The sequence below is a fragment of the Cucumis sativus genome, chromosome 5 (assembly GCF_000004075.3).
Source record: "Cucumis sativus cultivar 9930 chromosome 5, Cucumber_9930_V3, whole genome shotgun sequence".
In the NCBI taxonomy this organism is placed as follows: Eukaryota; Viridiplantae; Streptophyta; class Magnoliopsida; order Cucurbitales; family Cucurbitaceae; genus Cucumis; species Cucumis sativus.
Genome location: NC_026659.2, coordinates 13,617,555 through 13,689,619, shown reverse-complemented (window position 1 = coordinate 13,689,619; position 72,065 = coordinate 13,617,555). Strand labels below are relative to the sequence as shown.

The 72,065-nt window shown below is 30.6% G+C and overlaps 2 protein-coding genes and 2 long non-coding RNA genes across 6 annotated transcripts; 2 read left to right on the top strand and 2 right to left on the bottom strand.

Moving 5' to 3' along the window:
• Positions 1-15,218: 15,218 nt before the first annotated feature.
• On the bottom strand, positions 15,219-19,789 carry LOC101210216 (type IV inositol polyphosphate 5-phosphatase 9). The gene is made up of 8 exons (XM_004150108.3): positions 19,689-19,789; positions 19,407-19,585; positions 19,202-19,300; positions 18,796-19,048; positions 18,293-18,477; positions 16,387-16,495; positions 16,065-16,216; positions 15,219-15,757 (listed from the first exon to the last, which is right to left on the bottom strand). The coding sequence occupies exons 1-8, from the start codon at positions 19,707-19,709 to the stop codon at positions 15,460-15,462; spliced, it is 1,296 nt and encodes a 431-aa protein (XP_004150156.2). The 5' UTR covers positions 19,710-19,789; the 3' UTR covers positions 15,219-15,459.
• A 13,846-nt stretch (positions 19,790-33,635) lies between these two features.
• LOC116403716 lies at positions 33,636-36,657 on the top strand. 3 transcript variants are annotated; one of them, XR_004216552.1, is made up of 4 exons: positions 33,636-34,450; positions 34,572-34,588; positions 35,405-35,814; positions 36,323-36,657. XR_004216552.1 is itself a non-coding variant. In XM_031885238.1 (4 exons), the coding sequence occupies exons 1-4, from the start codon at positions 34,203-34,205 to the stop codon at positions 36,341-36,343; spliced, it is 459 nt and encodes a 152-aa protein (XP_031741098.1). In that variant the 5' UTR covers positions 33,636-34,202; the 3' UTR covers positions 36,344-36,657. The 3 variants fall into 3 exon arrangements, 1 of the variants encoding a protein (XP_031741098.1); XM_031885238.1 differs by lacking the exon at positions 34,572-34,588 and having other exon boundaries at positions 35,405-35,537; positions 35,758-35,814; XR_004216551.1 differs by lacking the exon at positions 33,636-34,450 and having other exon boundaries at positions 34,457-34,588.
• A 6,773-nt stretch (positions 36,658-43,430) lies between these two features.
• On the top strand, positions 43,431-45,377 carry LOC116403677. The gene is made up of 3 exons (XR_004216464.1): positions 43,431-44,233; positions 44,363-44,433; positions 45,146-45,377. It is a non-coding gene; the product is annotated as an uncharacterized LOC116403677 (long non-coding RNA).
• Positions 45,378-49,360: 3,983 nt separating this feature from the next.
• On the bottom strand, positions 49,361-52,369 carry LOC105435411. Its single transcript, XR_004216492.1, has 3 exons — positions 50,764-52,369; positions 49,722-49,985; positions 49,361-49,599 (listed from the first exon to the last, which is right to left on the bottom strand). It is a non-coding gene; the product is annotated as an uncharacterized LOC105435411 (long non-coding RNA).
• Positions 52,370-72,065: the final 19,696 nt, after the last annotated feature.

Here is a 72,065-nt window from a genome sequence, read left to right as displayed (position 1 = left end):
ATTTTGTTAGTATAAGGATTAATCTTTTTTTCAACTTTCTCTTAACTATATTTTCGAATATGATCTCGATTCATTCACGTTTTCATCCTAAATTCAAATATGATCTCGATTCATTCACGTTTTCATTCTAAATTCAAGATGTTACAATAATCAAAATAAACTAAGAAAAGATAATTGGAATTATATATTCATACATGTCGGACTATGTTGAACAATTTTCTATGCCTATATAGGTTTCATTCAAATATATAAAGAGAAAAAAAAGGTTTACAATCCATCGAGATTCAAAAATGTTTTTTTTTCATATTTGTCTCCAAGAAAAGGCTCACAAATTGCACTAGAGAACTCTCGACTAGAATCAAGAAAAAGAAAAAAATTATACAATAATCTAAAAGCTTATTCTTCTTCATGGTTCTGCCCATGCTAAAATAATAAATACTCTTATAGAAACACAATTAGACAAAAGGTTTAATTTAGAAGGAAAAACATGAGTCAACATTAACATGACTCTTTGAACATATGTATCTTTTACTAATATCTTTATTTTGCTTTTTTTCACTTGCAATAGCATCATGACGTTGTCTTCTTGATGTTGTGATCATTTGCATTCATGTACTTGGAGATACTCTCTTTTTTTGAAGAAAAAAAAAACGTAGAAGATAATATAAATGCTTTTGAAAAGGAAGTTTGTTATATTGTTGTTGCAATAAAATTGGGTATGAACCAAATCCACGACCCAACTAAATAATAATTGATGATTAAAAAAAGCTTCATTATGAAGATGGAAGAAAGTTTAAGATTGGTAGATGAGATGTCAATCATATTTAATTAAGGTTTGATAGAGAAAGATAATGAAGGCTTAATTGGCATCAAAAAATTAATTATTAATAATAATCTATTTCTATTTGCCACACATATTTATCACACGTGTTTGGTTGCTTGGAAACTAAAAAGAAATTTCTCAAACTTACTTTATTTCTTTGAGAATATTGGTCTCCAAATGATCACTTATTTCTAATCTTCAATATTTCTCGACACATTTTTTTTCTTTTTAAATGTTTTTTAATTTCTTGAAAATTCTTTGCCTAGATAAAGTCTTTTCTTTATAATTTTAATTTCTACCAAAGAAAAAACAGCCCCCCATGCAAGAAAGGCCAACTTGTAATAGGAATTAGGTGATGGGGTGGATGCATTATGTTTATTAATTATATATAGGCCTAGCCAAAATTAACAATGGATTAATCTTTTAGTTTAAATGAGATAGAAATCAATTATTGATCAAATCTATTTTTTGAAACAATACTTCCACTCATATTGTTTGATTGTTGAGTAGGAACTTCATATCACCCATATGAATCATACTTTTATAGACTATCAATTTTATATATATAGGCCTAGCTAAAATTAACACCAAAATAATTTAGTAGTTTAAATGGGATGAAATGGACGTCTAAATCTATTTTTAGAATAGAATAGTACTTCAATCCATATTTGCTTTCTTAGTAAGTAGGAATTTCCTCATATCATATTATATAAGTTTTATTGACACAAGTCTATTTTCTATATTTTTTATCCAATTTATATTTTACTATACATTTCTTTTTTATTATGTTAATTTTATTTTCTTTAAATGATTTGACAAAATCGCAATTACATCTTCAACTTTCGACCGTGAAAATTAAACAAAACTTTTAGAAGTTTTATAATTGAACCAACTTATAATTGTGGCATAAATTAGATTTTAAAAAACAAATGAAATCATCAAACTTATATAAAATGGATGAATTTTCTACTATTATAAGTTTAAAACATTGTGTTTGTTTTAGATTATGACATGTCTTTTCCCACAGACCTCCCAATTAGTTGAACTATTTAAATATATGGTATATTATTTAAGAGATAAGCTAAAGAAAACGAGAAATATATAACAAGAAACAAGTATTGGATAAAATATCAATATTAGAATATAATTCTCGTAAATCAAATCATTTATAAATTAATATCTAAGTTCTATTCACTTTCTAATCTTATTATATTAGTATTTATATTTTGATTGTTGATTATTTTGTAACTTTTTTAAATTTAGCTTTATTTATATATACGAGATATCTAAAATAATATAGATATGTTGATATTACATTTTATTTCCAAGATTTTAAATGACGATACTATATCAAAATTTTGTTATATATGCTAAAAATTTTGGTGCGATTATAATATTTGTAACTATGGAAGTGCGATTATAATATTTGTAAGTATGGAATATTAAGTTGAATGACTAAATGTAAATCAACTAAATCAATTCTTAATTAAATCAATTTTAGGCGGTTACTTTAACATCACATCATAGTATATGTCTCCAGTAATATCATAGGTTTTCATGAGCTAAAGTGAATAGAAAATTGCTTATATACTTATGCATATCCACGCAATTCACGAAAATTCAGAAAGTGCTTTCGAAAATCTGGAGAAGGGGAGAGAGATAAAATATAAACTTGATATAAAATTATTTATTAGATAAATATAAAGAGAATGAAATTAGGTTGTGTGTTAGGAAGACAGCTCCTACTATTGAACTTTACAAGTGGATATATAGTAGTTGAAAGCTAATTAAATTATTAGAGATTGTTTGGTTATGAATTATATTATTAATTGGCCAACACATTTTTTAAGATTTATTCAAAAATATAGATTTAGTTAAGGCATAATAATACATTCAAAAGCATTGCATTTCTATGTAAGTTTGGTTACATACACAATTTGACCTAATTATATCCATATTATATTCTCACCAATAACTCAAATCAACCACCATATCAAACAAAATAACCAAACTTATAATTAAAGAGACTTTAATTACTAGAAATTTTTTTAAAATAAATACATTAAGACAGCTAAATATTATTTGAAAAACAAAGAAAAAGTATAGTGATTTAATTTAAATGTCATTATCTACAATGTAATGTGCTTACCCTAGCTACACCCTATACATATTATATATAATTATTGGGATTTCAGTAATAAATTCCTTTTTGTTTGTATAATTAAAAAAAGTGTGTATACTTACTGATAAAACATTCCCAAAATATATTAAAATTTTAGAATATGAATAAACACATATAGGTATGTTTATATATTATTGTAAACTATAAATATGTATGGAAGTTTAGGATGGTCTCTTGATGATTTTCAAAGTTTGGCTATATTTTATAAATATTTTTATTTATTTTGCTAAAAAAAATATCATAGATAAAATTAGATTTAAAAAAAAATGAATAATCTTTTTATTACTTTTATGTTATTTTTAAATATATATTTTAAAATGGGTGCAACAGAAGCACTTCCTAAAAGATTGTTCAATTTAGTATTACTCTCACTCTAACACGCTTGACTGTAGAGTTATTATTCTAATGGAAACTAATGCATTGGTGCTGGTATGATTACACCCAATTATTTTTTAATTGTTTAATATATAAATAGTTTTTTAAATTCTTACTATTGTTTTTTTTCTTCTAAGTAAAGTATTTCCATGTCACACCCATATATTAATACACATTAATATAGTTGAATAAGAAACTTTGAAACCAATCACAAATTGCCACATCATTTATTAAGTTATTGATGAAAATACAAATAATTAAATTTGGGACTAATTAAAATCGACATGTGCCCCAAATTAAAGAATTGAAAAACATAAATTGACCATTCTAATAATGCCACATGTTTTTATGTTAATAGTTAGATTAAGTTAATGATTTTGGTTCAATTAAATATTATTTACTTGGACTAAGTTCAATTAAACTAAAAAATAAGCTTAATTGAGCCCAAAACTAAATATACCCTAAATTCATATGGTTGAGCGCATGGGTCTGGTCCATGGACCAACCAGGTTTAAGCCCATCAATGAACTCTATAAATAGAGGAATTCTCCTCATTTGGAGAGGTTGGAAAATTTTGACTCCAAAAGGTTCAGAGAGTCTTCTCCCAAGAGCTAGAAGACTCCCTAACTCCTGAAGTCGACCATCCTCGAAGATTGAAGCTTCTTTGAATGAATAAGCTTTCTTCCAAGACTCAAACTTCAAGAACATCACGTGCTCCGCTTCCTCCAAATCAAGCGTAAGCATCCAGTCGAGAGAGAATCAAATGATCAAATTCTAGAGATTGAACCGCACCGCATCAAATCAATAAAGATACAGCATCAACTCCAAGTTCGACTCCACGAACTAAATTTCTTCGAAAATCTCATGCGAACAAATATGTTTATGATCATGATAAAAAATATTTGTACTAATTAGTAAAGATAAAAACGAGATTATATGAAATCTCAAGAGTTAAAATGTTGAGTTTAAAATTGTGTGGACTCAAACTTAATCTAAGTTAGATATTGAAAGTTTTTATCCAAATTTTATCTTTAAAAGTTTGATATGCAATGTCATATATCTTATTTTAGTCCAATCATCTAAAATGATGACAATTTGTATAGATTAGTACGAATATATGGTTACCATCTTTTCTTAATTATCAACCAACCTTAACTTTAAAAAGAGAGAATATGTATATATAGTTTTTTTTTGTTATATTCAACAACCTTACTGTGAAATAATAATGGAAATATAAGTAGAAAATATAATAAACAAAAGTTTATTGCTAAAAAAGAATAAAAAGCGTAATAATAATAATAAGACTAAAACTAAATGGAAAGGAGAGAGAAAAATAAGAAGAAAAGAAAAGAAAAGCTAAAGTTTTGTTTCTTTTTCCTTTTTAAATTTAGTCTTTGAATTTTGAGATTTATATTTAATTAAATACTCATTTTTCGTTACACTAACCGGTTAAATAAATTTAAAATAATTAAATAAATATATATATAGATATATATAAATTAATTAATAGACATGAACATCAATCAGCGTCAATATTTAAAAGTAAATCTTTAATAAAAATATTAAAGTTATTAAAAATGTAAAATCTTCCAATACACACCAAATTAAATTCAAACAAAATTCAAATGTTAAAAGGTAAAATAATGAAAAAAAATAATTTAAAAGTAATCTAGGGATGAAAATAAAAATTAAATTTCAAACCTTTAATAGAAATTAAACTTTAAATACATACAACAAAAACATATTTTCCTCGAAAGAAAAGAAAATGAAGTATTACAAAGTAAATTAAAGTTATAATGGAAGTGAATAAAAAAAACAGCCAACATGAGCTTAACTCAATTGATACCTGAAAAAACAAGAAGAAGAAAAAATAAAAAAGATTTTGGAAAAAAATAAAAGGAAAATAGAAAAAATTATAAAATATTTAACTTTATATAAAAAAATATAGATGTAATGAATTTTGTTGTTAGTAGATTATATATATATTTTTTAATTAAAAAACGATTTAATAAACAAACACGTTCCTCACAGAAAACCAAACAACTATTAGAGTTGTTTTTGAAAAATTCATTTTCATTTAAATACTTTTGATCAAAACTTTTCGTGTTTTCGCAACTATTTTTCAAAAGAATTTATTTGGTTTATTATATATTGAAATTATATTTATTCATCTTATATTACTATATCAGAATTTGTGGTGGCTAAAATCGGTTGGCAATGGTTGTCGAAGATGATGAGGTAGGGTGGTTGTAAAGCCCCAAAGGAAAAAAAAAAATGTATATTTTACAATTTTTTTTTATATATTTTATATATATATATTTTTATTTTATTAATTTAAATAAAAATAAAAGAAAAAGAAAATTCTTATTTATATATATTTTTTCTTTTCTTTTTCTTTTTCTTTTCTTTTTCTTTTTCTTCTCTCTTCTTCTTCCTTCGTGCGCCGCGACCCCCATCAGGTTTCTTCTCCTTCTCGTTCGCAGTAACCGCCGCCCCACCCGTCCTCTTCTCCTTCCGTTCGTGCCTAGCCGCAGCCCAGCCGCCGATCCTTTCTCTTCCGTTTTCTTCCCGCCGCAGCCCAGCCGCAGCCCAACCGCCCCATTCGTTCCCTTCTCTTCGTTCGCGCAGCAACCGCCGTCGGCCATCTCCATTAGACTGATATGTGTACCTTGTAGGGGTCCCACAGGATCACCAATTTATTTTGCACCTTCGGGAGCATTAGACTGATATGTGTTTCTGCAGAACACTAGACTGATATGAGGGGCGTTAGACTGAGATGTGTATCCTACGGCGTTAGACTGAGATGTGTATCCTACGGGATCACAAGACTGCGACTGTACAGGGTGTCCCAATAGAACGTTAACAATTTATTTTCGCCTGACGGGACCAGTAGAGGGTCTGTTACTGAGTATTTAAACACTCACCCTTCTTATGTTTAATTTTCAGGCAAAGGTAATAAAGGCAGCAAACCGGCGAGGGGCAGGAAGGAAGCGTGATGCCATAGGAAACGTGTTTTTGCTTCCGCTTATGGGTTCTTGTGAGGTTTAAGATGAATTGAAATTTTGCTTACAAACGTTTATTGTAAATAGTATTGTTTTTATGTTTTCTTAAATGTTTGAAATTCAGGCCTGACTTAAAGATGTTTTTGAACTAGTTTACGTTTCATTTTATATTAATCAAAGTCTTTTATTTGTTAAAAATTAACGACCTCGACTTGCTTAGAAAAGTTGGGTCGTTACAGTGGTAACCAAGGTCGGTCAATGGCGATCACAAAAGGTAGTGAGTAGAGAAGCTTGTTGGAGGTGATCGACGAAGTAGATCAACGATAGTAGTAAGAGGTGAGTGGTTGAAAGTTGGTTAGTTTTAGTCGTTGGAGATGATGAACAAAGTTTCTCATACAAATTAGGGAGAGATTAACCATTAAACTCTATAGTTCACATTTCTAAAAGCTGGTTTTAAGAGTGTTTGGTCTTAAACCAAATTATTTTATAATCATATTTTTTACTAAGAATTAATGCATCCCTTTGATCTCCCTGATGTCTCATTTTGGAAGTTTTGATTCACAAATTCTTACCTAGAGAGGCTTCACTTTGTTGAAACCAAAAAGTGAGCTAATTTTGAGAAAAGAGACTCACTCACTACAAGTTGGGAGTAGTCAACTCAAGTCAACAAATTTGAAGTTATTGATGGTAACCCAACATCACACAAATCTCAAAGAAGGCCAATAGCCAATGTCTAATAATTTCTTCATTTTACTTCTTCTTTTTATTTAATTGATTGGATTTTTTTGGATCTTTCTTTTCCTTTTTTTTTTTATAAATATGTTTTTAATTTCTGTCAAAGTTATTTATTGTTCATGCAAAGTTGACTTTGATTTCGTAAGCTTTTCCTTGAAATGGTATAGAAAACAGAATAATAATGATCATAATAAGAGTAACAATTAATAAATACAGTCATTCTAAATAATCTCTACATTTGTGACCAATTAAAAAGAAATTATCCTTTCATAATCTTTAACAATAAGAATAGAAAAGTAATTACCGTAGTAAATATGATCTAAAATTATAAAACATTTATTCAAAAGAAAAAGATTGCAAATCAAACAACTAGCTAGTATCAACTCAAATATATTATATTAATTAGTTAGATATAAAAATAGTGTTATATACTTTGTTATTACTACATATTAAAACGTTGAATGTTGATATGTGTAGTGGATATTTGTCGGTTTGATATCATATATTCTCATTAACATGTTTTACATAAAATATCATGTATGATGTCAAACAAAATATTATGTGTTAGCTTGTCGTTGTTTATCGCCATTTTTCATCCATCAAATATTTTTGTTTTCCTAAAGGTTAACCATATATATGCTATATACTTGTTTTAAAAATTAGTTGGACTTTATTTTTAAAAGTTGAAAGACTAAGAATATAGGTTTCAAGAACGGAATAGAGGTTAGAGAGAGATATTATGAAAGAATAAGTAACAAAATTTAATTTTGTGGGTGAAAGAATTGGGAAATGGTTGCTATCAATCCAACCCAATTTTGTCGCCTCTCTTTTAATTCCATTTTATTTTCATATGAAAATATCTCACCTACGTTTTATTTTTTATATTATTCTATTATTTTATATTTAAAGCTTCCTTTTGCTTATAATTACTAATTTAAAAAGAAAATGACAAATCACGTTTCCTAATATTTGGTTCTTTACTTTTTTTAAAATATTTTTTTTTGTCAACTTTTCTTTCTTTATTTATATTTAAAAATATATAAATAAAATAAAATATTGATAGTAAAATTTTGAATTTTATTGATAGAAGGATATGAGTATTATACCATCTAAAATTTTGTTATAGGTTATAAAATTTTGTTTTTTTTTTATTCTAAAATAATATAATTATATCTTCAAATTTTTAATTATATTCAATTTAATTTTTAGATTTGAACGTTTATATTTTTAGCATTAGGTTTTCTCACTAATTTTATTTTGTACACAAATTCATTAAGAATAATATTTAATTTGGATTTGTATATAAATTTGTTAAAAACAGTTATGAAGTGAACTAAAACTTTAGAATTTTAATAGCAACGAAAAAGAGTATAATTTAATTAATCTCAACTATTTTAAAATTTTAAATTAATTAATAGATATTAAGTTAAACAGAAAATGTGTTCATTTGTGAAAGTTAAAAGTAAATCTTAAAAGCTAGAGACCATATTGAAACAATGTTCCAATCTTAAGTTTTTTGTATTAGGAAAAGCTCTTTAAATCAAATTAAAATTAATTAAACTTAAAGAATTACATGCTTAACATTTTACATATTTACAAATCAAAAGATAATTTTTATTTTTTATTTTTTTGTTTATGAAATATTTGTGTTTTCTCCCTTTCACTTTTATTAAAGAAACGTAAATTAGAAAACTGAGAAAAACACTTTGGATATTAGATGGTAGAATTGTGTGTATATGTTCTTTATAAATATGAAAAAGCTTTAATTTTTCTAAAATAACCAAATAGTAAGGGCCCATTTCGTACATTTGATTTTTGATTTTTTAAAATTAGGGTTATAAGTATCACTTTCATCTATCTATTTATTTGTTTGGTTAGTTAGATCTTAGGTTAACTGAGCCCTAAACTTAAAAGGTGTGGGGGTGGACTACCTTACTCCATGTCTACAACTACAAATACAATAGAGTTGTTTATAACTACAACGTAATTACAATGTGTACCACTTAATGCGTACTTAATTATCTAAAAACATTTATACAAAATTACAAATATAGTAAAATCTATCGATGATATACTTCTATTATTAATAATCACTATAGTGGAATAGACTAGTAATATGATATATCACCAGTTGCCTCTGAGAGCTAGATTTAATCTTTGCTATATTTGCAAATTATTTTGCATTGTGTTATATATGCTTATACTTTAACTTTGATTGGTATATTTACAATTGTTCTTATTTGTAACCTACAATTATATTATATGAAATCTCTTTTTATTATTGGTGTTTACTATTTTCTATCCATTATTTTTCTTCTACTATGTTCGCTGTATATTTTCTATTTGAACTAAAATAATTTGTAACATCCATATACATATTGTCGCAACCCACAGACTATATAATAACTAATTTAACCCGTCACATTTTATAGAACTGTTTTTAAAATCATACTAACATCTTAGAAAATAGTTTTAAGAGTTTGATTTTGTTTTTTAAAATTGGTCGGGAACTATTCAAGATTAATAGAAAACTATATGAAAACCATGAGTAAGAAAAATTATTATAAAACAAAATAGTTACTAATAGGAAACTATCAAATTTACATTTTTTTTTCTAAAAATTTATGAAAGTATTTACCCGCAAAAACATATATAAATTATAAAAAGTTAAATAAATTTTGCAATATTTTATATATTTTTTTCAATAGTCCAAAGTGTTGTTTTTTTTCTTTGGACTTATTAAATTGAGTTTTGATTTAGAAAGTGGGCTAAATATAAAACATCAAATAGTTTATAAATACATTTTGATGTTATATATTTATATAGTTATTAATTTATGATATCACATACGTTAAGATATATTATTTTCAGAAATAATTTAGCTATGTCATTTAAAATTTAGATCTTTCAATCCAAAAAATTGATAACATAAAATAGGTCATTTTTCAGAGAATAATAATTTATAGTTAAATTTGAAAATAGGAATAAAATATTAATTGCGTTTCAAATAGAGTTGAATGTGTGTTTTTTCTTCTTCTAATTTTGATTTTCTGAATTTGGTTAAAGATGAGACTAAGTTAAAACCTAATTCTAAATTAAAAACCACAAACACATGGCTTTCTTCCCATTTTACCATTACCTATATATTGCAATCTATGAGTGAAAACACATTATTGAAACCTTTAAAAACTTATTAGGTAACATTCAATTATATAGGCATTTAAAAAGGAATGTACAAAAAGCATAAGATGAGCCTTATTGTTACGTGGATAGAGTAGATGGATTTTAATTGCTATAACTATCAATAATTTTATGGGATATGTAAGAAAAGAATTGACAAATCTGAAAGTGTTGTTTTTGATAATGAAGCAAAAAAGACATAAAAAGAAGAAAGTAATGACTTAAATTCTCACACCAAAAAAGAGTACAATAATCTAATTATCTCTTTTGTTGTACTTTTGTGAATATGGCAGTAACTTGGGATTCTATTCTATAGTTTCAACAACATTAATCTTTCTTTATATTATTTTTCTTGAATCTTATCCACTTCAACCAAATAATAATGACACACACACACACATGCCTCATCATTGTCTCCCATTATTATTTTATACCAAAAATGTTAATCTCCTAATGTGTTTACATTTGTTTTCAATTTCTAAATAAGATTTTTTAACATATAATATAATACTATATTTGTGTTGTATAGGGTTTTCTCATTTGTGTAATGAATATATATTTTTTTATATGATTTAATTTTAACCATTAAAAATCAATAAATCCAAAAAGGTTATAATACTTATTCAACTTAAGTCTAAGCACACTATCTTACATCTCACAATAACTTCCCCATATACATTATACCATCATTATTAATGATATTATTGTTGTTCTAGATAATCAAAATATTTTAAAATTTTAAAATAAAATATACGCAACCATCAAGATACAAACATGATCACACTTATGATTTAATCACAAAATTTAAGATTTAATCACGACGAGTCTTTTTTAACAATGGAACAAAATATTTAAAATAATTTCGAAAAAAAAACTCATGAACCCATGATGAAAGGTACACTCGTGATTAATTGACATCCAATATAAGTCGATAAAAAGCAAAAGAAAAATTGGAGAATAGGAATATGGAAAGAAAGAGCAAATATTTTAAAGAATGCAGAAGAAGACAAAAAACATGGAAAGAAAGGAAAGAAAAAGTATTGCATAAAGTAGAAGAAAAAAGATGGGGAAGAAAAGAAAAAAATACAAAAGATAAAGAAGGACAAACTTGAAACTTTTTTAAAAAATGATCAATTTAATAGGCCTTTTTTATTTTTTACCGGACACCGAATATTTTAGTGATTTATTATATTTATAAAAATAAACTAATTATTATATTTAAATTGTAATTATATATGTTGCAATTTGATATTGTTTAGCTAATTCCAAACTCAAAAACAAACAAAAGAAACCGTTGTTGTGTTTTCGTTTTTTAAAATTATAATATAGGATTATTGAGTATAGTTATGGGAGTTTGAAAAATAATACTAAAAAATCTCTATATTTTAAAAAAGAGTTATGCATAGGGAGTGTTTAGGTTCCTTTTGTCTTTACATTTTTCATCAATTTTCACATTGCTCTTCACTCTTTGTCAAGGGTTATGAGGTCTCCATTTAAAAGATAGTGGAGGCGATCTTTTAAATTTTTAGTTTACAAAATAATAAATTTCTATTTTTTAAAAAATAAATTCTTAGTTCAAGTAAATACAATTGGTATTGAAAAAAAAATGTTTTGTTTTCAAATTACATACAAAATAGGATATATTGAAAAAAATAAATAAAATAGGATTGAAGTCTAAACTATCTTTAAAAATAGGATAGTTTAGGTTTGGAGCAAAGTACATTACTTTCATTAATTTGTCATAATATAAGTGGCCAAGCATGTTGTGCATGTGTAAGTTTATTCAAATAATAACACCAATATTTTCTTTTGTTTTTTAGGTTATTTAATTGTTTTTAATATTTTTAATTAAATAAAATCATATATATAGTTTAGTCACTCATTACAAAACGAAATGAAACCAATTAAATATTATTTAAAATATTAAAACACATTTTCAAGAAAAAGATGAAAAATGAAATTTGCAAAAAGAAAGAAATTAAATTTTAATATTAACGATAGAAATGCATCTTTCTAAGAAAATCTAAAATAAAATATATTACTAAAACTGATATTTTAAAAACATTTTTTAAAGAAAAGGACGAAAACTGAAATATGAAAAAAATAATAATAAAAGAATCGAAATTGGGAACTAAAATTTAATATTAATATTAGAAATACATCTTTCTAAAATATCTAAAATAAAATATATTACTAAAACCGATATTTTGAAAACATATTTTTACGAAAAAAAAACTAAGATTGAAGTCTTCAAAGAAATGAAATTAATTAAAAGAATTGAAATTGAAAACTAAATTTTAATAAGATAATAATGGAATCAATTTTAGTAAGTAAACAATTTTTTTCACTTTTTGCTCTAGGTAGAAGTTTGTTTTTTTTTTTTTTTGAACAAATATAACAGGTGGATATTAAAACAAAATGATAACTCGTGTGTATTAGTGTTTCTAAATAGGAAGGAAAGATGAAGTTTCTTTATAAACAATGTGTTTAAATGCAAAATTTGTAAATATTATTGACGTTTATTTATTTAACCTGACTTATGATTAGTGAGCCAAACATCCTATAATAATTGAACTAATAAGATTATACTTTGTCACAAAATATGGTTTGTATGAGAAAAAGTAAACCAACGGAACAAAATAAAGATGGATGAAACATGAAAAAATTAGAGAGGATGAAATGTAAAAATAGATCATAAAATATATTTGAAACCGATGTCGATATTGAATTAAAATATAATTAATTTAAAAGGAAGTCTACAAACTTTTTAAGATTATATGGAAGTATTTAAGCATTTATGTAATGTATTAGACTACAAAGACCCCACACACCAATTTTTTGTGTTAGACAAATTTGTACATTTAGCGTTGGTGGTTTTTAGCGATACCCAGAGCAATTAAAAGTCATTAAAGACCCTATTTTACACTCAAAATTAAAACTTGCACAAATTTATAATATTTCTTCTAAAGAATATATTGGAGAAACATTGTAACATTTTTTCTTAAAGTAATTAATGGAATTGAATAACTTATTGTATGATGACCTTGGTATTAAAGAATTTTTCTAAAAAAGTAATTAAAGATTTGATTGGTGAAAAAAAAATTTACAAAGAAACAAAAAGCAATAGAAAAAATTGAAAGAGAGGTCAAAGTAACACTTTTTTAGAACGAGTATAATGATGAGGAAAGGGTTGGAAAATGGAGTATAGATGGAAACTTTTTGGTAGGACCTAATGTTTGGAAGGTTTGGATACAGCTTGCATTCCGCCGACGAAAATTAAAATACAAAAGAGAAAGAAAAACTTTAGGGATATTGATGAAGATCAGATTCCATGGTGGCACTGATCCTGTATATCTCATATACACTTCCCTTTCTGTACTACGGAAGATGACATTTTATGGTTTGTGTTGGGCCACATGATCCACATCACACGGCCTCCAATACCTCTCAAATCCAACTTCATTTTAAATGGGTATATACCAAAACGACTTTCAACTCAATGAATTCACCTACTCAAATTATTTCATCTACAATACCCAATGACTAAGTTTTGTGAAGATAAATTGAACTTTAACAAATTTTTAAAAAAGAAAAAAAAAATGTTTTAGGAGAGAAAATGATGGCTATTTTTTTTTTTCTCAAAAGCAATTCGGTCATGAAGCATATTTAAATATATATTATTTGTGGTGATTCAAATAGTTGAGTGAGTCTTTTATTCATGTTAATTTTTTAAAAAATAAAATAGTGCAACTTTACTTGAATGATTATATATCATTATTTTAAAATGGTGCAAATATGATAAAATCTATAAATAATAGATTATAATCAATATACTCTTTTCAATAATATAGTTTATCATTAGTAAAATGGAAGAGTTTTGTATTGGACGTGATTGCTACATATGTTTTTCTCACTTTCTCCCATACTACTTTGCCTATTACCATTCTTGTCAACTCTTACAATCTTAGCCTTGGCCCACACAACTTTTCTTCTTCCAAACTTTTAGTTTTATTTTCATATTCTTTGTTAGGCCCAATAATTAATTCATAGGCCTTTGTGATTTTTTGAAGGCCCACTCTACATGTCCAAGTTTACCAAAATTTGACTGCTTTCAACAAATAATGCTATGCTCTTTGGTGATCACTTTAGGTTCAAATTACCCTATAGGATAAAGATTTGGCTTACCACTCTACATCATTGGACTGATTGAGTTAGGTTCAAGTAAGAAAAAAAAAATTATTGTTTAAATTGCAAGTTTATTATTATTTTTTTTAAAAAAAAAAATTTCTAAACTTCAAGAAGTCTTTAATATGTTTTAAAACATTCCGTTTGTGTTTATTAATTAGGACTCTAAAATCTTCGGTTTGTATTCAATAGATCATTAATCTATTAGTCATTACAAAAATTGAAAGTTTAGAGTCTCACAAACATACAATTATTGAATTTTATATTAAACTAATCGATTACCTTTTAAAAATTTACAGCATACATGCCAATGACCTATTAGATAAAATGATAAAGTTTTACAAACTCAATCAAAAACATTTGTAAAGTTTAAACAGTAGCTATGAGTGGTAGTGCACTTTGTGTGCTATTTGATAGTTTAATAATTAATTAACAAATTTGGCACAAATATTTGATTATTTGGTAGAAGTTGGAGTATTGTGAGCAAACTGAATTAGTTATTGAATACATAATTGGGCAAATTGGAAGAATAAACTCAAAAGCAAAATTAAGAGATTTAAGATTGGCTCTAGAATTGGCTACAAGAGAATTGAACCAATTAAGACTTTGAATGTTGATGGAACAAAGATAATGACATCAATGGCTTAATGTGAATATGAGAATTAAAGAACTTAGAGCTTCTAAACTTAAATGACAAAATTTGTGCAAAAGCAAAAGAGTAAACAATTCTTTCATGAACACAAAATTAAGAAGCATTGATTCGCAAGTTCAAGTCCATCTTTATATAAAAAGGGGCAGTGTAGAAAGAGCTCAAAAAAGCTATAAATAAAAGAAAAAACTAACCAAAAAATATACAATCGATTCAACCTCAAGAAATATAATATCTAAATCTAACCTAATTTTTGTACGTCTATCATATATGTTACACAGTACACAATATTTAATAATTGAACATCTCTTCCTTTTTCAATTAAACGTCATTTAAGATGGTCTTGAAAGGTTGATTTATTCTTACATATGAAATTAACAGTAGAAAACATCTCTTCGTCTTCGTACTCGTCCTCTTCTTGGTCCTCGACAAATGGAGTAGTAGAATTATTTAGTTGTTCAAATCTGTTTGATAAAAAGTAACTACGTAAAGTTTTCAAGCTTGTTAAGGTATCAACTTCTGCCGTAAAAACAGCCATTACAGGTCTATGATCTGATAGTTTTGATTCCCCTCGATTGTATGATATTTGTTTTAGTCCCTTGCCGTTCCATAAAATTCGGTCACACCTGAATTTTCAAACAAAACTTGTAATTTTAAATTATAGAAAACTAGGTTAAAGTATTAATTTGGTGGATAAAGTTTGAAATGTTAAAACAATTATTTTTATTATTATTAAAAGAAAAACCCTAAATATTAAAAGAAATAATTGGAGTTTAAAAAAGAAATTGGTTCAAAATAAATTTGGATATATATCTAAATATTTTGTAGGTGAGTGGTAATTTTTCTTCATTATTATTATATTATATTTTTAATTAGAAAGAAAAAGAAAAAGATTGGAATATAATATAAGAAAAGAGAGTAAATATTAATTACCAAGCAGGAGCTCTCCTTTTTTCAGATTTAAGGCCATGCAAACTTCCATAATAAGCCTCTGAGTTTCTATAATATTTGTAGGTTGGCCCAAATTTTATGTTCCCTTCTTCCCATCCTTCCAATACTTCACCATCCATCATCTCCATCTTTAGCTTCATTTATCATTTCCAAATACCCAATCAAACATAACATTAATTTAACAAATATATATATATCTATATTAAACATTTTTCTCACAATTGTATAATTTACAATATTACTTCATTTAACTCTAAAACTCCTATATAGTTTTGCAATTTAGTATTATGAAATTGAAATTTACCTGATCATTTTGTAATAAAGTGTCCCAATCCTTTCTTTCAACCAACACTCTCGTAGTTTCTTCTGGTAGAGAAACTCTATAATTCAAGTCCCCAAGCAATACCACTCGGCTGCATTATTTAAAACAAATACATCAATAAATCCACAATTATTTATTAGATTCTTAAAAAAAAAAAATGATGTCTCATTCCTCAATATTTGATAAAGTGTCCAAGTAAATACATAGTATTTTATCTACAATTGTGTAAATTTTGTTGCTTCATTTTCACATTTCACCATTAAAATTAAATGTAACTTTCAATGTGGAGAATCTTTGGACACGTAGAGATGTAAATAGAATTGTAGATAGAACGGTGTGAAATTTTGATAACTACACTCAATTTAATTTTAAATTATTTTTCAAAAGTCAACTCAAATAATTCATAAAAAAGAAGAAAAAAAATCAATCAATCAATCAAAATATAATATTTTCACCATATATTAAATCACCATTTTTCATGGTGCTTCAATCAATCTTCACAAAATCTAACAAATTAATTTAAATTTCCCACTAGATGTTATAAATTCATTGAAACGTAGGAAGATTGATATAAAATTTTCAGTTTTTTTCCAAATAAAAATAAGAAAAAAAGCGATATAAGGAAAGATTTTTGAGTAGGACTTAGAAGATAATATTTATATGTAGAAAATACAAAGGAATGAAGACAATTTCAACCTCAGCAATAATGAAGCTGACCAAAGATTTATTTATGACTTAATTTTGAATAAATTAGCTTCCCAGTTATGCAGTTTGTCGCTTTAATTTAGGAGTTTGTCGATCAGTAATTGTCTATTTTTCGACTAATTAATTACTTAATTAGTCAACCATACATTAATAAATTTAATTCATGTATATGTAAAATATAATGTACAAATCCCTTATTTACTTATTTTTTTGGTTCTCTATAGATTCATGATTTACACTAACCTAATTCACTTTTGTTATTTGGGTTTAAGTCAAAATAAATACATTATTGAAACATGACAAATATGTATATTTTCACATATTTAAACATGTTAATCACAAATATTGATACGAAATCAAAATATATAAATTAATTTTTTAAAACGATAATATATTTCTATAAAAATATTTTTTCAAATATATCAAAATTAACTAAAATATTTACAAAATATACTAAAATATCACAATCTATCTATTATGAACCACAATAGACAAAAGTAGATTATTATCTGTGTGTCTATTTATATTTATCGAAACTTGATTACTTGTAGACTAGAATAATTGTTTTAAATAGTAAAATTGTTGTTATTATCTATCGACGATAGACAATGATAATAATAAATATTGATATAAATATATGCATCTATCATTATTTACGGTTGATAAACAACCTTGCAAAGAAAATAAAGAATATGTTATTGTATTGTTTCCAAGTCAAAAAGAAATATTATTGTGGTCAAATTATGGTAAGTATTAGTATTCTAATAGTTTTGATAGTTGTTAATATTTGGATCATTTTCCGATTTTCAAATTTAACTTTAAAAAATATTATATCATAATTAATAAACAAAACCCAAATAAAATAGTTGTCTAAACTTGTCTTTTAGAGTTATACAAAAGAAAAGAAAGACCAACAACATTAACGTAATATTAAACAACGTTTTTCCAACGGAGAAAATTAATATTCTTCCTACGTCGCATTTTTCTAAAAAAGAATATAAATAAATTATCACGTAACAACATGTGAATAAGTTTAATGTTGTTGTTTTTAATCGATCTAAGTTAACCCTAGTTTTACTAAAATTATAGGTTACTAGAAAATCATTATTCAATATTAAAAAAAGAAGAATAGTTAAAAGAAAAAAAAGGGTAAAAAAAGAGAAGTAATTTAGATAGAGCTTACTCATGTTGGAGAATTTTTTTAGGCAAATCAAGAGAAGGGCCTTTAGGAAAGGTAGTGCGACATAAAATGTCAGAAACATTTTGATTTCTATTCTTTTCATCACCTTCTTTACCACCGGATGCCAAATGAGTGCATACAAAACAGAAGCTTGTTTCATGCAATCGAAATCTAACTGATACTGATCCCTGAATTAAATGAAACCAAAAGGAAAAAAAAAAAAAAACAAATTTTTAACAACTATATATTTTTTTAGTAGAAGAGTTTTGAATTCTTAATACAAACTAGATAACAAACAAATGATTTATAGATACTAAGGATTTGAGGCTAAAACTCAAAAACCAAAATACAGTTAACAAAATGTATTTTGTTTATTTTATTTTATTTTTTTTGTTAATTTTGATTATTATTAGGAAAACAAGCTAGACAGAAAAGTAGCAATATTATCATAGAAAACTTAGAAACAAAAATGTTACGAAAGAAAAGTGTTATGCATACGGATATACCTTGTTGCCAAGGCAGCTCATAATGCCACAACCAATGCAAGAGACACTTGGACTTCGAATGAATGGATGAAGATCACTTCGAACCCATATTGATATCATTATTCCAACCATTTGTTTGCTTATTATACACTTGAAGTTTTGTTTCACTTTCTTCTTCAATGCTTCTCTTATCATTGAATTCCATTTTGAACATATTTTTCTATTCTCTGATCCAAACACATTTGAGGCTTTCAACGGCACAATTTCTTGGAAACTGCATATATATATATATATATAAAATTAAATTAACACCAACAAATTAAAAACATTACTAATACACTTCATTCTAATTTAGTAATATATATTCATAAAGGTAATAAACAGAATTACATAAATGACTTTACCCCAAAAGTGAAAAGGAAATTACCCAAAAACATAGATGTCACAAGAAATATCCACTAAATCCTCCATGTCCAAATCATCATTTGGTGCAACTCCTCCAACATTCCATGTACTAACAAAAACCCTAGAAAGAGAAGTTTGAAATTGAAATGAAAAATTATTAAAGAAAAAAAAGAGGGAGTTATATATATATATATATATAAAAAAAGAGATTAATTATTGTTAATTACTTGTAATTTTGGGTTGGAGGTTTATAGAAGGCATTTGGGACAGAAGAAGATTGAGCAAAGAGTGGAATTTCAAGCAAAGCCTCTGAATTATTATTGTTACTTGGAATATCGGCCACAAAGTTATTGCTTCCCAATCTCTTCTTCAAAATCTTATTAGCAACTAATCTTGGCCACATGACCTAAAAATTTAAAAGAGATATGGAAAAAAAAAATCAAAAAAAAAAAGAAGCTAAATATGCAAATGCATAAATGAAATGAGAAATTTAGAGAAAAGGTTATTACTTCTCCATGCTTCCCAGCCATGGGGTCTTGGGAGAAGAAAAAAAGCAGAATGGGAAAAAAAAAGAAAAGAGAATTATGGAATGTAGAAAGAGAGAATAATGTGATAAATGAAGGTTAATGTGAGAAGAAAATAAAAATAATGAAGCACATAATGACAAAATTAAGATTATATATATAAGAATCGTGAAATTGATTAAGGTCCCCTCTTTGGCAAGTTGGTGACGATAGTGATGATGTGAAGAAACATGGGTCTAGCTAGCTTAGGGAGTAGGGTTTCTTTTTCTTTTTCTTTTTTTCTTTTTTAAAATTTTAAATTGGGTTGTGATTTTGAAAGGGAAATTAAATTAAGAAAATTAGGAATTGATTTAAGTAAGTGCAAGTTGAAGAGATGGGGATAATAATGGGTCCAAACCCAGCATATTCCAATTTGAATATTCAAAGCAACTTTTATTATTGCCTCAATTATAGGGAACAGTACTCATCCTTTATATGTACATATGAAAGTACTTTCAACTCCTTTAGTTTTTACTCATATACCAAAGCTTTCCAGCTTAAGTCAACCCGCTAATATAGTTCTACAAAATGTGGTTGATTATATGCACCTTCATCTCATTTGACTAACCTAAAATATATGAGGTTTCTTCATTTTTTTAACATGCATCTTCAACCTATCAAATTATTTTTAGTTTCTTTTTTTTTTTTGAGATCTAAATTTAAAATCTTCCATTTGGTTACTCTTTTACTGCCAATTAATTTTGAGAGAAAATCTTATATATATATATATATCGTTGATGACAAAAATTGACCGCAAAATAAATGTACTAATCATTTGAATTTCATGTGCTTTTGACAACAAATTTGCATCTCGTGAAATAAGTTATTACTTGCAAAACTATTAGAACAACCATTGCGGTGCTTACCACAAATATATATATATACTACACTTTGATGCTTAAGTTAGTTTTCAGAACAATGATTAGAACAACTGTTTATGAAAGAAAATACTTAACCATGAAGATATAATGTTATAGATACGAACAAGGGCTAAAACTTAGATTTTCCTTTTCTTCTTTTTAAATAGGATAAAAAAAAATGTTGGATTGAGCTTAATTAAATAGGAAAACTAGTTGAGGAAGGCTAGCTAGCCTCAACCTCCAAGGTGGAGGTTAGCCTTTCTTTTTTTTGTCGAATGACCCAAACATACCTCTAATTGTGGGCTTGTAAAAGGCATGCTTAAAAATGAGGCAAGTTGATTGATGGGCTAGTTAGTCCTCAATGGAGCCAAATGACCAAATCAACCCTCTTCTTGCATTCCAACCGTTGTTCACATTTGCATGTTTCTAGTTTATCTTAGATTTAGTAGGGATGATGTAACTTCCTATGTTTATACTTAAACCTCTTCTTAGTCTTTCTCATGTTAGAATTAAAAAGATAGAACATGACCGCCAATTAACATGGAGAGAGAATTGAGGGGCTGGAAGAAGCATGTCTTGTAAAACATGGGTCGACCTCGACCTCGACCTCAACCTTAACCTAGAAGGGAAATTAGGTTAGTCGACCATGTACTTTCTTATAATCTTATTTGAGATTTTTAGGTTGTCTTTTGTGTTTTTTGAGCTTGAAAATAATTTTGCTATACATAGTTTTACCCTCAATGTTATTTAATTTCCTTTTTGGTGTTCACTCATCTTAAGTCCAAAATTATCTATGAAGCTGTTGGAATAAGGTCATATACATCTAGAGTTGCATTATTTCATGAATGAACATGTCTTCTAAAAAATAGCCAATTTTAAAGAAGAGACGAGACTATTTGAATGACCACAAATAATTTAGAAAATTTCACATTTTTCAAGTTATTTTTAAAAATAAATTTTCCACAATGATTTCTCTCATAGACATTTCTTCCCTTTTGTAAACTTTATTTAAATTTGGTTTATTTCCACAAAGTATAGTTCAAATTAAATCTTGTGGACGGGGTGCTACTTCCATGAAAAAGTTAATTTATTTTTTTCTAAGAGACAATTATATTAATAATAGAATTCAAGTACTAGAGTGCGAGTAAAATTGTTTCAAGAAGACAACATGTTCAATTCGTTGAGCTGAGCTTATATTTGATTTATTAGGTACTACAATTTTTTTAAACTTTTTTTGATAATATTATTCATATATCAGAAAATACTCTCAATGTTATCTTTCAGTTTTTCTTCTCTTTCAAATATATATACGCGATTTGAATTCTAGTTTAAACAATTATTTAAAATTTATTAGATATTATATTTAAGTAGTACTGAACCATTAAATATAGTTGAGAATAGCTATTATTAATTTAAATGTGAACATAATAATTATTTTGCATAAGTGTCCTTTTGTAGGATTGTTATATAATTTATAATACATTATTGCATACTACATATTATATTTCTAAACGTTTTTATCTATATTAAATATAATTTTTCACTGTAAAACTTAAAATACAAAACGAATCTGAATAAAATAAAAATATAAAATTGTTGTTTCTTTTTGTTAAATTCTAACCATATCATAATAATAATAATAAAAATACTAACCTCATATATGTTAAATTGTGTATGAATTTAAAAACGTTAGATACAATTCAAATTGTCAACTAAACATAATCAACTAGTCATCTAACAAACTTTAAAACTCACTCCAACTAAATTTCTAATACACTTCTTATAATTAAGATTTTTATATCTTGGAGATGGATAATAAACATATAGTATAAACAATTAATAATTGATATGATCAAATTATTCATTAATATTACTCGTTTTTATAGACCTTAGGTACAAAAGTTTTCCTTTAGATAATCTATGATACTGTGAAATATTAAGAGCTGAGGAAATTATTGTTTGCCATCGTAGACTTAAAATTTTATTGACATGCAAATATTTGTATATCAATATTTTTACATTTTCATAAATTTGTTATTAATATGAGAGACTTATCAATAATTTTATTTATATCATAGAAAAATCAATAAAAACATAAATATCATCAATATAAATATAATATAAATAATACACGGATTTGGTTCGGTTATTTGAAAACGATAAAATTTATATTTACTATTTTATAAACTTTTGTTTTTATATTTTTTTTAAAATATTAATCAAGATTGATACTTTATAGATATAAAGTATGTAAAATTAAGACCTCCATATTTCATGTTGGACTTACTCTTTAATTAACTAATTATTATATATGCATTTTTTTCTTGAAAAAAATTAAATATTATATGTTGTGAGCGTTTACTAGACAGACTCAATCCTCATGGACGACGGCCCTAAGGTTTAATACTTTTATTTCAACTTGCTTTTATATTATCAATTATTAATTATCATTTTCTATCATTAAAAACAATTATGAACGATGCAAATCTAAGTTTTCTTCCCAGATGCCAACAAAAACTTATAGAAGTTTATTATATATATAAAAAAATTAGAATTAAAATATTTATTCTGTTATTTTCCTATCATAACTCTTGTTAATCTATTTATTTGTTATTAACTTATTATTTAGCTATTAAAAGTGAATTATTAATCACATCATCCCTACCACAAATTCTATTTTTTTTTTTAGTTTTACTGTTAATTACACGTAAACACTCTTGATATTATTAATGAAATGTTTGAGTTTAAGACATGAAACTGATTTCCACCTGATCTGTTGAAAGTAATATATTATATTATATTACGACTTGTGTAGTATAGGTTTGGAAATGAGATATTTTTTTTAAAAAATTATCATAGGAAAAAGGTAAAAATTGACCTTGACCATATAAATAATATAGGACTAATTTCATAAGCTAAAACATACTTTAATACAAAGATTGAACACGGAAAGGAAAATGTGGAATAGGAGAAAAATAAAATTCACTGCAATAAATAATTGTGAGACACATATTGATAGTAATTTCATATATATGGCTGACATATAGTTTGAATATATGCATATTGAATATCCTATCATTGACATCTTCTCTTACAACTTGACAATTTTTTTTTATAAAAATCCCCTTCATTTTACATAAAATCTTTAGGATTGATTATTACTTAGAATACTATCTTTTTAGTATATATATAACTCCAACTTTAAAATTTCAAATTCAAAACTAAGATAGATTGAAAATATAAAATATATGTTTGTTTTAAAAAGTTGTACAAATTTGAATGACAAAATCTAAATATTGTCTTTTCATTATTATATAGTGAATCAAAATAAAGATAAATAGAATCTATAACTTCTACCAAACATGCCTTCGTATATTATTGGTGTTTAGTGTAAACTTGCACTAATATCAATTGTATCTTTTTGTTAGAGGTATTACCTGTTTAAAAGTAAAGGAATATACTCGGTATATGAGTTGTTAGTAGTATACTCGATACATGACTTTGGTCTTAGCATTTCATGCACACTAATGTGGCTAACAACATAGACTGCAACCGAACTAAGAGAACTTATGTACCAAGTATACGATTTTGCTCTTTAACCTAAACTACCCCATATATATTTTACAATAGTTTTAACTTTGATCCCAATTTTGTTTATTCTTTTTCTCTACCCTATTTTTATCACGCTAGTTTGGAAATACATTATTCTTGAACTTTATCCCATATGATTTAATAAGTTGAGTTATGTGCGAAATTTAAGAAATAAATTCGACTAAAATAACCTACACCCCAAACATACACTATTATAATCCCATAAACTATAATAACCAACTCAATATTATCATAAGGAGGTAAAAATTCTGTAATGAAAACTTTGATAAGAATAACATGACTTCCCTGCATCTATCTCCACAAATGATATAACATCTACTGATGATCACTTTTCTCATGCAAGAGTACTCCAAACAAATTTGTTCCTTCTCTGTTCTCTTATATGCTTGATCCAACAACCCAAAATTAAAGCTTATAAAAAAAATCATTTGTTGTGCATTAGGTTATCTAGAATTGGTTTTAGTGTTTGTGGACGGGTTCTTTCTTCTTTTAACCCCTTTAATTCACTACAGTTTTTTATCATCTATGGTCCCCTTTTTGTTATATATTTTAAAAATACTTGAAAGCTCTTCTTCTAAAAACAAATTTAGCGACTAAAAATAACTTTTTGGAAGATTAATTCACCGACCAAACTATTGTTTATATAAAGAAAATTTTATTCTATACAAATAATACACAACCTTGTAATTCTTAACACCATATCCCAAACACTTCTACTACTAAATATACATATATATAAAAATATATTTGCAACTAGTGAAATTTTACAACTTATATACGATAGATCACGATAGACTATTATTTATGTGTATCTAAGTCTAAAACACATATAGTTGCTAGTCTATATTACAAATAGATTGTGATATATATATTTTTGTTATATTTGTAATTTGTTTTTTGTTTATTTGGGTATGTACGAAAATAATTGTAATATTATCTAATTAGAACCATGATAAATGATTCAAAACTAATAGATTACTATAAAACCTCGTGGATGGCTTCGAGATAGGATTTTTTTTGGTTCTAGATAAGTACAAATAGATTATTTTATACTTCAATTTGTACGTGAAATTCTGAAACATTGTTTCTACTTGGAATGGTAGCTTTTGGAAAGTTTATAAAAAGATCCATGATAATGTTCTAATTTTAGAAAGAACAGGGTAGTTAATTTTAATTAAAAAATTATTGATCTACTTTAATCTTTGTTATTCAAAGTGTCGAATTAGTTATAAATATAATGATGGATAAAACAAGTTGATTGAGAATAGAAAAAGAAAGAAAAAAAAAAAGATCTTCGATTATTTAATGTTATTTATTTTGTTCTGTCATGTAATGGAACACGAATTATATAGTGACCTAGGAACAGTATCAAACCTAACATTATATATTTTGTATAGTTTCAAATCTTGAAATAGGAAAAGAAAAATTATTTTATTTTTTTACAATATTTAAAATAATTCCAATATATACTAAAGTGTGACAGAAGAAATAACAATAATAAAACCCACTTGTGTGTATTTTTATAAAATTTGATTGCCAATTTGTTGAATCTGATAGGGACATAAAAGAACCCCAAATCACCAATGGGATGTAGTGTTTGGATTTTCTTAATCATGAGTGCAAATGGGGAAATATGACATCTTAATATTATTTTTTTCAATTTTAAAATAATTTATTTGGTTGGTTGACCCTATTTAGGCTGTTTTTTTAATAAACATTTTGAGGACCATGGAAAATCAGGTTAATCACATTAGTCTCTAACCCACAAATATATTATTCTTTCCTTAATTATCCAAATGTATAGTTGCATTCATTTGGTTTTCAAATGGTCTCTTTTATTTTAAATTTATATTGTATGGTGTGTGACATATCGTTTACATAGTTTCATTAATAAATTTGTTTGTTAATGTAAAATATTGTCGTAAATTTTTTGGAAAGTAGCTACAATTTGTTTAATTCTTTGATTTTCAATTTCAAAATGAGAAGCTAAAATAAAAAATAAAATTGAGATGATCTTGATTGAATACATAGTTTTTATTTTTTTATTATTTTATATTCAAAATTTTATTTGTTAAATTTACTAACCCATTGTTTTTAATTTAAAATTGTACTCTCATATAATACAAAGAAAACAACTATATTACTTCATGAAGTTTATTAAAATTAAACTCGTGTTGAATTTAAGAATATATATATAAAAAAAACAAATGTTATAAATTAATTATCCTTTTGATTTTAAAAGAAAAGATTATCATAAAACAAGTTTTATAAAGGTATGTTTATATATATATATATATATATAGTTTTAAAGTAGGAGCAATACATAAATAAGGATGAGAGGAGATAATTTTATCAAATAGATAGATTTTTAATGAGAAGTCCTACTAATCATTTAGGCTAAGTTAGTTAACTATTTGTTTTTTTTTTTATTAAAATTAATTTCATTTTATTTTACAATAATTTACATTTTTTATGAGTAAAATAGTTGAATTATTAACTAAATTTTAAAACAAAAAAGTTTTTTAAATTTAGTTTTTCTAAACAAGTTAAAACTTAGTTTTTAAAATAATTAGTAAAACAAGAATAACAAATGAAAATTCTGAAAATGGAAGTATAAACTTGATTTTTAAAAATAAAAAGTCAAATGTTTATTTCAAGGAGTTGTATTTGTTTGTATTTTTATTTTTTGAAAATTAAACTTATTTCATCTTGTTTTCTTAGTAATTTAATTTCCTAAAGTAAGAGTGGAACTTTTAGATAAATTATAAAATAAAAATAAGTTTTTAAAATGGTTTCTTTAAAGTAATAAAAAGACAAATTATTTACTCTCCATACAAAACCACTAAAAAACATGCACTTTATTTTTTATCGGAAATATTTTATCCATTTTACTATTTTTATAACTTTTTTAAAAATTCAAAACTACAGTTTGATAACTATTTTTTTTAAAAAAAATCTTATTTTCTCTCTCCCCTAAAGTTTTTATCTCAATTGTTTACCATGAGCTGTGCAAGATGAAGTCTTAGCAAAATTTTAAAAATAAAAACACGTAATGTTGAAGTATTACACTATCTACTAACTTTGAAAGATTACACATATACCATGTATATGTACTTATCTTGTTGATTACTTCATTTTTTGTTTATATATATTTTCATTTTATTTAAGATATATTTGTGTTTTTTCTTCTTTTTTTGTATTTTTCTAATTTGTATTGGGTATTTCTTCTATAAAAAAAACTCTTTTCTTTTTAGAAAAATTACACTAGATGACAATTTTTTTTAGAAAAAACAACTTATAACACTTCTTTTTTGTATATTGTAAATTAGCAAATATGACTAGTAATTGGTTCTATCAGACGATAATTTGCTTTTAGATTTACTATTTTTACAATTTAGAAAATGTAAGTGACATGAGATCTATTATCATAATTTTTTTTTGCTATTTTTGCAAACTCTCTTTCTTTTTAAGAAAAATAAGTGAAAGCACATTTTTACATATGGTATTAGAGAAGTGAAACCCTAAAAATCCTATTTTTCTCAAAACTTAAAAAACCATAGTTTGTGTTGCTTTGACTGTTGTCATTGGTCTTTCAGTGATCACCAGTCACCACTTCTCCACCGGAATCGTCATCCAAATTGCCGTCAAAATCGAGTTTAACTATCTTTTGCTCCTTTTTGTGGGTCATCAAGGGAACATTTCTTTTCGCTGATCGATCAAGTACTCTGAGTTACTTTCGTCGTGTTCAGTCGCATTCTACCTCTGGACGATTCTCTTCATTATTATTTTTTTGTTTTTCCTTTCTCTATGATTAGTATCTTTTGTCTTCTTGAATCATACTCTCTTGTATATTGCAATGAACAAATTTGCATTACTGATAGTAGTTTCACCACCATTGCAGGAAAATGAACTATTCTTTTGACAACAATGTTACCTTTATTGGTGGTCTCTATTTACTTTGATGAATTTTCATTTAACCAAAATAATTAACTCAAGGGCATAAGTAGTGTATGTTATTCTTCTGTTAAAGAAACTATAACGTAGATTAGGACATCCAAATTTCTTTTACTTGAAGTATTTGTTTCCAAATTTATTTAAAGATCTTGATACAAGTCAGCTTCTTCACCTTTTTACTTAATTTATACTGATGTGTGAGGTTTGTCTAGTAAGTGTTGGTTTGTTACCTTTACAAATGACCACACTCTTTTAACTTGACTTTATCTTTTAACAAAAAAATCAGAGGTAAAAAAAAATCATTCGCTTTTACAATATGATTGAGACCTAGTTTCAAACTAATTAAAGTCCGCATTCTTCCCTCCATTATGGTATTGAATATTTTTAAACGAACAATTAACTAATTTTTTACAAGACAAAGGGTATATATGTATGTATATATATGTATATATGCAGGTACATATAAACATATATTTATATCACATAATTAATAAGATAGAAGCAATATTTTACTTCTCTTTTTCATCTTTTGTCTTCATTCTCCCGTAGAAATCATTCCACATTCAAATTAAGTGCGACAAAGTAGACAAACCCAAAGTTGCATTTGAAAAGTATTAAATACTAAAATCAAGTGGGATTTGGAGGCACAATAATAAAGTGTGTATATAAATATATATAATAGTAAGTAATTGTAGTTAAATTAAGCAAATAATTTAATAATTTTTATTTGATATATATATATTTTTTGCTTGAAATTGGTTGGCTGGTCATCTAAAAAAGAAATAGAAATAATTATGCTAGCTTTTGTTCACCCAAACATTAAAAAATATATATATTGCGTCATATATCAAAATGGAAAAAGTTATCTCACGATTAGGATAAGTTTCTTTAATGGTTATTTTGGAAGTAATATAATAACTACAAATATTTAACTTTTAAAAAATGACATATTTTATTATACCAATTAATATAAATAGGTGTAGAACTTTAAGATGTTGAATTTAATAATGTACAATTACGTAATATTTACATATATCTTCATTTATTATATTATTTAAATTAGAAAATTCCATTTTGTTAACCAACTCCATTAAAAAAAGACAAAAGGGAACAACGTGGATCACACACTCACATAAAATTTTAATAGGTGTAAGTACTTTCAATTCTTGTAGAATTGATTGTAAATAGAATACTTACAAATACTAATTATGAATCCAACTTTATTTAATTATTGATATTTTTTTATGTGATCAACTTTTTATTTACATGTTTAATATATTTTATGGTATACATGCTAATTGGTTAAAAGATAAGTTAAAAGTGCTCTTGGTGATATGATTTTTTTTAGTTTAAGGTTTTATTTGATGTTTATTTTCAATAACATTGTATTAAATGAATAATTAAGATAATCATATTTTTTTAAAAATGTAAAAGAAAAAAAGAAATGATACTTGCAATCCTAAATACTACCTTTAAGCCTGAAAGAGACTTTTTTTTTCTTCTTTTCTTTTTTTGTCTTAAAAGGAACTTTCGAAAATAGAGTTGATCTTGTTATGAATTATGTATATATTGGTCAATGATTGCTCTTGTTATTTGAACTCTCAAATCTTTTATTTTTAATCAATTTTTGGAGTTGGGTTATGGGTCTGCAAATTATATTGCGCATACATCCTTGGTTGATGAATTTCAACTTTTTACGTGTTTTTTTTTACGAATTTTAGGGTAATTTCATGAATTGAAAAAGTGATGTTTTATTTGAGTAAGTACTCTCGTATCGTGGAAGCTTAAAGAATAAAACTCGAATTTTTTTGAGTTTAGGCTTATCTGTTGTTAATTCACATGCATTCTTGCACAATCAAGCACAACTCTAGTGGATTAAATACGATAAAAAAAAGAAAAACTTTTTTTTGTATGTTTGTGATCACTTTTATAATATTTATGTTGCTTTTTTACCAATCAGTTGACTAAAGTATTCCTCAAAGCAACGATGGAAAATTGTTAGGAAAAAAAAAGAAATAAATTAAAGAGTTCAGTCCAATGAAATAAAAACTTTGGGCATAAATTAGTTCCAAATTTTAATTTAATTACAAATAATTTTTAAGTGCCGAAAGAAGAGAGAAATAATAGAAGGTGTCTATATATATATATAAAATAATATATGGTTTGTTTTCAAATAAGGATGGCATATTAATTATAAAGAATGGAATGTGGATGGACGGGCCATAAAGATAATGATATGTAATGTAGATGTGAATTTGAAAGTAACGCAAAATACAATCTCTTATTTTATTTTACTTTAGTACCATAATTGCAAAAATGAAAAATCACAACTTAACCAAATTTATTTTGGGCACTCCTAAAAAAGACAAAACAAGTTATAATAATTAAGTCCATAACATACACATTTATTCTTTACGAAAATGACAAAAACAAAACTCAACCTACATATACAAGATGTAAAATATCACAAATGCTTGTTATTGGTATACATTTGATATATCCGATAAATCTAACATCCCTTGATACATCTAATACTCCTTGTTACATTCGATACACTCGATATACATTTGATACTTCTTGATACCTTTTGGATGACGTTGATACACTTGATACATCATGATACTCTTTGATACATTCGATACCCTTTGATACACCTAATACTCCTTGTTACACTTAGTTCTTCTCTATACACTTGATATTCTTTAGGCCTTGATACACTTAATGCACTTCTAATAAACTTGTTATGCTTCACTAGTATACTAATAAAAATGAATACGCTAGATACATGTGATATGTTGGATACACTTGGTGTACTACATATAAAGTTAGTATTCTTCACTGATACACTCAATTGATTAAATACAGTTGATATGCTTTGAAGTTCTACTGATACACTTTCGATTGTACACTTGTAACTTGATTCATATACTTCATAATTATTCACTTTACTGATATGTTGATATACTTTACTAATATGTTGTTTATATATGTGATATATAATGATATAATATCATTCGTATACTTAATAATACTATAATAAATTGTATAAGATTTGAAAAAATGAAAATCACATAATAATTATATCAACACACTACTATATCTAATAACCATCACATTCCTTTATATTGCAATTAATGTATTAATTGATATCTTAAAATCAAAATTAGTACTATAAAACAGAAGAATTTATGGTTGCATAATAGTAGTTCACCCACTACAAAACCAAGGGAAAAAAAACAATAAATAAAACTTAAAGAATGGTTAAAACATTAAAAAGGAAAATACGAAATAAGTTATTGAATAATAGTTTAAGAATAGTTTAAGAATAATAACAAATTTGAAGTAAATAGTATTTTAAAAAGTAAATTTTTTATCATATTTGTAAAAGTTTAAAACAACCTACTATGTTTACTATATAATATTCACAAAACACGCCGATTCAATTTCCCATTTAAGTTTTTCTATTTTCTCAACATTTAAGTTTTTCTATTTTCTCAACATTTTAGTCTTATTTTGATGCATATTCGATTAGGATTAGGCCAATTAAAGTACACCTTAGTGATTTTAGCCATTCTACAGAACTTGGAAACTTTGGAGATTTATATTTGGGCTTCGAGGCCCAAAGCTCATTAATTTTGGACCCAGCAGGATCTCACGCCCTTAAAGAACAGCAAAAAGAATAAAAGTTAGAGTTGTCAAATTCTAATTTATACCCTTTCCTCTTTAACTTTATCGTTGGAGCTTTGAAAGAGAAATCACTTTTTCTATGTCTATTTTTCGTATACGAAATCACTCTTTAACATGTTTTTAAATATAATATTTTTTAAAATAATTTATGTTAGGTGACAATTTTATAATCTACTTGTCCCATGAATATATATGTATCAATGATAAGAAATTAAAGAACTTAAAAGTTGAAAAATAACCACTGCAATAGAGTCAAGGTCCTCTTTGTGTCCAAGTCAGTTCTTCATTCATCTTTCTCATTTCTTCTATCTTTCAATTGCTTTTTTCGTGTTTTTGCTTATGCAACTCCGGCATATCATCCATGCATACTCATTGATGTGATAATTCACAACCTCTAAAAGTTGAGACTAGATCTCTCTATACTTAAACTAAGAACTTATTTCTAAGTTTCATCGAACCCTTGTCCATTTTTAAAAACCATAATAGCTAGGTTTGATTACTCTTATATTTCTCCTTTCAAATGTTCAAAGTTGCTCCATGAATAAGCTACAACTCACAAGTATCCAATATTCCAACTTTCACTACATCTAAGTTTAAACTAAAAAAATTACCATAACTGCAGATAGAACAACCTAATCACATATAATTACTTCAATCTTTCCAAGCTACCTAACACTTCCAACTAACAAGCTTTAAAAGCTACCTAACACTTCCAATTATAAACCACTAAAGGCTAACATAATTCTAACTAACACTTAATTCCAACAAACAAAGTATAATCACAAATAAAAAACTACAGGCCAGTATAATTGCAAGATATAGCCACAACAAATCCATAAAAATTTTGAAGTACAATTTAAAATTGTTAAATTTCATCAATTCAACAATTTCAATACATTTAAATATAATTTCAATTGTCCCCCTCTATAACAATCACAATTTCAATCCATCTTTTCAATTTATACATACAATTTCAATAATTTATACCCTAATCTATTACAAATTTCAATATTCCATTTATACATCTACTTTAATTCATAAACGATCCATATACAATTCAATTCATAAACTTTCAACAATTTCAATATACAATCTATACCCACAATTTAATGCAACGATGATGGCAGTGACAATCTATACAATCTATACTTTATTCATGGAAACAAATTCAAATTCAAAATCATACATTTATTTAGAGAAAAAAAAAACAAAAAATATCTTTACCAAAATGTAGAGGCGGCGGCCACATAATGCAATGACGAAAGGAGGACAGTAGGCGGTGGAACACAATGGCAGTGGGCAAGGAGATGGTGGACGGTGATGGCATTGAGAACAACTCATAGACTGACCAATCCTGACGTCTCAGTTATTGCATTGTGAAAGCACTACTAGAAAAATGGGCTTTCTTAACGGTTGCTGTTTTCCTTTCTTGACGTTTTTTTCAAAAAACGTCAAGAAGAAATAACTTTTTTCTTGACGTTTTTAAAACATCACGAAATATCTATTAATTTTTTGACGTTCTTAAAACGTCAAGAAGCGTATGAATTCGACATGCTTGACGTTTACTAAACGTCAAGAATTTAAAATTTTACTCGACGTTTTAAAAACGTCAAGAAATTTATAAAAAAATCCTTGACGTTTTGAAAAATGTCAAGAAATTTATAAAAAAATCCTTGAGGTTTTTAAAACGTCAAGACTATTGTAAAAATTGTTTGACGTTTTAAAAACGTCAAGAATTTAGTACTAAAACGACGTCGTTTCAATTAAGTCCGTTTTCTCTTTTCTAAAACCCTAGGATGAAAACACGTTCCTTCCCTTAATCAAAACGCACGAAGATGCAGAACTTGTCGTCTCAGCCGCTGCACTCTCAATCGCCGTCTCAGTCGTTGCCTTTTCAATTCGCATCTCCATCTCTCTCGGCTACACTCTCAATTTTCATCTCCATCTCTCTTTTGGTTCCTCTCAATCGCCATCTCCATCTCTGCTACACTCTCAATTTTCATCTCCATCTCTCTTTTGGTTCCTCTCAATCGTCATCTCCATCTCTGCTCTCTTATTGTCGCTCCTTCCAAATCCGTCCATCGGATTTCTTCGACCTCTCGAACTCGGCTGGCGTCAAGGCATTGGAGCTTCGCATTGGCTAGGGTGAAACCCCCCTTGATGGAGATCGGGCAATTTCATTTCAAAATCCAATTTAGGGTGATTTGTTCTAGTGGCTAGATTGACTAATAGAAGGAGCAGAGCAGAAAGGGATGAGTTTTTTTTTTTTTTTTTTTTTTTTATAAATATTTTGTTGACCCTTTTTCTGGGTTTAGAGGCTTTCCAATTGATGAGGAATTAAATTCAGATGATGAAAAACAATCCGAAAAAGAAAGTAGAAATCATAAGAATTCATCCAAAACGCCTCTTGTTAAAAATTGATGCGTTGTTTTCTTACTACTTTACTTTAGGTTGGATCGGTTCTCGTTCGAAAATTCTCTTTTGTTTTCCATGGTTTGTCCATATATTTTTTGCATTCAATTTTTATATCATGCAATTTTTTTCCTGTACAATTTTTCAGGGTGGAGTCATCTTTCAGTATCCATTAAACGAAAGGTATTTTGTTTACTATATTGATATATTTTTGTTTATGATGTTGGGTTGATGAAATTTAACTTCCATTCTACTTCAATATCCATAATCAAACAAACCTATCAAAATGGCCATTACTCTACAGCTCATGGCCACTGTGAGGTATTGTTCTTCTCTCTTAAAGAAATTGATCTTTCTCTTCAACTTAGAGTTTCCATTTTTCAAATGTATTTTTGATTGTGACTCAACTTACTGATATTTTGATGTATTTATGTGTTTTTGTTTTCCTTAGTGAACATGGGTTGCTATATTTTTAGAATTCAAGGACACACTAGTACAACATAAACAAATCCTATTCAAGTAAAAGTTGTAAATATAAGTTGTGCTTACAAAAGGTGTTAATTGAGCATCTTTTTTATTTTTCATTATTTTTGTTTTCTTGTTTCTCATTACTTAGAAGTCAATTTGTTTATTTGTCTTATCCCTTTTCTCTTGTCCGAATTTTCCTTTGTCTTCATTGTACACATGAATCGAAATCTCAATCGAGGATATTTCTTTGTCAGTTTTCGATGGAAAGTTTTGCAATTGGGATGTGAGTGTAACGTTAGTTCAATTTTGACTTGGTTCTTGATGTCATATTGCCTCATGATGTCTTGGATTGTTGGGTTAGAGTTTGTTTGATAGATAACAAGATTCTTAGGATTAAATGTGATATTAGTGGATGTAAAGAAACAAGACTCGTCTGTTTAAGAGAAGTGTATATAATATGTAATTGGTCATTTGGATTACATCTTGTGAACTCTCTCGTATCATTTCTTAGTTGTAGTAGAAAAATGATTTGATGATTTCTATGGGAGCTCAAAAGCGTTGTAAAAGGGTGCTTGTAGTAGAAAAATGATTTGATGATTTCTTTATTTGTTGATTTCGTAACAATTTCTGTTTTGGGTTTGGAAAAATAACACACTAACTATTATGCAGGAGAGAATCTGTATATGGAAAAAGTGCAGGGCCACTTCCTCCTCCTCCTGAAGTCATCAATTATGACAATGCAGTTGCAAACCAAATTTTGGAGAATGCAAAAGCTGAAAAACATAGTTCCTCATCTGAATCGGTAACTTCGCTTTTATTTTATTTATGGAGTTTTCTAAGAATGAGAGAACCAAACATGTGTGGCTTTACAATTACTCTAGGAAAATTTTGTTGAAATCTGGGGTTTAAGATTGATTAAGGCAACAAGTTGTGAGAGCCTTGTCTACTGAAACAAAAGAAATTTCTCTTTTGTTTCATGACTTCATTAATATAAATTATTAATTAAATGTCTCTTGTTCAAGGTCTGCCCCATATGCCTCACAAACCCAAAGGACATGGCTTTTGCATGTGGTCATACAGTAAGTTCTCTACCTTTGAACTTCTAACAGTGCTAATGTTTGCTAATATTTTCTAATGGAATAAAAAATGTTTGAATGGTTTCATATTCGTATTACTTGGCCAAGACACTCATGAATGTTTGAATGGTTTCATATTCGTATTATTTGGTCATACAATAGGTTTTGCTGTTAAAGTATCTTTCTAATGTTTATTTTTCCAATATTCAACTGACCTTAATTATCCACTGATTTGAATTTTTAAGTTTGTTGATTTGATGGTGATTTTTTAGGCTGCTTCAACTATTTCACAAGCATTGCATGCTATTTTATTTTAGTCAGTATACTAAATCCATTTCTTTATGTCAACTTTTCTCTGTTATATGTTTAGAATATGTTAAAAAGAATAAATAGTACCCTAAATTTATCTTTTTGAACTTATCCTTTTAGTTGATATTTTAATGAACATTTATAATTTCACCAAGTGTTGGAGATTTTATTGGTACTTAATTTTATATTTTTATTTTTACAGACTCTGGCCTTATGTGTTTGAAGCTATTTTCTGATCGATCCATTGTAGTGATGAAGCTACGAAGCAAGTGATTGATGTTTGGTTAGTGACAAGATTTATTGTAATTTTGTTATTCATGACAATATAACCTTGTTGTATTTAGTTTCTTTGTAAAAATATATTACCCACGTTCAGTTTCTATTTTGCTTGTATTTGTCCCTTCGGAAAATTTCGATAGATTTTCTACACTTAGTTTCTTTGTAAAAATGTTATCTATGAAATCTAATGTAAAGCCTATTTCATTATGTATATGTAAAGTCTTGGAATTGAATATATATGGTGAATGGTTTTATTTATATATGTTTGAGATTTGAAACTATATTTGATGAATATCAAATATCTATGAAACTGTTGCTGGACAATTACAGGACAATCATCTTTTCATTACAGCATAATTCAATTACAATTTCTTTTTTTTTTAAAAATTAAAAAATGCTTGACGGTTTTAAAATGTCATGAACAATTGCAAGCTTAACGGTTTTAAACTATCATGAACAATTGCATTTTTGACGGTTGACAAATGTCAAGAACATTTACATTCTTGACAGTTTTAAAATGTCATGAATATTAAAATTCTTGACGGGTTTAAAATGTCATAAATCAGTTCATCCTTGACAGTTTTAAAATGTCATAAACAATACCAGTCTTGACGGTTCTAAAACGTCATGAACATAAGTATACTTGACGTTTATAAAACGTCAACGTTCACTATTCTTGACGTTTAATCAACCGTCAAGAACTTTGCCTTTCTTGACGCTGGCTTCAACGACGGTTTTAAAACCGTCAAGAGAGCCTTCTCTTGACAGTTTAAAAACGTCAAGAGAGCCTGTTTTGTTAGTAGTGAAGGTTGAATAATAATTTAAAGGTTAAATTTTTCCCGATATGGTTAACACTAATGTTGGCATAATTGGACCAATTCTCGACGCCATGCATGTAAACGTCAGAAAAATCATAAATTAAAAAAATAATTTCTATTTTTCTCGACGCCACATACTTCCACATCGGTCATAGTTGGGGCATCCTCAACGTGTACTTTCATGGCGTTAGAGAAAATATATATTATTTAAACAAAATGTTTCCCCGACATTTTTGTGCATTGCAACGGAAAAGTGTTATGTTGTCCAACATCTTCAACACTACGTCGGGGCAGAGGACTACGCCGACCGACACAAAATCTACAGCATTGGGGTGAGCTTTGTTTCCCTAATTTGGCTATCCCGATGCATTTTTGTGCGTTGAGATAACTCCGTTTTCTTATAGTGATAGGCACCTCTTATTCTCATTGACCCGATTACCCGATAAAAGAGTGAGCGATCAGCTCTTCCATGAAGAAACAAAGAGTATGAATAAGGCGCTAGGCAGTGAATAAGAATCAGGCAGAGTTTGCTAGATCCACATGATCCGTTGAGCTAGTTTTCCAGAAGAGTAAGCTAGAGAGCTGAACTGATTGAGGAAGCTAGAAAAAGCAAAGAAGCTGCTTGACTTTTCTTAATCGGAGTGCCAGTGGGCATGTTGAAATGCTTAAAAACTTTCTCACATATCAGACCATACAAACTCTCTTTGAATTTTTCAATTCTCAATGTTGTGCGCTAATACTAATATGTGAAAAACATGACAACCATCTCCTTGACATCTATGACTTCTGTTCCCGTTAATCCACTAAGGTCCTAAGTAGATGATATAGAATGATGAAACATCTTCTAGTACATTGACGACAAACTAGGTCAAATTCATGGATTATGGGAAGTATGCTAACTGCCTAATTCAATGCCTACAGTCGATAGACATATGTACCCTAGCTCTTGTGATCATTGAGTAACTGACGTTGTAAGGTTGTGAATACATTTAGTATTGTAGAAAGTTATTGTGGAACCATTAGAAACTCACTACCTCTCAATTCACAAGGGGACTAGCTTTCGCTATCGACTCAAAGTAAAGGACATGGTCCCATTCAAAGCCTTTATAAGCATGCTTTTGATTCTTTCTCACTTTTCGAGAGAATATCTTAGAAGAAGAAAGGTCTCCCTCCATACGCAAGTTCACCAGTTCAATTATATTTTTTGTAAGTAAACATGTCATGTAAATAATTTTAGGAGAAAGTTTAATTACTACATTTTATTTTAATGTTCTGTTTCATTGCTTTGTAAAGGTTCATTTTGTTGATATTGATTTTTTTTAAAAAAAGTTATAAGGTTACTAATTTTGTAATTTTTAAAAATAATTATACAAGTTTTTTCATGATTTCACAACCGACCTAATTATCAAATACTGCAAAACTCAAACATTTTGCAAATTGTGATATTTAGATTTGTGAGATATAAAGTCTAACATTGTAGAGAAATTGTCAAAAATAAAATATTTGACAAAATATTTGTATGAAAGTGTAATGAAATTTGTCTATTAATAGTTCAATTTTATAAACTATAAAAATTATTCAACTTTTTCTATTTAAAAAAAAAAACCCCAATATTGCATACAAAATCCCTATAGTTATGATACCGATTTTCTTCTTTGAAAATATGCATGATAAATCTCTTCTTTACATGATACAATAATTTTGTATGTTCTTCAAATCTTCTTTTGAGATAAATCTTCTCATAATTAAAAGAAATTTTCAATAAAAAAGAATTTAGCTTTTCGAAAAAATTATTCTTTTAAAATTTATATTAAAAGCTAAAAAAAGTTGATTGAATGAAAACACTACCAACCTAATTACCAAACATCATTTTTATTATGTTTATTTGTTTGTGTTGTGCTTTTTTTTCTCTCTCGTCATTTTTACTAAATTAAACACAATTAATTTTTTGATGTTTAATCAGTAACTTTGAAACACAATTTTCCCAAAGTTATTTTTAAAAGAAACTTTTCCTAAGATATTTTTGCAAACTAGTTTTTCTTTATTTACACCTAAGTTATTTTTGCAAAGTAATTTTTGAAGTTATCAAATTAACCAAGTATTTCCTAACATATTTTTTCGAAGACATTTTTGAAACTTAGGTCACATCACATTTCACATTAAATTGTTCAGAGTTAAAAACATGATTGCCCTAATTGAGTGATCATTCAAGAAAATGAGTAATATATTCAATGCAAAAAAAAAAAAAAAAAAAAAGTTGCACGAAAAAAGTGTACAAGTAAACCATTTGGGTACAAAAGTTTCTTAAATACATAACTACAAGCATTGAAACATTGCAACCATATTACCATGCAAAAAGAGTTATGAAATGGAGAATCCTGAAAAAGATCAAAGAAAAAAAATATTAGGCAAATCTAAATGACTAAAATTTAACACCAAAGTTGATAAATAACGAAAGCATACCAATTCTAGCACCAGAAGTAAAATAAAGTAGAGAGAAATAGGAGCCTTACCAGAGGTTTGAAATTTGTTCAATCATTGCAACTTGAATTTCTTTTGTTCTAGTGTACACTACAAGAAATGTGGTTTTTTCCGACACAGCCACGCGTCGCCAGATGCTGTTCACGTCAGCGAAGGCTACAACGATGCAAAATGGCACAGTTGTACTTACGACATAAATAGTCACGTAACCCAAGCCCAAGTCACCCAATTTTCGTTTAGCCTCGTAGAATGAGCTAGAGACATTGGTACTACATATTGGAAACACACATCTTATTATCTTTAACATCATGTCAAAGGACTTGTTGCTCCAACCGTTGATAACTTTCACATGCATCATCGTAACCAAAAAGTTAAGGGATGAAAATTTTGAACAGCCAGAGTAGCTCACGACGTGCTTGGTTTAATAACTCCTGAAATATATTCGTCGTTTCCTCTTCTACTATTTAATGGCATGTCATTGTCCAACCTTCATCTACCGTTTCTTGTTCCTGTTCAATCGTCACTTGTAAATCGCGCAACATACCCAACATTTCACTGTCTTCAGAAAATGGATTACGACTATTTGATTCATGGAATGGGTCACCGCTAGTTGTTTCATGGAATGGGTCACCGCTAGTTGTTTCATGGAATGAGTCACTGCTAGTTATTTTATGGAATGAGTCACTGCTAGTTGTTTCATGGAAAAGGTCATTACTAGTTTCTTCATCAAATATTTTTATACCTCTATACAAGTTCATTAGCTCTCCAGGATACACCAAATCTGTGTAGGAGGGGCATATTCCAATCGTTAATAAATATATCTCCACACCCTTTAATGAGTTCCAATTCGAGTTCATATATCTCTTGCATGAACATCTTATCCATCCGTACTCATCGACGTGATACTTGACAACTTCTAAAAATTGGAACTTCCTCTCTATACTCAACGGATAACACTTATTCCTAAGTTTTATCCAACTCTTGTCCATCGTTAAAAACCTAAAACATAAATACATGTAATTAGTCTTATATTTATTCTCTCAAATGCTAAATTTCCTCAATGAATAAGTCACACCTCACAAATATTCAATATCTCAACTTTCACTATATCTAACACTTCCAACTAACCAACTAATATACATTAGTAGCAACCTAACACTTCGACTAAATTATCATAAACTAAGGGCTAAGATAGTTCTAAATAAATAACAATTTCAATGTATTTAAATCTCTACGACAATCAAAATCATAATTTCACTCATTATTATCAATCTATACAATTTCAATTTAACTAATTCATACAACAATTTCAATTTATAATTTATAAGAAACAAACATACAATAACAATTTCAATTTACAATTTATAATAAAAATACAATACCATATAAAATTTACAATTTATAATAAAACATAAATACAATATACAACTTTAATTTACAGTCTACCATAAACATACCTACAATAAGAATTTCAACTTCAATTTCAATTTAATTTAACATATTCATACATCATATTTAATAACAAACATACATACAATATGCAATCTACACATACAATTTACAATATACATATACACAATCCTTAAACTCTAAACATACATTAATACACATATAATATACATGCAAAATAAACATTTTTACCAGTAGAGACGATAAACTAAGGCTCGGATAGGAGGTTGATGGGTGTGACGGACAGCGACAGACAACGACAGTGCCGATGACGAAAAAAACAACAATGGCGACGTCTCCCTCTCTTCTTTCTTTTTTCTCTTCTTCTTAGTTTTGGTTCTTCACTTTGGTTCTGTGTTATATGAACACTGAACTAAAATAACTAGGGTTCTCGCGAAGCACTACAAAAACGTCGCAAGAACCCACCTTTTAACGATGCCGTAAGTGGTTGCGTTGTTAGAAGCTAATCTAATGACAATGTGTCACTTATGACACCGACATTACCTTTTCCGAATCAATCAAATCATCAAACTTTTGACGACATCAACGACTAATTATACGTTGGCAAAAGGTTTTGTCATAGTGATTTAAAGGTTAGACCTTTACCGACATGGTCAACGTGCATCGTCATAGATAGGCCAATGATGACGCAACTTCAGTAGATCATGTCGCAAGAAATCTACCATTTTAATAATTTTTAGGGCTTCATCGATCTATCCTTTACGACATTGTCGTTAGGGGAGAAACGATAATGTGGACGTGCATGACGTTGTGGAAACTAAAGAATACTTTTTAAACAAAAAGATTCCATGACTTCGTCATAAACGACGTCGTTGTTTTCCCCCTCTTTTGCGACTGTTTTCCCCTATTTTGCGACGTTGTCTCCTGGTTTCGTTATTGAAGACCAATGCTGACATCGTTCTTGCTATGTAGGAAAAACCCCTTTTTTACCACGTTCGTTATCCCGACACCATTTTCTGCGTCGAAAAAACTCCAATTTCATATAGTGGTAGTATGTAAGTGAAAATTTTTGGAAAGATGAAATGAAAATCAACAAAATATGTTAGGGACATAAATAAACATTTTCAAAAAGATGAAATGAAAATCAATTACAATATTCTTGAACAATATACATCCCTAATGTATGTGATGAGGATGAAGTTGAATTTTACTACAAATAGGATGTTAATTTATGATGTTGACATTACCCACCAAATGATAAACCTAAAGCTAAAGATTATGCACAGTAGAAAACACAAAAATCCCAAGAAAAAAGAGATATGACAGTTAAAGGAGTGTGACGCAGAATTTAGCATATGCTGTAGAGATAATGTTACAACAAGAAATTGGAAATCTTTTCCCAATGTCGAGAGATATAAAAAAAGCATCCGGAGAGGCATTCTCGACATCGAGAAATTCAGCGTCGACAGATCATATACAACTCCCAAATGCTGACGTCAGGAGTTCTTCATATGTAGGCATCAGGAGACACCCACTCCATACATACTTACGAGGGATTTGAGGAAGGGAAAAAGAGGAAAAGATGGGAGTGAAAAACAATGACGAAGAAAGGTTTTCGAAGGAACAGTGACAAAGAGGAGTGGAAGAGTTGGCAACCGACTAGGAGGAAGAATGAAAAACCTAATCCTAGGATTAGGGTAGTTTGTGAGCCAAATTAAACGTGGAGTATAGGCACAACACTTCCATCAAATCCGAGGGACAAAAATGACCCTTAAAAATTTGAGAACAATCTATAGTGCAAAAGGCAGACAAGCTGAAAGGAAAATAAATCAAAACTAAATTTAAGAATGACTCATATAAAAGATAACACAACTAAGAACAAAAAAAGAAAAGAGAAAAAAGAAAAAATGAAACTAAAAAAAGCAAAAAAAAAAAAAAAGAAACATTTTAGAGAAATCTGTACGCTTACAAATTCAATATACCAACTAATTAATTAAGAAAATAATAAAATTAAAAATTGAAAATAATGATATCCTTCGATCATTGCCTATCAATGTCATTGATAAAATCTGAAAATTTGCTATAACTTGTAAATATTTTGTCAACTTTGTCATTTTTGACAATTCTCCAATAATAGATTGGATGTCAATAGAACAAAAAGCGTTGAGTAAGTGAACTACAATGTACCGAATTAAAATAGAACTAACAGATTAAACTAAAATAACTGATATGAAATCTTTAGTAAGTAAAGTGAAACTAAACACATAGTAAAAAGATTCTACAATTATATACAAAAAATGTTGTATAGAAGAAAAAGGGACAAAACAAATGTATTGGGACAAACCAAAAGGTATATATATATATATATATATATATTTTATTTCATTTTTATATATATATTTTTTAATTTAAATAAATAAAAAAATAATAAAGAAATTTTTTATTATTTTTTTTCTTTTTCTTTTATTTTCTCTCTTCTTCTTCCTCCCCGTGCGCCGCGACTCCCATCTCCCTTCTCTCCGTTCGCGCAGCAACCGCCGCCGGCCATCTCCATCTTCTCTTCTCCTCTCCGCTCCGATCAAACCCAGCCTCACCGCCGCGTCTCCCCTACTGAAGCCGAACGCCCGATCTGCCGTCTCCATCTCCGTTCGCAAAGCAAGACCGCGCCGTTGCTCTTCCGCCGCTGCCCGGTCCAGATCTGCGTCGCCGTGCCCAGCCTCGCCGCCGCTGCAACCGTTTCCGCGTCCTTGCTCTGTCTCCGTCGAAGCCAAAGCCGCCGCGTGAACCAGTAACCGCCACGTCCTCCGCTCACAACCGCCGTCCAAGCCAGCCGCCGCCCATTCCTCTCCTTTCTCCTCTGTTTTCAGCCAGCCGCCGCCGATCCCTTCTCCTCCGTTGTCTGCACTGCCGTGTGACTCTCCGTCCGTCTCTATACGGTCTCTCCGTCGCACGTCGTCTCTTCGCAAAGCTACTGCTCGACTTCTTCCGCGAATAACACCTGCCGTGAACCGAACTAAAGACCCCAGATCCAACTTTCTGCGCGTGGAGTTCCTCCTTCGTCCTGCTGCAGGATTGGGTCGTTAGGTGTCGTTCCTGCTTTGCCACGAGTCATTAAATTCTGATTGGTAAGATTGAAGTTATGAAATTCTGATTGGTAAGATTGAAGTTATGAAATTCGTAACTGTTTCCAAAATAAACTCAAGTAATATTGCTGGACTAATTGGTTGGAGAAATCGTTTACTGTTCGATTATAGGTTGAAGGTAACGTTTGAATTCCTTGGGTTCGCAGCAAACAATTGATTCTAGTTGGAACTAGTTTCGCGAAGTAAGGGATTTTCTACTGGACTCAATTATGATTGTGAACTGTATGTGTGTTGAATGTATACTGTGGATTGACTGAAAATATATATGAATGCATATGAATTGAAGTAGACTTAACGTCGAATGTATATCGTGATTGTCATGGAACATATATATAAGTGTGTGTATGTGGACAGGACGAAGATTGTAGATTGTGTTTGTATGAGATGTAGATGTGAACTTGTGATTCTCGTTTAGATTGGGTGTACGTTACGCGACGGTGTGCTGGTGAACTGAGGGGTGTATTGACTGTATAGTTGATTGACTGACGTATTAGTATATTATTGACAAACATATGACTAAAGTAAAATAAGTTGACTGTTAGGACGTTGAGAGAAAGAACTTTATGTTTTGAAGTAACTGAAAGATGGATTGAATGGAATGAGGGGAAAATTGTTAGTTTTATTGGGATGTGTACCTTGTAGGTGTCCCACGGGATCACCAATTTATTTTGCACCTTCGGGAGCATTAGGCTGATATGTGTTTCTGCATAACACTAGACTGATATGTACGTCCCTCGGGGCGTTAGACTGAGATGTGTATCCTTGGGGTCACAAGACTGCGACTGTACAAGGTGTCCCAATAGAACGTTAACAATTTATTTTCCCCTGACGGGACCAGTAGAGGGTCTCTTACTGAGTATTTAAATACTCACCCTTCTTATGTTTAATTTTCAGGCAAAGGTAATAAAGGCGGCAAACCGGCGAGGGGCAGGAAGGAAGCGTGATTGCCATAGGAAACGTGTTATTTGCTTTCGCTTATGGGTTCTTCTGAGGTTTAAGATGAATTGAAATTTAGTTTACAAACGTTTATTGTAAATAGTATTTTTTTTATGTTTTCTTGAATGTTTGAAAATCATGCCTGACTTAAAGATGTTTTTAAATTAGCTTACGTTTCGTTTTATATCAATCAAAGTCTTTTATTTGTTAAAAATTAATGACCTCGACTTACTTAAAAAAGTTGGGTCATTACAATTTCCATTTAAAAACAATAAATCTAAATTAAAAATGTTTCATAAAAAGTCTCACACAACAAAAGACAAAAAAAAAAAGAAAAAAAAGAAACACACACAATTTCAAAACTCCTTAATGCAAAATGGAAGCAACAAACTAAAAGATAATAAATTTAAATTAAAAATGTCTCATAAAAACCATCACACAACAACAAAGGACAAAAAAAGAAAAAAAAACTCAATTTTCAAAATTAGTCCTAAGCTAAATAACAAACAATAAAAATGTCTCATAAAGAGAAAACACACAACAATGGACCAAAAGACATAAATCGTCTCATAAAAAATATCACATAACAAAGGACCAAAAAAAGAACAAGAAGAAAACCCTAAATTTCAAAAACAATCTATATACAAAATACAAGCGTAAAAATTAATAAATCTAAATTAAAATATATTGTAAAAAAACATCCCATAACAAATGACAAAAAAGGAGAAGAAGAAAATCCTAAATTTAAAAAAAAAACAATATAATCTATATAATATGCAAGCCAAAAATTAATAAATCTAAACTAAAAATATAATCAATAAACAAAATATATGTCTAAATTAGGAAGTGAAATGCAAGCAAAAAAAAAAAAAAAACATCACACAACAGAGAAAGAAAAGCTCAAAATTTGAAAACAATCCATAATACCAAATGCAAACAAAATTTAAAAATAATACATCTAAATTTAAAATATCTCGTAAAAAATGAGCACAACCAATGACAAATAAAAAAGAAACTCAAAATTTCAGAATAATCGATAATGCAAAAATGCAAACTAAGAGATAATAAATTTAAACTAAAAATATCTTTTAAAAAGACATTGCACACAAAATAAATATAATAATGATTGAATAATTTCATAACAAAATGAGGAAGATTTAAAAATAAGAAAATAAAAGAGAGACACAACAGTAATGAAACTAGAACTAGAAGACACATGTATTCTATTATTCTATTACAGTTGAGATGGTATATAAAAATTGAAGAGAGAAGTGAATGATAGAATTGAAAAGATGAGGACACAAAGTAGGAAATGGCAACACAGTATGTTTCAATTTTGAAATTTTGAAATATGCTAATAAATGGAGGTAAACAGTAAGGGGCAAGGAACGGAGGCATTGGAAGAATGTATCAGCTTCATCAGAACTTCCAATAAACACTCCGGCTAGCATTAACATCACTCAACCACCTCAGAATCTAACCCTTCAAATACAGGTACTTTTCTTTTTTTCTTGTCCCTTCCTCTTTCAGTACTTTCATCTCTCTACCGCATGGCTTTCATAAAGCAACTCCCCCGATCATGTTCCATTGAAAAGAAAGACTTCATGATATCAATAGACAAAAAGAGCTAGAGATCTCAAGCTTCTCATCACTGAAATTGGGCCGTACAAGTCTTTCTCTCTTGCATCACACACGAGTCCATCAAATGGATGAGGACCACTATGAAAACCCTCTTAGACACACCCAAGAACCACCAAATTTTTCCTTGAGAAAAGATTAGTAGATCATTGCTTGTGGGTCCAAAAGACCTACAATAGAAAGGGTTATTTGGCAGAAATATTCAGCAGATAACACTTGACAACTTCTAAAAATTAAAACTTCCTCTCTTTACTCAACGGATAACACTTATTCCTAAGTTTCATCCAACTCTTGTCTATCGTTAAAGACCTAGAACATAAATACGTGTAATTAGTCTTATATTCACTACAAGAAAAGTGGTCTACGATGACCGTTGTTTTTTGTCATGGAAAAAATTTGTGACGGTTATTTACAGTCATAATATTGCATGTCGTGAAAAGTTCTTCTATGACAGTTCTAAAAAACTGTCACAAATGCGTTTTCACGACAAAAAATAAATGTCATTAATTAGTATTTTATGACAACAAATAACTGTTACAATTTACACATTTACGAAAGTTACAAAAATGTCACAAATTCTTATATTATGACATTTTTTTACTGTCAAGAATATGCCAATCGTGAAAGTTTTTTGTAAAATTTAATTGTCATTGATTCGATATTGACGACAGTTATGAAAATGTCACGAATTAATATATTATGACATTTTTTTCTTGTCATGGATAGACCAATCGTAACAATTTTTATAAAATTTAATTATCATTGTTTCGATATTGACGATAAAAAAAATGTTACGAATTTGTATATTATGATATTTTTTCGTGTTGTGTATTCCTCAATTCTTGTTTTTTTTTGTCGCTAAACCATTACACTAAAAACTTCAATAACAATAACAATAATACATCACACTCATATGAAAACAATAAGTCAACACTTTAATATATATACATAATGATACACTTTGTAGTATTCATACACACTCATTGATTAATAACCATTTGTTTAGTTCAAATGTAGTTTCCATAGAAAAAAAAATATACATTGACATTGGAAGCAAGAAGCCTAAAATCAATACATTGAAAGCAAGAGTTTGCTATCAACCATACAAAAGATGTTATATCAATCAATTGCTCCAAATTGGCTTCAATGCTCCAAATGGATTATTCCAAACCTAGTAAGAAAACAAAATCTCATTTACAATATGATTAGAGAACATTACCTATGAGGAGGTTCTACTTAAAGTTATTTAAAGGCAATTAAGGAACATTACCATTGATGTAAGATTGAAAAAAAACAATATTGAGATTATAGAAAAATAACTAGAGTGCCCAAACTTTTGTGATAACAATTTCAGCCCCCCTCCCAATCCTTCGTTCCAGCCCCCTCCCAACACAATAAAAAAACAGTGAAAATGACACATACAGAACATATGTCTTCAGTCAATACCATAACACAATGTACCAAATACACAAACACAATTCAAATACATTATACCAAGAATATGAACAAAATAGAGAAAGAAAGAAAAAAAAGTACCAAATACACAAACACAATCCACAATTGTTAGGAGAGTTAAATAAAAGAGAAAAAGACAGAACAAAAGAAGAATAAACAAAGAAAATTAATGAAAACTGTACTCTAAAAAGGCAACAATGAAACAAAGAATCTACTGCCTAAGAAATGAAATAAAAGTGGTGCTATAAAAATTGAAAAGAAGAAAGTTTGAAATAGTACCATAAAGTATAATATGGACAAACCAGGTTTCATAATAGATCCTCCATGCTTTAGAAAGCTACGTTCCCCTAGTACATCATTTTGCATCACTCTACATTCTTAATGAACTGTGAAGAACTACCAAAATCAAGTTGAAACACTTCATTTGAATTTTGTCATTCATTTTATAAGGTTGTTAATTTCTAGTGTTACAGTTGTTGCAGTACACCTAGTGTTAATGTGTTACAGTAGACCTAGTGTTAATGTGTTACAGTAGACCTAGTGTTAATGTGTTACAATACTTATTATCATGATTGGATTGAAAAACAAGCATCAACTAAAAGGTACATCTAGTGAGATTGAATTGTCACTACAAGAAATTTGACCTTTAATGTCGGTTTAAAACCGACATTAATGGCCTTTAGTGTCGGTTGGCAACCGACATCTATGCTAGCGTTATTAAAGGGCTTTAATGTCGTTTTTTCTCTGATGTCGGTTTAAAAACAACATTAAAGACCTCATTAAAGTCGGTTTAGAAACGACATTATTGGGCATTAATGTCATTTTTAAACTGACTTTTTTTATGGTGTTACTTAAGATCTTTAGTGTTGGTTGCCCTTACAACCGACATTAAAAAGTCCAACAATGTCAGTTTAAAAACGACATTAAAGCTTTGATTTTTAGTCCATTTTTACAAATTTATTTTTATTTAATTGTTGCATTATTGTCCATTTTTTATAAACTGATATTGGTCGGTATAGATAAATATTTTTTTCACTCCAACAAATTAATAAAATTAATATTCATTTAGAAACTATAATATTTATCTTTTACATGTGCATACACAAAATGAAATCTTAATATTGTGTTTATGTATATATTTTACAAGAGTACATGAAACAAGATCCAAATTCAAGACTTAAATAAGAAATCTTGAACGCATTATCAGTCTTCAACCTTCAACCTTCAACCTTCAATGATCACCTGGCTTTCAACCTTCAATGATCACCTCGCTATCTACACAATCACTTAGCTTTCAATCTAATATGACTTCAATCATTCTACAAACAATATCAAAATAAACCATTTGATTTTTAGAATTCTAACAAGGCAACTTTGAAAAAAAAAACTGTGGCATCCTAGCAATTTCAATACACTAAATATTTCAATGGTTAGAGCTAACCTTCCCTATGTTCACGATCATAAATCTTACACGTTTGATGCTGTAAGTAACTCGTAAGGGATGTCCATGTTTAAACAAAAAATGAAATAGCAACTTGTCAAAATTACTACTTTTTTCGCATCCAGTTGCAAACAATGATGAGAATGCAAAAAAACCTTGGACCCATCAACAATAATGGAATAGTTATAGATCCAAAAAAGTTAGCTCAAAAGTGACACATACCAAAAGATTGACGGATGTGGCAGTTCTTGGCAAGAAATCATTCTGAACAAAAACAATCAAATAAAGTAAAAAAGAGGGGAAAAAAGTTCTTATCGATAATTAAATTTACAATCTGAAGACAACTATTAGTAGCAGTAACTAGAAACAAGGAAGCCCAAGACCAAAACTAAAAATTACATTAAAAAAAAAAAAGCAAATTACCCAACAGGAATTAAACTAAAAAACTGAATATCAATAAGCTTTAGATAAAGGTCATATGCACCTTAGCTTTCCTCCCAAGAAACCCTTTTATTCTTAAAAAAACATCTTATTTCTTTCATACCAAATACTCTAGATCACGTCAATTAAAAAAACAAACGAACAAAGAAACAAACAGATCTTTATCTTTAACAATTGAATTTATTCCTTCATGATGAACAAAAAATGGTTGAGCACTGATTCGAGAACATCAAGCAAGTTCTTAAGGAATAACAAAAAAATGGAAAATGTAGATTCACATTAGGAAGATGTTGTAAACAATTATTTTATTTTATTTTTTAGCATAGCAAAAGGCTTTCTTCTTAGCATACCAAGAATGATTTGTGAGTTTTCCCTTGAAAAATTGAAGAAAATGAAAAGGAGAAACCATATATGGAAACTTTCCCTTCTATACTAAATCAATGGAGAACTCATCCTTCATCTATACTAAATCCATTCTTCAAATTGAAAAGTCAATAGATAAATATAATAATGTTCAAGTCTAGCACCCCACCCAAAAAAAAAAAAAATCAATGGAGAACAAGAAAAATATTTAGATAGACAGAGATGTAAAGAATTTTACTTATTCCACTCTCTGCCAGCGACTGCACACGCACACCTCCGGCTCTGGCCAATTCTGCAGACAACTACTATTCATTATCTTTCTTTTAATCTCGTACCTAATTGAATTGAATCGAATATTTTCTTGTTTTTTTTTTTCTCTTATGGTGGATTTTAAGCCTCTTCATTGGTGCACATATTTATAGGAGAAGTTAAAGGGAACTACGTGGCTATAAAAAAAGTTAAGAGTACATATGATCATATATACATTCACATGTGATAAAATCAATAAATAATTTTGGAAAAAGATTCTGGTGGCTCTTATTTGTTTCCTGCGCCGTGAAAAACTTGCCTTACTACTTCAACGCAGTTGACAGCATACAAAGGAAGAAGAATACAAAAGTTAAAATACCTCTTTTATACCAAAACTTATACTCAACAGACAAACACACACAAGAAAAAGATAGTTCCAACTAAATCCCTCAACATGACTAGCTTCTTCCTCAATGAATGAGTAAAGTGGAATCAAAAACCAAATTTTCATTTCTAATTCTAGCAAAATTGATGTTTACGTACCTAGGTCTCAGTTGAAAAAAAATTATCAACTATAACTAAGTACATACCCCAGTTTTCACTGTCATGCCTCGTCTTAACAACTCCAATGTTGAGAACGTAACTTACATACCAGATATCATATATCTTATAAACATTAAAATCACTGTTATTACTACAGTGAAAATTGGAATGACAAAAATGACTTAACCATCAATTACACTATGTTGGAAGTACAGATAAAAACACAATAAATAAACGATATAAAGAAATTAAATTTGTTCTCTGCAATATATACCCAAGAAAATACACAGAAGAACCTTAACCTTGTTTGATCTGATAACAAAGGAATTTAAAAGACATAAATTAAAGAGACTACATAAACATACATATGAAATAAACCTGGCTTATAATTCTACCAACAATGTTAGTTTTACTCCACGCAAGGAACTAACTCTCTCCTTCTGAAGCTTATCATCCTTACAAACAACATTGATTTCAACTTCTAGCAAAATAGAAAAACAAGAACCAGAAATGCACTAACAATAAAAAAAAAAAAAAATAGCACCACACAAAAAAGAGGAGCGAAAAAAAATTCACCAACTATTCCTATTTCACAGATACTCGGAAATTGGAAAGAGAAGAAAGCAAAAAGAGGAAAAGAGAGATGAGGTATACGAATCAGAGAAATCTTCTTATGTACCCTCAATTTCTTCTGCCACCGCTCAATGTGGGGAAAGGAATACGCATTGCTATCAAATCCACCCCAATAAAAAATTAGGGCTTTCAGTATTGATGGATCGGCCATATATCTACGAAGGGAGCGATTGGTAACACATCCGACCGTCGTGGAACACCTACCGTCGTTTGTCGTCGGTCACCAACAGTCATTCGCGTGGGCGGTACAAGTTGGTGTGGGTCACTGAAGAACTTCTGTATGGCTGACCCTCAACTTTCGTGGTCGTCGTCAACTTTCGTGGGTCGCCCTCAGCCGATGAGAAGTATGTGCGTTTTTGTGTGGCTGACCGAAACGAGTTATGGAGAGAAGGAATTTCTTTCGTGGAGATGGAGAGGGAGGGAAAGAGAAAATTAGAAATATATTATATTTTATTTTAATAAATTTTATTAAAATAAAATTATTTAATATTTTTACATTGTACCATAAATAACTGTCACCAAAACGTAGAATCCAAAAACGTTTTTTTCCGTCAAAAACACGTGTTTTGACCTTCCGTCACAATTTTTTCTCCATTTTTAAATTTTGGATTGTATTAACCGTCATAAAATGTCATTTTTGTCGTAGTGATTTATTCTTTCAAATGCTAAATTTCCACGATGAATAAATCACACCTCACAAATATTCAATATATCAACTTTCACTATATCTAAAGTTTAAACTAAAAAATCTATTTAATACTTCTAACAGGTGTTGGTAGCAACCTAACACTTGACTAAATTATAATAAACTAAGGGCTAAGATAATTCTTAATAACAATTTCAATATATTTAAATCTCTTTACGACAACCAAAATCACAATTTCACTAATTATTATCCCTCTATACAATTTCAATTTAACTAATTCATACAAAAATTTCAATTTATAATTTATAATTTATAAGAAACAAATCATACAATAACAATTTCAAATTGATATAAAATTTACAATTTATAATAAAACATAAATACAATATACAATTTTAATTTACAATCTACCATAAACATACCTACAACAACAATTTCAACTTCAATTTCAATTTAATTTAACATATTCATGCATTATACTTAATAACAAACATATATAAAAAATATACAATCTACGCTGACAATTTACAATATACATATACACAACTAAACATACATTAATACACATATAATATACATGAAAAATAAATATTTTTACCAGTAGAGATGATGAACTAAGGCTCAGATAGGAGGTTGATGGGTGTGACGGACAGTGCCGAACAACGACCGACGACATTATCGATGACGAAAACAACAACAATGGTGACGTCTCCCTCTCCTCTTTCTTTTTTCTCTTCTTCTTAGTTTTGGTTCTTCACTTTGGTTTTGTGTTATGTGAACACAACTAAAACAACTAGAGTTCTCGCGACGCACTACAAAAACGTCGCAAAACCCACCTTTTAACGACGCTGTAAGTGGTTGCGTTGTTAAAAGCTAACCTAATGACGATGTGTCACTTATGACGCCAACATTACCTTTTCCAAATCAATAAAATCATCAAACTTTTGATGACATCAACGACTAATACGTCGGCAAAAGGTTTCATAGTGATTTAAAGGTTAGACCTTTACTGACGTGGTCAACGTGCGTCATTGTAGATAGGCCAATGATGACGCAACTTCAGTAGATGTCGCGAGAAATCTACAATTTTAATAATTTTTAGGGCTTCACCGATGCTGTCCTTTACGATATTGCCGTTAGGGAAGAAACGACGATGTGGACGTGCATGACGTTGTGGAAACTAAAGAATATTTTTTAAACAAAAAGCTTCCATGACTTCATAAACGACGTCACTGTTTCCCCCTCTTTTGTGACGTTGTCTCCTGACGTCGTTATTGAAGACCAATGCTGACACTGTTCTCGCTATGTCGACAAAACCCCTTTTTTACGACGTTCGTTATCCCGATGCCATTTTCTGCGTTGAAAAAACTCCAATTTCATGTAGTGGTAGTATGTAAGAGAATTTTTGGAAAGATAAAATGAAAATCAACAACATATGAGGGACATAAATAAACATTTTCAAAAAGATGAAATGAAAATCAATTACAATATTCTCGAACAATATACATCCCCAATGTATGTGATGAGGATGAACTTCAATTATGTTAATTTATGATGTTGACATTACCTACCAAATGATAAACCTAAAGCTAAAGATTATGCACGATAGAGAACCCAAAAATCCCAAGAAAAAAGAGATATGACAGTTAAAGGAGTGTGACGCAGAAAGTAGCATATGCTGTAAAGGAAATGTCACAAAAGGAAATTGGAAATCTTTTCGCAATGTCGAGAGATATATAAAAAGCATCCGGAGAGGCCTTGACATCGAGAAATTCAGCGTCGACATATCATATACAACTCTGAATGTTGGCGTCAGGAGTTCTCCATATATAGGCATCATGAGACACACCCACTCCATACATACGTATGAGGGATTTGAGGAAGGGAAAAAAAAGGAAAGGATAGGAGTGAGGAACAATGACGAAGAAGAGTGGAAAAAGGTTTTCGAAGGAATAGTGACAAAGAGGAGTGGAGAAGAGTTTGCGACCGACTGGGAGGAAGAACCAAAAACCTAATTCTAGGATTATGGTAATTTGTGAGCCAAATTAAACATGGAGTATAGCCACTCCACTTCTCTCAAATCTGAGGGACAAAAATGGGCCTTAAAAATTTCAGAACAATTCATAGTGAAAAAGGCAAACAAGTTGAAAGGAAAATAAATCAAAAATAAATTTCAAAACAATCATAATGCAAAAATGCAAACTAAAATATAATGAAAAAAAATGCAAACTTACAAATTCAATATACCAACTAATTAATTAAGAAAATGATAAATTGCAAAATTGAAAATAATGATATCCTTCAATTATTGGCTATGAATGTCTCTGATAGAATCTGAAATTTTGCTATAACTTGTAAATATTTTGTCAAATTTACCATTTTTGATCCTTTTCCAATAACTGATTGGATGTCAATAGAACAGAAAGAGTTGGGTAATGTGAAGGATAATGTATCAAATTAAAATAGAACTAAAAGAAAGATTAAACTAAAATAACTGCTATGAAATCTTCAGTAACTAAAGTGAAACTAGGAGACTCGCAGGAAGAAGGCATAGTAAAAAGATTCTATAATTATATACAAAAAGTGAAACAAAATGTTGCATAAAAGAAAAAAAGGGACAAAACAAATGGATTGAAACAAACCATGGACACAGAAAAAATGTCAATTTAAAAACAATAAATCTAAATTAAAAATGTTTCATAAAAAGTCTCACTCAACGAAAGACAAAAAAAAAAAAAAAAAAACACACACGCACAAAATTTCAAAACTCCTTAATACTCCCAGATAATAAATTTAAGTTAAAAATTTGTCAGAAAAACCATCACGAAAAGGAAAAACAAACTCAAAATTTCCAAAAAAAGTCTATAATATACAAAATGCAAGCTAAATAATAAACAACTTAAAATGTCTCATAAAGAGAAATCACACGACAATGATTCAAAAGACATAAATCGTCCCATAAAAAAAGGACCGAAAAAGAGAACAAGCATAAAACCCTTCCAAAAAACAATCTATATACAAAAGCAAGCGCTAAAAGTTAACAAATCTTAATTAAAAATATCTTGTTAAAAGAGATTGCACAACAAAGAACAAAAAGAAGATGAAGAAGAAAACCCTAAATTTCAAAAAACAATAAACAAGCTAAAAATTAATAAATCTAAATTAAAAAGATAGTAAATAAACAAAATATGTCTAAATTAGGAAGCTAAATGCAAGCCAAAAGAACATCCAACATCGCACAACAAAGAAAAAAGACCCAAAATTTGAAAACAATCCATAATACCATATGCAAGCAAATTTAAAAGTAATATATCTAAATTAAAAATATCTCATTAAAAAATGAGCACAACAAATGGCAAATAAAAACAACTCAAAATTTTATAACAACCGATAATGCAAAAATGTAAACTAAAATATAATAAATTTAAACTAAAAATGTCACCTAAAAAGATTTCGCACAAGAAATAAATATAATAACGATTGTATAGTGTCATAACAAGATGAGCAAGATTTAAAATAAGAAAAATAAAAGAGAGACACACAACGAGAATGAAACTAAAAGACACATGTCTTCTATTACAGTTGAGATAGTATAGAAAAATTAATTCCCAAACATCCAATTTTTCTTAAAATTCCCAAACATCCAATTTTTCTTAAATTAACTCGAATTTAAAAAGGAACACCCTCCATAATCATGAAAAAAAACATAAAAAACAGAGAAACAAGAAGGAGATCTGATGACATAGTAAAGTTTCAAAGAAAATGCAACAAATAAAAGAAGAGAGTCAAAATTTTAGAAGAAAACAAATTTCACATCTGTTCAAAGAAAAACATTCACCCATTAAACAAAATAAAAGAAAAACCAAAGAATACCAAAAGGTAAAAATATCAAAACAAACTCCAAATTTCAAATATTGTAAGCTAAATGTATAAATCTAAAATAAAAATGTCTTATAAAAGAGATGGCACAATAAATGACCAGAAAAAGACAAAGAAGAGAGTCAAAATTTTAGATGAATCCATACAATACAAAACGCAAACTAAAAGATAATAAAACTAAATTTAAAACGTCCTGAAAAGACGGCACAACAAAAGACAACAAAAAGTACTCAAAATTATTAAAAAAACAGTCTATAAGATAAAACGCAAACCAGCTAAAAAGTAAAAAAATCTTAATTTAAAATGTCTCATATAAAGTTATAGCACAACGAAATAAAAAAGAAAAACTCAAAATTCTACAAAATAATCAATAATCAATAATGCAAAAATGCAAAAATGCAAACTAAAAAACAATAAACCTAAAATAAATTTAACTTTAAAATGTCTCATAAAAAGATATTAAAGAAAAAACAAAAAAACAAAAAAAACTCAAATTTTCATAACAATCCATACAAAAGAATTTTTTTTTTTTAATAATTAACACAAATTAAAATGTTCCATTAAAGAGAAATCACACAACAAAGGACCAAAAAACAAAAAAGCAAGAAGAAAAAAACTCAAGATTTCATAACAATCCATAATGCAGTAAGCTAAAATGATAATAAATCTAAATTGGAAATGTCTCCTACAAACCATCACACAATAAAGAACCAAAAAACGAAGAAAAAAAACTTCAAATTTCAAAATGCAAGCAAACTAAAAAATAATGAATCTAAATTAAAAATGTATTGTAAAAAGATATCGTACACCAATGGAAAAAAAATTCAAAACAATCCATAATATAAAATGAAACAATCCATAATACAAAATGCAAACAAGCTACAAAATAATAAACCTAAACTAAAAATGTCTGATAAAGAGATAGCGAAACAAATAAAAAAAAAAAAGAAAAAACAGATTCAAAAATTTTAAAAGAACAATCTCCAAAATTTTAAAACAGTCCATAATACCAAATACAAGCAAATTAAAAAAATAATAAATCAAAATTAAAAATATTTCATAAAAAATAAACCCAACAAATGACTTGATAATGCAAAAAAGCAAACTAAAAAGATAATAAATCTAAATTTAAAATGTCTAGTACAAACCATCACACAATAAATAACCAAAAAAAGAAGAAGAAAAAAACTCAAAATTTCAAAATTAAAAGCAATCCAAAAAATAATGAATCTAAATTAAAAATGTCTCGTAAAAAGGCATCGTAGAATAGAAGACTGAAAAAAAAAAAACTAAATAATTCAAAATAATCTATAATACAAAATGCAACCAAACTCCAAAATAATAAACCAAAACTAAAAAGGTCTTCAAAAAAACATAACAAAACAAATGGCAAAAAAAAGAAAAAGAAAGAAACTCAAAATTTTATCACAATCCAGAATGCAAGGAATTAAAAAGATAATAAATTTAAATTTAAAATGTCATAAAAAAAACATCCCACAACAAATGAAAAAAGAACAAGAAAAAGAATGAACCCTAATTTTCAAAAAACAATGTATAAAAATCTAAATTAAAAATATCTTGAAGAAAACCTACTACTGATATTAAAATACAACAAAGGAAAAAAAACTCCACAATTTCAAAACAATTCATAGTAGTACTAAATACAGGAAAGCTAAAAAAAAAATAATAAATCTAAATTAAAAATGTCACATAAAAAATCATCAGATAAAAAAAAAACTCAGTTTCAGAAGAATAATGATGCATGCAAACTAAAATATAATAAATCTAAACTAAAAATATCTCATTGCACAACAATGTTCCTGTGATCTTCATTAACGAAGGATTCCTTTGGCATTGTTGTATGTGGTTAATGAAGATCACAGGAAGTTCTTCTCTCTAATTTCATCGTACAACTTCTTTCCTCTTCTCTCTTCCCCGTCTATATCTCTGTTCTCTTGACTAATTGTCTTTCTTCGACTGTCCGTTCCTCTTTCACCTTCGTGCTTAGGTTAAAGGTATGTATTTTTTTTCCTCTATTTCTTGATTCTCCAGCAAGTCAAAATATGGTATGTCTCTGTGGATTTTCATCTCCCTTAAAATCAGGTTTTCATAGTCATTTTTGTTGATGCGTTCATTTTTGTTACCGTGGATTTTTTAGTATGGTGCTAAATTGATAAGATTGACAGTTAATGGCTTTGTTTTTAGTTTGTGTAAATTTGATGGCTTTGTTAACACCCTCACTAGTAGCTTAGTAGCTTTCTAGTACCCAACTTCAGTTGCTCTGTTCGTCCTCAATCCAGTAGGGTATTTTCTATCTCTAACACAAAAAAAGTACCACTCTTTTTCTCCCATTTTCGCCTTCCCTGAGAACCCTAAATCATCCAAATTTAAAAGAAACATCAGGAGAAAATAAATTGGAAAAAGAAAACAGAGAGGTTGTTGAGGTTAGTTACAAGGCAAATCCCAAGGCTCAAATTTGTAAGATCAACATCACCAATTGCTCCGCAACAGAAACTACTATCCATAACTTTCTCAAACAAGTAATGAAAATGAGTTTTTCATCCGTGGGATGAAATCGACACCAGAGGGCAATTTCAAATGATCTTGTTTATTAACAACAACAATAACAACAACCATGATTTTAAAGTAAGGTTTTTAGAGGGCAATTTCAAATGATCTATTGAAAAGAGAAACAACGAGTTCACACCAATTTACGTGGAAACTCGAGTACTGGGAGAAAAACCACGATTGTTTGTTGTTATTATTTTCTAATGAATAAAACAATAGGTACAAGGGAGAATAAATAGAGTACACAATGGAATAAAAAAGGAAAAGATTTAGGAAAATAAGGAATACATTCCCATAATCTTTCCATAATTATTCTAGGATTCTAACAAGGAAAAAGCCTAGAAAAAGGAAAGAGTTTCAACACTCCCCCTCAAGTTGGGACGTAAATATCAATGAGGCCCAACTTGCTAACGCAAAAGTCGAAGTTTGGTCTGAGAAGCCCTTTGGTAAGAACATCAGCAACCTGTTGACTCGAAGGGATGTACGAAATGCATATGCTCCCACTGTCAAGTTTTTCTTTGATAAAATGTCGATCAATCTCAACATGTTTAGTTCTATCATGTTGAACAGGGTTGTTAGCAATACTAATAGCGACTTTATTATCACAGAAAAGCTTCAATGGTGTCTCACATTCCTGATGAAGATCTGTCAAAACTTTCTGAAACCAAATTTCCTCATATATTCCTAAACTCATAGCTCTGTATTCAGCCTCAGCGCTGCTCCTGGCCACAACACTTTGCTTCTTACTCCTCCAAGTTACAAGATTGCCCAAAACAAAGGTACAATAACCAAAGGTAGATTTTCTGTCAACAACAGATCCTGCTCAATCCGAGTTAGTGTATGCCTCAATGGTCTTTCTGTCTGTTTTTCTAAACATCAGCCCTTTACCAAGTGTTGATTTTAAGTATCTCAAGATTCTGTTGACAACTTTCATGTGTTCCTCATTAGGGGTCTGCATAAACTGGCTGACAACACTCACAGCAAAGGAAATATCAGGACGAGTATGAGATAAGTAAATTAATTTACCCACGAGGCGTTGATACTGTTCTTTATCAACTGGAACTTGATCATCAGAGTTTCCTAGTTTGCAGTTGAATTCAATAGGAGTGTCAGTGGGACGACATCCTAACATACCTGTCTCGATTAACAAATCAAGGATGTATTTTCTTTGAGATACGGAGATACCTTCTTTAGATCTGGCCACCTCCATTCCAAGGAAATATTTCAAATTTCCCAAATCCTTGATTTCAAACTCATCGCCCATTCTCTGCTTTAGTTGACTGATTTCTGCCTGATCATCTCCAGTCAAAACAATGTCATCCACATAAACTATTAGAACAACAATCTTTCCTGTTTTGGAAACCTTTGTAAATAAAGTATGATCAGAGTGTCCCTGCCTGTACCCTTGGGACTTGACAAAGGTAGTGAATCTGTCAAACCATGCTCTGGGAGACTGTTTCAGACCATATATAGATTTCTGGAGTTTACACACATGCTGACCAAACTGGGCTTCAAATCCAGGCGGAGGGCTCATGTAGACTTCCTCTACGAGGTCTCCATTCAAAAAGGCATTCTTAACATCCAGCTGATATAGAGGCCAATCTTTGTTCACAGCAACAGATAACAGAACTCTAATAGTATTCAACTTAGCAACTGGAGAAAAAGTTTCTGAATAGTCAATACCATAGGTTTGAGTAAATCCCTTCGCAACTAACCTTGCCTTGTGTCTGTCAAGAGTACCATCAGCTTTGTATTTGAGAGAGAACACCCATTTGCATCCCACAGTTTTGTGTCCCTTAGGTAGAGTACAAATGTCCCAAGTACTATTCTTTTCAAGAGCTTTCATCTCTTCCATGACAGCATTCTTCCATTCAGGATACTTTAAAGCAGTGTAGATATCTTTTGGTATTATGGTAGAGTCAAGGCTTGCTGTAAAAGCTCTGAACTGAGGAGAGAGACTATTGTAGGAAACATAATTGCAAATGGGGTGTTTAGTACAAGACCTGGTGCCTTTTCTCAGAGCAATGGGAATGTCAAGAGAGGAATCATACTCATCTGATTTTCCTGTATGACCCTGTTCCGCTTCATTATTACGGGTTTCTATTCTGACCTCAATCTCATCACCACTGTCCTTTTCTTCCACGTTTTCAAGAACAGCAACATTAGACCTGTCATTCTCACTTATCATATTCTTAGTACAGGGTTCAGTAGGGTTTTCCATACCTTGATCTCGAGGAGGTTCAGAGTCTTGGACTGGAGCCGGCGGCTGACTAGTAGGGGAACCGACTTCCTTTTTGTGATTCCTCCTGTAGTACGTTTTCCAGGGGACTTGGTTTGTGGGTAGGACTATGGAATGAGGAATGATGTTAGACACAACACTAGGAGTGGGTTCGATGAATTCAAAGGTGTTGTTAGACTCTTCACTCACACTCTCCCCCTGAAGATGGCTAACGGGAAAGTAGGGTCGATCCTCACAGAAAGTAACATCCATAGTGACAAAGTATTTTCTGGATGGTGGGTGAAAACATTTATAACCACGCTGGTGAGGGGGATACCCAACAAACACACATGCCTGAGCCCGAGGGGTAAATTTGGTTTGATTAGGGCCAAAATTATGGACATAAGCGGTACACCCAAACACACGAAGAGGAACCTCAGAAACATGACGAGTCGATGGGTAGGACTCCTTAAGACAATCTAAGGGAGTTTGAAGATGAAGAATACGAGAAGGCATTCTATTGATTAAATGAGCTGCTGTAAGAATAGCATCTCCCTACAAGTATGAAGGAAGGGAAGTAGAAAGCATAAGGGAACGGGCTACTTCCAGAAGGTGACAGTTTTTTTGCTCGGCCACTCCATTTTGTTGAGGAGTGTAGGCACACGAGTTTTGATGAACAATCGCCTTGGAAGCAAGAAATTCACTAAGGTTATGGTTTTGGAATTCCCGACCATTATCACTCCGAAGAATAGCAATTTTTTGATGGAATTGTGTTTCAATGGTGTGATAGAAATTTTGAAACATAGAGGAAACCTCAGATTTATCAGTGATAAGGTAGACCCAGGTAAGACGGGTATGATCATCAATGAAGGTTACGAACCACCGTTTTCCAGATGAGGTTGTTATCTTGGATGGTCCCCAGACATCACTATGAACAAGAGTGAAGGGTTGGGTTGGTTTGTATGGTTGTGAGGGAAAAGAGACTCGATGTTGTTTGGCCTGAATACACACATCACAAGATAAGGTAGTCATCTCAACTTTAGAGAAGAGATGTGGAAATAAATGTTTCATATATTGAAAATTAGGGTGGCCTAAACGAAAATGCCACAACATACAATCTTGTTCAGAAGTAGTGAAATAGGAAGATAAGAGACTAGTCCTAGGAATGCTACTAGAAGAGGTATCGTCATCAAGGAGGTAGAGTCCCCTACTATGCCGGGCAGTGCCAATCATCCTCCCCGAGCTCAAGTCCTGAAAAGAGACAGAATCAGGTAAGAATATTGCTTTGCAGTTTAACTCATGAGTGATCTTGCTTATCGAAAGCAAATTATAAGATAGTTTGGGCACATGCAGAACATTATGTAAGGAGAGCCCTGCACAGGGAGAAATCTTCCCCTTTCCAGTAATGGGGGCCAAGGAGCCATCTGCAATTCTAATTGTCTCGTTCCCAGCACAAGGAATGTAATAGGAATGTAAGACACAAAATGTTTAGAGGACCCAGTCAAATGATCTGTGGCACCAGAATCCAGAATCCAGGGGTTCTTCCCATCAATACTAACAAGACCGAAGGAATGAGGTATACCTGATTGGACAATGGCACCTAAAGTGGCAAGACTGAGATCAGTTTGGTTTTTGTGTGGATCGGATTGTTGAGGAGGTTCAGCAGACTCACTCACATACGCCCGCCCTGTGTTCTGTTTGTCGTTGGAAGGGCGTTTCTTACTTCCTGGGGGACGACCATGTAACTTCCAACATTGTTCTTTGGTATGCCATTGTTTTTTGCAATGCTCGCAGACAGGAATTGGTTTTCCATTATGCTTGTCACTGCTACTGTTAGAAGATCTTGCACTAAAAGCAGCAGAGTCAATAGTAGGGGTTGCGGAAATATTCATAGCACTTGTGCGATCTTCCTCGAGGCGGATTTCAGAGCAAACTTCCATCAGGGAGGGAATCGGTCTTTGACCTAGTATACGCCCTCGAACTACATCAAACTTAGGATTAAGACCAGCAAGAAAGTCATAAATCCTGTCATTCTCTTCAATTCTCGAGTACTGTACACCATCAGTGGGATCACGCCAGACTAGTTCTCTGCATAGGTCCATTTCTTGCCATATAAGAGAAAGCTTATTGAAAAAGGATGTGACATCCATGGTTCCTTGCTTGCATTCATGAACTTGCTTTCTCAGCGTGTATAGACGAGAGGCATTCTGACGTTTTGAGTAAAGTGTCTGGGCTGTGTCCCAAATATCCTTGGCTGTTGCATCAATCAATAACGGCTTGCCAATTTGAGGTTCCATACTGTTGATCAATATGGATCGAAGAATAGAGTCTTCTGCCTTCCAATATCGTTCATGTGGGTCACCCGGTAGGGGGCGAGGTATTTCCCCTGTCAGAAAGCTAAATTTTTGTCGTCCTTCGAGGACCATCTTTACTGACTGAGACCATGAGAAATAGTTGTTGCCATTCAACTTTTCTCCTGAAAGATGATACATGGAAGACTGAGCCACCGTATTAGTCACATAAGGAGAGGATACATTAGGGAACGAGTTTACCGGATTCTCAGAATACATCGGTAGAGTGGATGTCGTCCCTAAGGTAGCCTCAAGTGCTGCTATCTGTTGTCGAAGCCCTTCCAATTGTTGATGAACTATTCCCGAGGAAGCTTGCACGTTACGGTTGGAATATGCCGAAGATTCACCAACCTCAAATGTTGAGTGAATTTGAGAGTTTTTAACATCGGGATGGTAGCTAGGATCATTGGGTGGCTGGCCATACAGATTTGACGGCAGAATCGGTGGTGGCCGATTGGAATTAGATGGCAGAACATAAATCGGGGCATGGGGAGCAATATAGGCCGCGAATGAAGAAAAGGGTTGGACAGATGGGATGGTCGGCGCCATCTGAGGAAGAAAACCAGGCGCGTGGTGGTCCGATGGTGGCACGTGGTGGCCCGGCGGTGGCGCGGGCGACTGCGGTTATGACGAAAAATTATTTTTTGACGTTTTCTGTAGCCGGCTTAATAAATCGTCCATGGCAGCACTCATCCGAGCATCGACGGCAGCGGCTACGGCAGCACTAAAATTGATGGCTGTCCCTTCTGTTTGATTTTCATAAGTGGTTTGGTTTTTTTGGGTTTCTAGGGTGTTTTCATTGTCCCGCTCTGATACCATATTGAAAAGAGAGACAACGAGTTCACACCAATTTACGTGGAAACCCGAGTACCGGGAGAAAAACCACGATTGTTTGTTGTTATTATTTTCTAATGAATAAAGCAATAGGTACAAGGGAGAATAAATAGAGTACACAATGGAATAAAAAAGGAAAAGATTTAGGAAAATAAGGAATACATTCCCATAATCTTTCCATAATTATTCTAGGATTCTAACAAGGAAAAGACCTAGAAAAAGGAAAGAATTCCAACATGATCTTGTTTATTAACAACAACAATAGCAACAACCATGATTTTAAAGTAAGGTTTTTAGAAAGAGAATAGAGGTAGGAGTTTATGAGAAGATATACAGCTTTAAAACGAGTTTTAATAAGAGAGAAAAAGGAAAAGAGAAAGAAAAGGTTAAGAAAAAAAGGTTTGAGGAAAAAGAAAAGAGAAGTGAAAGATGAATATCGTGTCATGGGGAGAGAAAAAAGGGAAGAATGTGAAACAGAAGAGCCCTAAATATTGGGTTTTTAAGAGCAAGAGAAACGTGATTCGTAAGGCAATTCTTGCTAATAGTAGTTCTAAACCGATTTAATCTTCTTTGAACCTTGTGAATTGAGGCGGTAGCCCTAGGACGAGTGGAATATTTGGTATGAGCAGGTCGTCTATTGCTTTGCTTTAGTTGTTGGAGCTGTCAACCACCATGAGTATAACTTCCCATCCATTAGCCTGCGGTAACCCCTCAATGAAGTCCATGGAAATATCTTCCCATACTCTTCCAGGTACTTTTAAGGGAGTCAACAATCCAGCTGGTGACAATGCCAACGTCTTATTTCTCTGGCATATAATGCACTCCGCACAATATTTCTTAACATCTTGCTTCATCTCCTCCCAATACAATTCTCTCGTTAATCTTTTATAAGTTCGCAAGAACCCCGAAGGTCCACCAAAAACAGAATCATGGTAAGTGTGAAGGATTGTAGGGATCAACTTAGAATTTTTCAAAATTACCATCCTGTCTTTGTACATCAGCATTCCTTGCTTTAGTGAAAATTTGGCTTCTTGTCCTGCTCCCTTAGCTTCCAATTCCTCCTTGATCTTCCGTAATTTCTCATCACTCCCAACCTCCTCTTTGATAATAGCAATATCTACTATATTTGGGCCAGTTAACTGATTCAAATGCACCCCATGAGGCACTCTCGACAAAGCATCTGCCGCTTTATTCTCAAGGCCTGGTTTATATATTACCTCAAACGAATAACCCAACAGTTTAGAAATCCATTTCAAGTATTGAGGTTGAATCAACTCTTTGCTCCAATAGAAACTTGAGTGATCTTTGGTCAGTTTTCACCACAAATCTCTTGTCCAACAAATATGGACGCCATCTTTGTACTGCCATGACTACTGCCATTATTTCCCTCTCATAAACCAGTTTAGCTCAATCTCTGATTGCTAGAGTGTGGCTGTAATAAGCAATAGGTCGTTTCTTCTGCACTAACAGAGCCCCCAAGCCATACCCCGATGCATCTGTCTCAATCTCAAATGGTATGCTGAAATCGGGCAATGCCAAGACAGGGAGAGACATCATGGCATGTTGCAACCTCATGAAAGACCCATGAGCTTCTTCAGTCCATTTAAACCCTCCAATCTACAATAGCTGGGTTAACGGTGCTACAATTGTGCCATAATGTTGCACAACTTCCGATAATAACCGGTTAAGCCAAGGAACCCTCTAACCTCCCTCACATTCCCTGGAATTGACCATTCTCTGATTGCCCTTATTTTCTCACGATCAACCTATACTCCTTCTCCTGAAATAATATGGCCCAAATAATCTACCTTGGACTTCGCAAAACTGCATTTCTTCTTATTTGCATACAGTTCATTCTTCCTCAAAATCTCCAGCACTACCTTCATGTGGTCCAAATGAGTTGACAAATCACTACTGTAAATCAGTATGTCATCAAAGTAGACTAGGACGAATTTCCTTAGATAAGGCTTAAACACCGCATTCATTAAGGATTGAAACGTTGCCGGAGCATTAGTCAAACCAAATGGCAGACTAGGAACTCGTAATGGCCTTCATGGGTTCGAAATGCAGTTTTCTGCACATCCTCTGGGCACATGCGAATTTGATGATAGCCAGCCTTCAAATCAATCTTAGAAAACATGGTAGCTCCATTCAATTCATCAAACAATTCTTCAACTACTCGTATATGAAACTTATCAGGTACAGTCACGTTATTCAAAGCTCTGTAATCTACACAAAATTGCCAACTACCGTCTTTCTTTCTTACTAGCAACACAGGGCTTGAATAAGGACTGGTACTTGGTCTAATCACCCTAAAGATAACATCTTCGCTACCAACTTCTCCATTTTCATCTTCTGCTGATATGCGTAACGGTATGACCTCACATTCACTGGATCTACCCCTCTTTAAGTGGATGTGGTGTTCAATTGCCCTTCTTGGTGGCAAGGTTTCAGGCCACTCGAAAACATCTTCAAAACTTTTGGGTATCACTGCCACTAATAACTCTTCATCCCACAAATCCTCCTCTCCAAAGTACTTACTTTTGGTTAATGCTCTGCACTCCACTAAGAAACCTTGATCCTTCTCCCCCATCATCTTCATCATCTTTTTAAGACTAATTATGGCTTTGGTTAGGCTCCGGTCTCCTTGAATTACTATTTTCTTGCCCTGATTTGACAATGTCAGTCTCAAACTCCTCCAATCCACCTCCGTCGTTCTCAAGGAATACAACCACTGCATTCCCAGTATGGCGTCAACCCCTCCCAACTCCAAGGGTAGGAATTCATCTACTACCTTCCACTCTCCTAGCATTAATTCAACAGCTTCGCAAATCCCCTTCCCTTTCACTGCCGTACCCAAGCCAGGATGACTCCGTAGTTTGAAGTCTCTTTAATCTCTAGTTACAATTCTTTTACTAATTCTTCCGAAATGAAACTGTGTGTGGCTCCACAATCGATTAATAATATAATTTCTTTTCCTTGTAACAACCATTTTACCTTCATAGTACCAGGATTGGATAATCCTACGACGGAGTTAATGGATAACTCATTTATGATATATATATATATATACATATGTCCTTTATTGTAATTTTACATAGTCTAGGGTTTAGTTTATTCTCTATATAAATATGTACCATTGCTTTGACTCAAATATAATAAGACAGATACTTCTCTGAATTCTAGATTACATGGTATCAGAGCCATTAGGGTTTCGAATGACCATTAGCTTCCTCCTCCATTAGGTTTGAGTTTAGGTTACCTTCCGCTGACCATTTTTCGACACCACCCATACCATAAGAAGCACCACCTCCGTCCGCCCAAGTCTGTCTTCGCCGATCGCCGGAAAACACCGCACGTGACCGTCACGCGCCGCCGGAATCATCGTCGCCTTTACCCACGCGCCACGCGTGAGAGCGTGTGAGAAGTCCGATTTGTCTTCCGTCTTCTGGGCTTGTCTCGAACCATTGTTTCCTGTCAGTCTATACCATTAGGTCTATCAAATAACATTCGGGTTTAATGAAAACTGAAGGTTACACGATTGGTTTTGGGTCTTTTTCCAATTTTGCAGCTGTTTGGATTGATTTTCTCTTTGTTCGTGTGGCTACAATCAACGTGTGACTTTAATATGGCCGACATAAAAAATTTGGTAATCTCCAACATTATTCCCTTGGCCTCTAAGATCACAGAACATAAGTTAAATAGATCTAATTATTACGATTGGCGTCGGAGAATTTTATTTTATTTGAAAAGTACTGATATGGATGATCATATGACAGAAGATCCCCCAAAAGATGCAAAGCAGAAGAAGGATTGGATTCGTGATGATGCCCGTTTATATCTTCAGATCAAGAATTCAATTGAGAGTGAGATAATTGGATTGGTTGATCACTGTGAGTCTGTTAAAGAACTTCTGGAATTTTTGGATTTTCTATATTCAGGTAAAAAGCAAGTGCATAGAATGTTTGAAGTTTGTATGCAATTTTTTCGTGCGGAACAGAAAGCTGAGTCTGTCATCAGCTACTTTATGCGGTTAAGAAGATCACTGCCGAGCTTGGCTTGTTGTTACCTTTTAGTCCTGATGTTAAAATTCAACAAGTTCAACGAAAGAAGATGGCTGTTATGATTTTCCTAAATGGACTCTTACCTGAATTTGGAATGGCAAAGAAACAGATTCTCTCTAACTCCAAGATTCCATCATTAGATGATGCCTTCACTCGCGTCCTTCGCATTGAAAGCTCTCCGACTGGTGTGTCTATTCCTCAACCCAGTAGTGCTCTCTTTAGCAAGAACAATAACCCTTGGGCACCTCAGAGGAATAGTACTGATCATCGAAAACCAGAGTCTGTAGAGATTGTTTGTAACTACTGTCGTAAGCCAGGCCATATGAAACGTGATTGTCGGAAATTGCTATATAAGAATAGTCAACGATCTCAACATGCTCAGATAGCCTCCACATGTGATATACCAGAGGCGTCAGTTACTATTTCTGCAGATGAGTTTGCTAAGTTTCAGAATTACCAAGAGTCATTACAAGCGTCATCTTCCTCTACTCCGATTGCATCCACTGTTGACCCAGGTAATACAAAGTGTCTTCTTACTTCATCTACCAAATGGGTCATAGACTCTGGTGCCACAGCTCATATGACAGATAATTCTCACCTATTTTCTAGATCGTTGTCCCCTGCCCCTTTTCCATCGGTTACATTGGCCGATGGCTCCACATCTTCTCTTATTGGCTCTGGCACTATTCACCTTACCCCATCCTTTTCTCTCTCTTATATGTTACATTTGCCTAACTTATCCTTTAATTTAATTTCTACTAGTCAACTTACTCATGACCTAAATTGTGTTGTCATGTTCTTTTCTGGTTATTGCTTGTTTCAGGATCGTGTGTCGAAGAAGATTATTGGTAGAGGATATGAGTCAGGAGGCCTTTATCTCCTTGATCATCAAGTATCGCAAGTTGTGGCGTGTCCTGTCGTTCCCTCTGCTTTTGAAGTCCATTGTCGTTTAGGTCATCCATCTTTGTTCGTGTTGAAGAAACTTTATCCAGAATTTAGGTCTTTGTCCTCTTTAAATTGTGATTCGTGTCAATTTGCAAAATTTCATCGTCTTAGTTCGAGTCCTCGAGTCGATAAACGAGCAATTGCTCCATTTGAGTTAGTTCATTCTGATATTTGGGGTTCGTGCCCAGTTGTATCTCAACAGGCTTTCGTTATTTTTTTACTTTTGTTGACGATCATTCTCGTCTAACTTGGTTATATTTAATGAAAAATCATTCTGAGTTATTGTCTCATTTTTGTGCCTTTCATACTGAAATAAAAAACCAGTTTAATGTCTCTATCAAAACTTTGTGTACTGATAATGCGGGTGAATATTTTTCTCATTCTCTTGGCTCTTACTTGTGTTAAAATGGCATTATTCATCAGTCTTCCTGTGCTGACACTCCATCTCAAAATGGTGTTGCAAAGCGGAAAAATAGGCATTTACTTGAAACTGCCCGTGCTTTATCGTTTCAAATGCATGTTTCAAAAACCTTTTGGGTGGATGCTGTCTCTACAGCTTGTTTTTTGATTAATAGAATGCCTTCCTCTGTTCTTAATGGTGAGATTCCCTACCGTGTTCTTTTTCCTACCAAGCATTTGTTTCCTATTGCTCCTAAGATATTTGGTTGTGTCTGTTTTGTTCGTGACGTTCATCCTCATCATACTAAGTTAGATCCCAAATCCTTGATGTGTATCTTCTTGGGTTATTCACGTGTTCAAAAGGGTTATCGTTGTTATTGTCCTACCCTTAAAAGGTATCTGGTTTCGCCTGATGTTTTTTTTAGGAGACACCCTTTATTTCATCACCATCGAGTTCGTGTCAGGGGGAGGATGACAATCATTTTATATATGAGGTTACCTCTCCCACACCATCCTTGTCTACTGATGTGTCTCCTTCCCGCCCGTTGATTTCTCAAGTCTACTCCCGACGACCTCTACCATAACCTTCAGACTCATGTCCTCCATCAATGCTTCCTTCATCATGTGATCCAGAGCCAAGTGATGATCTTCCCATTGCTCTTCACAAAGGTAAACGCAAGTGTACTTACCCCGTTTCTTCCTTTATTTCCTATCACCAGTTATCTCCCTCCACATATGCGTTTATTACGTCTCTTGAGTCCTCATCTATTCCTAACTCTGTTCATGAAGCTTTGTCTCATCCTGGCTGGCAAAATGCAATGATTGAGGAGATGACTGCTTTAGATGATAATGGTACTTGGGATTTGGTATCTCGTCATGTAGGAAAGAAGGCCATTGGTTGTAAATGGGTGTTTGCTGTCAAGACGAATCCTGATGGAACAGTGGCTCGATTAAAGGCTCGCCTTGTTGCCAAAGGTTATGCTCAAATCTATGGAACTGATTATTCAGATACATTCTCTCTGGTTGCCAAGTTAACTTTCATTCGCCTTTTTCTTTCCATGGCTGCTACCAATAAATGGTTGTTGCATCAACTTGACATTAAGAATGCTTTTCTTCACGGTGATCTTCAAGAGGAAGTTTATATGGAACAACCACCAGAGTTTGTTGCTCAAGGGGAGAGTGATAAAGTATGTCGCCTTCGAAAATCTTTGTATGGTTTGAAACAGAGTTCTCGTGCGTGGTTTGGTAAGTTTAGTCAAGCCCTTGTATGCTTTGGTATGAAGAAGAGTACATCTGATCATTCAGTTTTCTATCGCCGATCTGATAAGGGTATAGTTCTACTAGTTGGATATGTTGATGATATTGTTATTACTGGAAATGATGCATTGGATATTTTGTCTCTGAAAACTTTCCTTTAGGGTCAGCTTTATACAAAAGATTTGGGCCAATTGAAATATTTTTTGGGCATTGAAGTGATGAGAAGCAAGAAAGGTATTTATTTGTCTCAACGAAAATATGTACTTGATTTGTTGTCTGAAACAGAAAAATTAGGCACCAAACCAAGTGGCACTCCAATGATGCCAAATCAGCAACTTGTTAAAGAAGGAGAATTATGTAAAGATCCTGAGAGATATAGGAGATTAGTTGGGAAGTTAAGCTACTTAACAGTGACTCGACCAGACATTGCATATTTGTAAGTGTTGTAAGTCAATTCATGTCTTCCCATGGATCATTGGGCTGCTGTAGAGCAGATTTTGTGTTATCTAAAAGCTGCTCCTGGACGTGGGATCCTATACAAAGATCATGGACATACGAGAGTTGAATGTTTTTCTGATGCTGATTGGGCAGGGTCTCGTGAGGATAGGAGATCAACTTCCGGATATTGTGTTTTTGTAGGTGGAAACTTAGTTTCATGGAAGAGTAAGAAACAAAATGTTATTTCTCGTTCGAGTGCTGAGTCAGAATATAGAGTTATGGAACAATTTGTGTGTGAAATAGTATGGATTCACCAACTATTATCTGAGATAGGCTTCAGTATTACCGTGCCAGCTAAATTATGGTGTGATAATCAAGTTGCACTTCACCAACTATTATCTGAGATAGGCTTCAGTATTACCGTGCCAGCTAAATTATGGTGTGATAATCAAGTTGCACTTCATATTGCATCTAATCCAGTATTTCATGAACGAACTAAACATATTGAGGTGGATT

Excerpts from the sequence above, each read along its gene's own strand:
- LOC116403716 (XM_031885238.1), top strand. The coding sequence starts at position 34,203 with ATGATGAAAAACAATCCGAAAAAGAAAGTAGAAATCATAAGAATTCAT. Across the intron at positions 34,451-35,404 it reads CAGTATCCATTAAACGAAAG|GAGAGAATCTGTATATGGAA; the intron begins GTATTTTGTTTA and ends ACTATTATGCAG. Across the intron at positions 35,538-35,757 it reads ATAGTTCCTCATCTGAATCG|GTCTGCCCCATATGCCTCAC; the intron begins GTAACTTCGCTT and ends CTCTTGTTCAAG.
- LOC101210216 (XM_004150108.3), bottom strand. The coding sequence starts at position 19,709 with ATGGCTGGGAAGCATGGAGAA. Across the intron at positions 16,496-18,292 it reads AAAAAAATTCTCCAACATGA|CCGAGTGGTATTGCTTGGGG; the intron begins GTAAGCTCTATC and ends TAAATAATGCAG. Across the intron at positions 16,217-16,386 it reads CTTTATTACAAAATGATCAG|CTAAAGATGGAGATGATGGA; the intron begins GTAAATTTCAAT and ends TGATAAATGAAG.